This window comes from Letharia columbiana (genome assembly GCF_014066305.1).
Source record: "Letharia columbiana isolate WasteWater2 chromosome Unknown Sc0000041_s0, whole genome shotgun sequence".
Classification (NCBI taxonomy): domain Eukaryota; kingdom Fungi; phylum Ascomycota; class Lecanoromycetes; order Lecanorales; family Parmeliaceae; genus Letharia; species Letharia columbiana.
Window position 1 is genome coordinate 230,332 of NW_023501085.1, and position 58,535 is coordinate 288,866.

General features: G+C 43.5%; 15 protein-coding genes across 15 annotated transcripts; 8 read left to right on the top strand and 7 right to left on the bottom strand.

The window, feature by feature from the left end:
- Positions 1–8,158: 8,158 nt before the first annotated feature.
- HO173_009600 (uncharacterized protein) lies at positions 8,159–9,277 on the top strand (the record flags this gene model as incomplete). Its single annotated transcript, XM_037311490.1, has 1 exon — positions 8,159–9,277. One exon carries the CDS (start codon positions 8,159–8,161, stop codon positions 9,275–9,277), a length of 1,119 nt encoding a protein of 372 aa, XP_037161646.1.
- A 2,959-nt stretch (positions 9,278–12,236) lies between these two features.
- On the top strand, positions 12,237–16,067 carry HO173_009601 (uncharacterized protein; the record flags this gene model as incomplete). The annotated part of the gene is made up of 2 exons (XM_037311491.1): positions 12,237–12,637; positions 15,863–16,067. The coding sequence occupies 2 exons, from the start codon at positions 12,237–12,239 to the stop codon at positions 16,065–16,067; spliced, it is 606 nt and encodes a 201-aa protein (XP_037161647.1).
- Positions 16,068–18,823: 2,756 nt separating this feature from the next.
- On the top strand, positions 18,824–20,140 carry HO173_009602 (uncharacterized protein; the record flags this gene model as incomplete). Its single annotated transcript, XM_037311492.1, has 2 exons — positions 18,824–18,888; positions 18,940–20,140. 2 exons carry the CDS (start codon positions 18,824–18,826, stop codon positions 20,138–20,140), a joined length of 1,266 nt encoding a protein of 421 aa, XP_037161648.1.
- Positions 20,141–20,673: 533 nt separating this feature from the next.
- On the bottom strand, positions 20,674–21,381 carry HO173_009603 (uncharacterized protein; the record flags this gene model as incomplete). Its single annotated transcript, XM_037311493.1, has 2 exons — positions 20,674–21,300; positions 21,361–21,381. 2 exons carry the CDS (start codon positions 21,379–21,381, stop codon positions 20,674–20,676), a joined length of 648 nt encoding a protein of 215 aa, XP_037161649.1.
- Positions 21,382–21,516: 135 nt separating this feature from the next.
- Positions 21,517–21,837, top strand: HO173_009604 (uncharacterized protein; the record flags this gene model as incomplete). The annotated part of the gene is made up of 1 exon (XM_037311494.1): positions 21,517–21,837. One exon carries the CDS (start codon positions 21,517–21,519, stop codon positions 21,835–21,837), a length of 321 nt encoding a protein of 106 aa, XP_037161650.1.
- Positions 21,838–27,573: 5,736 nt separating this feature from the next.
- On the top strand, positions 27,574–28,212 carry HO173_009605 (uncharacterized protein; the record flags this gene model as incomplete). Its single annotated transcript, XM_037311495.1, has 2 exons — positions 27,574–27,683; positions 27,990–28,212. 2 exons carry the CDS (start codon positions 27,574–27,576, stop codon positions 28,210–28,212), a joined length of 333 nt encoding a protein of 110 aa, XP_037161651.1.
- Positions 28,213–30,614: 2,402 nt separating this feature from the next.
- HO173_009606 (uncharacterized protein) lies at positions 30,615–31,779 on the bottom strand (the record flags this gene model as incomplete). The annotated part of the gene is made up of 2 exons (XM_037311496.1): positions 30,615–31,645; positions 31,701–31,779. 2 exons carry the CDS (start codon positions 31,777–31,779, stop codon positions 30,615–30,617), a joined length of 1,110 nt encoding a protein of 369 aa, XP_037161652.1.
- A 3,333-nt stretch (positions 31,780–35,112) lies between these two features.
- Positions 35,113–35,316, bottom strand: HO173_009607 (uncharacterized protein; the record flags this gene model as incomplete). The annotated part of the gene is made up of 1 exon (XM_037311497.1): positions 35,113–35,316. The coding sequence occupies one exon, from the start codon at positions 35,314–35,316 to the stop codon at positions 35,113–35,115; it is 204 nt and encodes a 67-aa protein (XP_037161653.1).
- An 808-nt stretch (positions 35,317–36,124) lies between these two features.
- Positions 36,125–36,410, bottom strand: HO173_009608 (uncharacterized protein; the record flags this gene model as incomplete). Its single annotated transcript, XM_037311498.1, has 2 exons — positions 36,125–36,341; positions 36,406–36,410. The coding sequence occupies 2 exons, from the start codon at positions 36,408–36,410 to the stop codon at positions 36,125–36,127; spliced, it is 222 nt and encodes a 73-aa protein (XP_037161654.1).
- Positions 36,411–37,052: 642 nt separating this feature from the next.
- Positions 37,053–40,489, bottom strand: HO173_009609 (uncharacterized protein; the record flags this gene model as incomplete). The annotated part of the gene is made up of 4 exons (XM_037311499.1): positions 37,053–38,517; positions 38,572–38,615; positions 38,844–39,065; positions 40,205–40,489. 4 exons carry the CDS (start codon positions 40,487–40,489, stop codon positions 37,053–37,055), a joined length of 2,016 nt encoding a protein of 671 aa, XP_037161655.1.
- A 4,781-nt stretch (positions 40,490–45,270) lies between these two features.
- On the top strand, positions 45,271–46,308 carry HO173_009610 (uncharacterized protein; the record flags this gene model as incomplete). The annotated part of the gene is made up of 1 exon (XM_037311500.1): positions 45,271–46,308. One exon carries the CDS (start codon positions 45,271–45,273, stop codon positions 46,306–46,308), a length of 1,038 nt encoding a protein of 345 aa, XP_037161656.1.
- A 759-nt stretch (positions 46,309–47,067) lies between these two features.
- HO173_009611 (uncharacterized protein) lies at positions 47,068–47,649 on the bottom strand (the record flags this gene model as incomplete). The annotated part of the gene is made up of 3 exons (XM_037311501.1): positions 47,068–47,284; positions 47,345–47,439; positions 47,572–47,649. The coding sequence occupies 3 exons, from the start codon at positions 47,647–47,649 to the stop codon at positions 47,068–47,070; spliced, it is 390 nt and encodes a 129-aa protein (XP_037161657.1).
- Positions 47,650–49,909: 2,260 nt separating this feature from the next.
- Positions 49,910–50,369, top strand: HO173_009612 (uncharacterized protein; the record flags this gene model as incomplete). The annotated part of the gene is made up of 2 exons (XM_037311502.1): positions 49,910–50,072; positions 50,209–50,369. 2 exons carry the CDS (start codon positions 49,910–49,912, stop codon positions 50,367–50,369), a joined length of 324 nt encoding a protein of 107 aa, XP_037161658.1.
- A 319-nt stretch (positions 50,370–50,688) lies between these two features.
- Positions 50,689–50,961, bottom strand: HO173_009613 (uncharacterized protein; the record flags this gene model as incomplete). Its single annotated transcript, XM_037311503.1, has 2 exons — positions 50,689–50,896; positions 50,957–50,961. 2 exons carry the CDS (start codon positions 50,959–50,961, stop codon positions 50,689–50,691), a joined length of 213 nt encoding a protein of 70 aa, XP_037161659.1.
- Positions 50,962–52,528: 1,567 nt separating this feature from the next.
- On the top strand, positions 52,529–52,999 carry HO173_009614 (uncharacterized protein; the record flags this gene model as incomplete). The annotated part of the gene is made up of 1 exon (XM_037311504.1): positions 52,529–52,999. The coding sequence occupies one exon, from the start codon at positions 52,529–52,531 to the stop codon at positions 52,997–52,999; it is 471 nt and encodes a 156-aa protein (XP_037161660.1).
- Between the last annotated feature and the right edge of the window lie 5,536 nt (positions 53,000–58,535).

Below are 58,535 nucleotides of genomic sequence, written 5' to 3' on the forward strand. Positions count from 1 at the left end.
ACTTTCTTATATACTTAATAGTTATTAGTCGCTTTATTTATATAAACGTAAAAAAAGATTTAAATAAGATTCTTTATACGTATACTATTCGTCTACTATAATTACCTCTTATCTATAAATTTAATTTTATTCTTACTTATTATCTCGTTTTTATTATTATATATATTTAGAATAGCTAAGATAATTTTAAAATCTAAGAAAGCGAATAATTAGAGCTATAAAAATCTTCTTATATTTAGAGAAACTTATATAAGTAATAGTAAGTTAAATATCGATACGTCTAGCCTTAATAAGCCCGTTATAACTAAAGAATCTAGAATTTATAAAAGTTTTAATAGAGGTAACTATTTTCGCGAGCGCTGCTCTTACTTATATATCTATTTAATCTATTAATAAAATTACTTATTAGATAAGTATTTTAAAATCTATAACTTAGCGATAAGTATTTTTAATTAATTACTATTAAATAATCGTATTATTATATTAAAATAACTTTTAGAGTATTTATAGATATTATAGTCGCTATAATATATATCTAAGAGATTCTTATACGTACTATATAATCTATTAAACTCGAATTTACTCTATTAAGAATTATTAATAGTTAATAATTAGTTTAAATAATTAAACAATTACTCGAATCTAATATTTACTAAGATTATTTCGACTATTTTTTAGAAGAGCGCTAAGATAGATTTTTAAGACTTTATTCTAGCTTATCGTAATTAAAATTATTTATTAATACGTTAAGTATCTTAAATACTATTAGCGAACCTTTAAAAATAGCTTTAGTAATATCGTCTAATCGAGGTTAACTCTTAAAACGAGCTCTATTACATCTATTTACTACTCGAATTAATATTAAAATATAATAAAGATTAAAGACGAATTTATAACCTCTTATTTCTATACGATTACTTAGTTAATAATAGTATTTAAACGAAGTAAGACGTATTAAAATATATTATATACGATAATATAGTAGTAATATTATTATAGAAAGATCTAAAAGCTTAATTCGTTAAAAGAGATCTTAAAGACGCTTTTAGATATATATTTATCGCTATATTAAATTAATAACTACTTAGTTTCAACTACGATAAATACTATTAAAAAGAATAATATCTATTATTCGAACTACGTATATTATTATTTCTATTTAATCTCTTCGTAAAGGCCTTTACTTAAATCTTAATCGTTATTCTTCTATAAAAAGTAGTACTTTACTATTTAAACGATTTCTTTATAATTCTTTTATTAAGTAATAACGTAGCTATATATACGTAGTAGTTTAACTAGCTATATAGCGAATTAAACCTTCGAATTAATTATATAAAGAATATAATAGATTTTATAGTCGAGTTTCTAGAAATCGAATTCGATAGTATTTATATATAGGCGAGACTTCTCTTAGATAAGCTAGTTAAAGTAAGAACTACGGTTAAAAATCTTCTAAAAAGAGTAATTATCTTATATTAGAAGCTCGAGTTAGTAATTAACTTTCTCTTTTTCGCTATTAAAGTTATAATTTTAAAAAGAGTATTCTTAAGATAACTTTTTAATATTCTTCGAAGGTCTACGATAATTATATAGATTATAGACGATATAAGAGTAGACTTACTATAATAGAATATCTTTTTAAAATATTAAAATAGCGTCGCCTTAATATATTACATCGATAGTCGAGTTATATAGTATATATAAATCGATATATCTAGAAAATTCGATATAGAAGATTATATTCTTAACTATCTCGACTATATCTAATTAATTTAACTTAAAGACGTTTTTAATATTAAAATAGCTATATATTACCGTTTTAAAGATATATAATTTAAAGAAATAAAGGTTATTTATTACGCGATAAAACTATAACTATATTAATTACGAGAATCTCGCTTAATTCTCTACTATAATAACGACGTATATATTAATAAATTATATAAATTCTTTATATATAAGTTAGTTATAGCCTTATTACGCGATATAGCTATACTAATAATTACTTATAATATTATAATAATATTTATTTAAATATCTACGAAGACTAACTAGCTAGCTAATAATCTATTATATTTTCGATATTAAAAAATCGCTAATATATATCTATAACTGAAAGGTCTTATATCTCCGCTAAAATAGGGCGAGATCTATTAGAATATTAATATAATTAGATCGTATTATCTCGAGAGATCGTATAACTTCTCTAATAGAGACTTACTATTAAAATTAGAAAGACATATATAACTCTAATAAGATTCTATACGATTTATTACGTACTTATAAAAATCTAACCTCTCTTTCTAGTAATTATAAATGCTCTTATAAGCTGGATTATTAACCTAAGTACTCGCCGCGTTAAATCGAAGTCTATAAAGATATATTTTATCGATTTTAGATTAGCTTATATAGATATAAAATTTAATAATCTCTTAATATTTTATTACTCTTAGTTATAACGTATTATTATAGATAGTTAATATCTTTATAGCGAAGCTAATATAAAAAAAAGACGTTTAATTATTAAGAATCTATTACTTTAAATCCTTTCTTATTTCGATAAATTAATTTATACCGAGACGACTCTATATATCTTCTTTTATCTCGTCTTCGCGATATTTCTACGCGTAGATAAGTTTATTTATAATAAGCGAGATCTTTTATAAAAGAACTTCGACGAATAGTTTTTTATATATTACTCGATAAGGCTATTCGATAATTACTTAAAACTTATACTTTTAGCGTTTAAAATAAATCTATTTCGCTATAGAATTATACTTACGATAGTTATATTAAGCGATAACGTATACGTAGTTAAAGTCTTACGTTATCTCTTTAGATAAGAGACTTTATCTAATATATCGCTATTCTAGCTAAAAAGCTTCTTTTTTACTAAAAACGTTATTATTAATAATCTTCGCGAGATACTAATATTACTTAATATTAAGAATTATTATTTAAACTATTTCTTTTATAGAGAGACTATAATATTAATATATAACGCCGATCTTAGTAATAACGAGATCTAATTATTAGATCGTTAAAAGTTAAATTTCTATCGTCTATATATTATTATTTATCTAGTTTATATACTTAGAGTATTACTACGATACTAGTATCTTTTAGCTTATCTACGCTAATACTATTAATTTCTATTACTTACTATAATAGATATCGTTAAAAGTTCTTCTTAAAACCTTCACTCTCTTAGACGACGTCTTAGATTTAAGAGTTTTTCTAGCGCTGAAAAGTCTTTTTCGAGTTATCTACTTAGTCTAGATATCTAAAAAGCTCTTAGCTATCTTAATATTAGATATATTTAATTATATATCTATATATCTACTTATATATATATTATTTCTATATAATCTTATTATTTACGAGTATAAATTATAATAGTAAAATTATAAGTTAGTAGATTTATTATAAGACTATAGCGTTAATAGCTATTTAATTAGTCGTTTATATTAATATTCTTATTAATATCTCTATTAATACCTCGATAAGAGATTAAGAATAGATATTTAATACGAGCTATATAGTTATCTATTTTATATCTATTAACGACTCTTTATTCGATTTCGTCTCTTTTAAAGCTATATTATTTTTCTCTCACTTATCTATATTTATATATAGTCTTATTTTACTTTAAAGTATATCGCTTAAATATAAGAGTTTTTCTAGCGCTAAGAAGTCTTTTTTAGACTATCTACTTAGTTTAGATATTTAAAAAGCTCTTAGCTATTCTAGTATTAAATATATCTAATTATATATCTATATATTTACTTATATATACGTTATTTCTATATAATCTTACTATTTACGAGCACTAATACTTTTTTATTTTTATTTTATATTTTAAAGCTTTTTTTCTTTATTATATAAAATACTATAATCTATTATATAAAATATTCTATTTTTTAAAAATATCTATAATTTATAGATATTATAAATATTATTTTTTTAAATAAATTTAATAACTTAGTAATTTATTATATTTTTATTATATATAATATTTTTATAATAAATTTATAAATAATTCGAAAAATTCGAGATTTTTCTATAAAAACTCGAAATTTTCGAAATTTATAAATATTTTAAAATCTTTATTATAACTTTATAATTATCTTAAACTTTTCGAAATAATTCTATTAATAATTTAAATTTTTTAAAAATATTAAGACTTTAAGAGATAATTCGAAATTTTCGCGATAATTCTATAGTTAACTTAAAATAATTTAAAAAATACTATTATTAATTTAAAATTTCGAAAATTTCGAGACTTTAATAGATAATTCGAAAATTTCGCGATAATTCTATTATCTATAATTAACTTAGAATAATTTTAAAAATACTATTATTAATTAAAAAAAATCGAAAATTTTAAAACTTTAAAAGATAATTCGAAATTTTCGCGATAATTCTATAATTAACTTAAAATATTTTCAAAAACATTATTATTAATTTAAAAATTTCGAAAATTTTAAGACTTTAAAAGATAATTCGAAATTTTCGCGATAATTCTATAATTAACTTAAAATAATTTTAAAAATTTTGAAAATTTCGAGACTCTAAAAGATAATTCGAAATTTTCGCGATAAATCTATTATTATTAACTCGAAATTTTCGAGACTTTAAAAGATAATTCGAAATTTTCGCGATAATTCTATAATTAACTTAAAATAATCTTAAAAATACTTCGAAATTTTCGAGATCTTTATAAAGTATTATTAAATATTTAATATTTAATATTTATAAGTTATTTAAATCTTATATAAAAATTTCGTAATTATAATATAAACGCGAATATTATTCTATTTCGAAGTGGCTAACTCAGCGAATATTCTCTATTTCGCGTCTAAATAATTATCAACTTACGGGAATAATTAGACTTCGAGAATCTTAATATACTAACATTAGCGTATAGAGATAATTGATTAAATTTAATAGGGCTATTACTAGTATTCTTTATAATAAAGCTATTACTAGTTATCTTTCTTCGTTATTTTAATTTATAAACTATATATAATATAGTAAAATAATAATATATTTATCTATATAGTAGTTTTTAAATAGACTTATATAGTAGTTAATTAAGTTAATTAAGCTTCTTAAAGAATAAATCGCTTTATATAGAGAACGTCGCCCGAATATAACTATATTTAAACTTTATTATTTTATAGAAAGACTCTTACTAATAAATCTATGCTATATACGATTAGACTACTAAATTTTATATATACTTACTAAGATTCTCGAAGTCTAGTTATTCCCGTAAGTTAATAATCGTCTAGACGCGAGATAAGAAATATTCGCTAAGTTAGTTACTTCGAAGTAGAATAATATTTATACTTATATTATAATTACGAAATTTTCGCGTAAAATTTAAATAACTTATAAATATTAAATATTAAATATTTAATAATAATAATTTATAAAGATCTCGAAAATTTCGAAGTATTTTTAAGATTATTTTAAGTTAATTATAGAACTATCGCGAAAATTTCGAATTATCTTTTAAAGTCTCGAAAATTTCGAGTTAATAATAATAGAATTATCGCGAAAATTTTAAATTATCTTTTAGAGTCTCGAAATTTTCGAAATTTTTAATTTAATAATAGTATTTTTAAAATTATTTTAAATTAATTATAGAATTATCGCGAAAATTTCGAATTATCTTTTAGAGTCTCGAAAATTTCGAGTTAATAATAATAGAATTATTACGAAAATTTCGAATTATCTTTTAAAGTCTCGAAATTTTCGAAATTTTTAATTTAATAATAGTATTTTTTAAAATTATTTTAAATTTATTATAGAATTATCGCGAAAATTTCGAATTATCTCTTAGAGTCTCGAAAATTTCGAATTAATAATAATAGAATTATCGCGAAAATTTCGAATTATCTTTTAGAGTCTCGAAATTTTCGAAATTTTTAAATTAATAATAGTAGTTTTTAAATTATTTTAAATTTATTATAGAATTATCGCGAAAATTTCGAATTATCTCTTAGAGTCTTAAAATTTTCGAAAATTTTAAATTAATAATAGAATTATTACGAGAATTTCGAATTAATAATAATAGAATTATTTCGAAAATTTTAAGATAATTATAGAGTTATAACGAAGACTTTAAAATATTTATAAATCTCGAAAATTTCGAGTTTTTATAGAAGAATCTCGAATTTTTCGAATTATTTATAAATTTATTATAAAAAAAATTATATATAATAAAAATATAATAAATTACTAAGTTACTAAATTTATTTAAAAAAATAACGTTTATAATATTTATAAATTATAGATATTTTTAAAAATAGAATATTTTATATAATAGATTATAGTATTTTATATAATAAAGAAAAAAGCTTTAAAATATAAAATAAAAATAAAATAGTAGATTTAATTTTATAATATCTTTATATATACTAAAATAAAAGAAAATAATAAATAAATAAAAATAAGTAAGTATATTAATAAAGAAAAGAATTCTTATTTTATATATATATTAATATATAGAATAGTTATTAATTAATACTTCTAGAGAATTTAAAAAAAAATTTATCTCGAAATTATCGTTTAAAATTATCATTCGAAATTATCGTTCGAAATTATCGTTTAAAATTATCATTTAAAATTATCGTTTAAAATTATCGTTTAAAATTATTATTCGAAATTATCGAAATTATATAGCTATAATAATTTCGAATAAAAAATCGAAAATTTTAAGTCGCTTAAATTTTTATTAAGAGTAATCGTTTAAAATAATTACTAGATTACTTTAAATTTAAGTTTATTATATTTATTAGCTAAATTTATATATATAAAGAATATATTTAATATAAATTAATAATTATTCTTTTAGTAATAATAATTATTCTTAAAACTCGAATTTTTCGTTATAATAAATATTCTCGAAAAATTTATAGCGCTTTACGTTTTTATAAATTATTAATAATATCTTTATAAAAGTTTATATTTAGATTTAAATAAAGATATTTAACTTTAAAACTCGATAATAAGCTCTCTATAATAGCTCTATAAAGGTTTTACGAAGAATACTATTATAATATTCTTCTATTTATAAAGCGAAAATATTGAATTTCGATATTTAATAATAGGGGGTAGGGCTTAAGGTCGGGCTTAGCGTAGGTCACCATCCAGCCGCGCCTGGACGGTTACCAGACCCCGTTAAAGGCCACATTCTCGTTATCCGATCATGGACGTTACCGAACATGTGCAAGGATCGCCGCATTGATTAGCAAATACATATTCTTTCATACCAAATATATTCTGCTAATGTGTCCCAGATAGGGAATTTTGCTCCGTAATCTAGAACTAATAAACTCCCTTACGGGCGTTAAGTAACAATAGTCCTACAGTCATGCACGCCCAACACCAACGATGGATCCGAGACACATAAGCTAAATTCTCCCCAAGATTTCGAAACAGCTACCAGGCTCAGTACACCAACCTTTTACCGGATTGAGATCTTCCACCGCTATGTTTAACGGAGATGTCTATATGCACTATTAGTCGCCCAAATTTTGGAATGATGTCGCCGATGTTGTCGGTAATATCTGGCACAGTCTGTCAGACGCCTGAGCTTGTATCTATAAGTTGCTTTACATTCCCCTCCTTTGAGCATCAATCTCTCTCTGTCATTGACTCTTCGCAAGCCTAGTGGGATCTCGATTGTTCATGAGTGGAGAAACCGCCCTTTCCCCTCAGATACCGCCGCCCCTTGTGCGCCGTTCCTTAGCGCCCTAAGTTCCTGCCAACCGCTCATGTGTGACCTCTAAATACAGTGGTAATACTCTCGGAGTTTCGCTGTCGGGCTCGAAGCGCTGCTTCAACGAGCCACCTGTGAGTCCGAATCCTGCATGAGGTGAGCAATCTGTTTCACATCTTGCCCTCAACTCTGGTGTCACGGTTCTATCCCTCCCACAACACTATGCGACCCAATTAGGCCTAGCGTGGCTTGACCCCACGAGATGAACAGCTCCACCCCGTAAATAGATCTCTTCATAGCTGATGTTCTATTCTCCTTACGAGTACACTGTTTCAACAACTGTTTAGGCCGAATTCGTTCCAGTCTCTGACATCTGACAGTACAGAATCTGTAGGCAGACAACCCCTCGGCCACCACAGCTGCCAGTCAATGGATTTCAGTTATGCAGATGGGCCGCGAAGCTCCGAACCAGGCGAAAACAATTACGAATATACGATTGATACTCCTGATGACGAGTGGTGGGGCTCTATGCTTAGTATAGGTCACTCTGATGCTACCGGACACCAAGAGTTACCAGAGCCTACAACAGCGTCACTCGGTTCCACGTCTCAATCATCCCAGAGCAGAGGCTATTTTTCCTCTTTGCAACCCTCAAGCAGTCCTTATTTCGCTGGAGCTCAGTCTAGCTATCCAGCCATCCAGCTCCCAGCTAATTCTCTGGCCACGTTCGACGCTCCATTCACACTTCACCCAGGTGGGACGAGCGAGATGTTTGTAACCTCTACACTCGGTGACGCATCTTCTTCAAATTCATTTGAAGCGGTTGGTACGGCATCAGCTGGCCACGAATCAGGGTTGGACAATACCGCGCCATCAGATGAATTCTGCGATGTCAGCCGTGGCCTAGACCAACAGTCATTGGCTCTATCAGGGGCAGTCAACACCACCAGATACGAAGCGCATCATAAAGACCTCCGGTCCAATTTTGACAGCACCTTACAAAGTCACAAAAATCAAGAGGCAAGTGACGCGCTTGCTGACAGCCACGCCGGATACGTAACTAAAGATAATCCGGCCACACCTTACTCTTACTTCTTTGAGGAGGGTGGGCGTGAACAAAGACAGAACGGCATTCAAATGGATGAGTATGAGGCGGTGGTGGAGTCAGGCATATATCCAGCTCCGCGGCACGGTAATGAACCCGGGGCTCGTTTAGCCAGCGACCGAACCTGTCCCGGCAGGTTGTCGCCAGGGGACTCATCGCGAGCCTTCCTGCTTACCACGTCTTCGACCTCAGCCACTCAAACCCATCCCACTAACGACAGCTGGAAGTGTGATGATTGTGGTAGGGTGCTCGCAACGAAAGGCACCAAGAACCGCAACAGGAATAAGAGGCGTCACCATTGCCCTGGTACTGGCCCGAAAAATCCCTGCCCAATATGCCCTAAGTCGTTCAATCGCAGTGATACTCGACTGCTACATTTGAGGAAATGGCACCCGGAAATCCATATGGAACCGCCACGGCCACGGAAAAGAAAGGACCTATGACAGGAGAAGGGGAATTCATACTGAACGCTGCCTCTGTCTGTCACGGAATCCATTTTGAAGCATTTGGGAGGCATCACTGTCTTTTCCTGTTCATGGAAAAGAGGAGGTCAGGCGCATGACCAATGAGTGTGTTTGACGGTACCTGAAGAACCGTCTTACATGCTCACGCCTGCATTTCATCAATCTTGACAACCGCATCCGAGAGTAATCTTCTTCAGTGATTGCGATAGAATGACCTCCAACCATCTGTACCTTATGTTAATGCACCTTTTCCTTGTGTATGGGAACCATTAGACGAGAAGGAAACGTGGATAGAACGAAGGACATGTGAATTGTGGGAATAACGATACGTTTAGAATTGGCTGTGCGAAAATCCTCGTTGAGCTTTCAAATGAAGAAACCCTTGAAAGCCGGACACAGTGTGGTTTGGAGTCTGCGAGCCGATGGGATTGAGGGAAAACGCGCCCACGAAATAGCGTCATCTGGTGGGGTGTTAAAGCGACTCGAGTTACTAATATATACAACGAGATCAGCGTCCCTCGTCTCTGATCGTACGGCTATCAGACACCTCGTGATAAGTGCTCACGAACAAGGGGAAAGGGAGACATCGCCACTATCACGCTCATCCAAAGCTCTTATGTAGAACTCATGGATCGTGCCGCCTCGTTTTTGAAACTTCCCTGAGGAGTGCTGTGTTTGCGGTTTTCGCTCCAATCTTCGCCCCCGCTTCGTCTGTTGCAGTCTCGCCTGCACGTTCTCAATGCCTTTCTCATCATGAGAAGAGTCTTGCACATCGGCCAACAGATAAGTCCTGGTTGCCAGCGACTGGGACATCTCATTCGACTCGGTCAGAGAATGTGCCGAGAATACATGCTCAGTATAGGAACGAAACGCCCACAACCCCCTCACAGTGCCGAACTGGTCCTGTGACACAAAGGGCTGTAGTCGGCGGACTTGCCTCTTGATGATAGGTTTTGATAGAGGAAGGAAGTAATACTTCAGTCAGACATGCCAGCCGTGTTCTTCTGAAGAAAATTCGAAAACAGAATCAGGCTCTTGTGCACCGTGGATGCTACAAGGACGCGCATCTCGATTGCAATTCGTAAAAGCGGGCTGACAGCCAAATCGCGGCAGTAGGAATAGAGTCGGAGAGGATCTAAAGGGCGATGGGGAGCGAATATGAACCGAGAAGAAGCAGTGGAAACATGGAGTTGTCCAACCACTCTGTCCCATATCGTGGCGAGGCATGAGGATTTTGGTGATGACTAAGCGGCTCAGTGCCAAAAATCGCTAGGGTATGGGATACCCCAGAGCACGGAGACAGCGGAGTGGCACAAAATTTCCCATTTTCAATTTATATGGAAACATGATTTTCTCACAGACCAGGCGAGGGCTGACGAGGATTGAACGCGCACTGAATGCAAGTCACAAGCGGCCACAGGATGCTACGTTAATACAGCTGGGATGGAAAAGGGGAGAGCGAGCGGAAAAAGCATGAACGGGTATGGGTGGTTGGGGTTTTTCAAGAGCAAAACCACGTATCGGTCTATGAAATTGCCTCTACCATCCCTCTGCTTTGAATCCTTCTCCATCCCTTCTCCCCCAATGCTCTGCCCGTGACTCCTCTGCCCCCTTCCACCATGCTGCCATCTTCCACACCCCTCCCATTCATTCATCCATTCATCCATTCCTTCCCACCCTCGACAACCTCCCCATGAAACCCCACGAAGCTCCCCACCCCCCGCCAGCGAGCGACCGACCCTCCCCCGGTCAGGCGTCCACGGCTCCTCCCCTCTCAACTGGCCTTTCCACGCCTCGATCCTTCCCTGTCCCGTCGCGGCTCGGCTTTGCATCTGTGCTGGTTTCGAGCCGGGACCGGGACCACGGCCGGCGTTGGGATCGGGGGCCGAGGTCGGAAGCGCAGCTTGAGGTTGCGCTCGTTCTTGGTTTTTGGGTGCGGGTTGGAATCGTGGGGGCTGTGGGATGGGGGGTTGGTCGGGTGAGGTGGACGGGATGGGGGAGTGGAGGGGGACGGACGACATGGTTGGGTTTTGATTGAAGGGAGGGTTGTCTGGTGGGTTTGTTTGGTGGTGGTTGGTTGGAGTTTCGGTACTGGGGTTGGAAGATGGATAGTATGATGAAGCTTGCTTGATAGCTGTCTCTCTGTCTTGGTTTGGGAAAGAGAGAAAGAGTGTAGCGTGTTAGTTCCTTCTATGATGGTCTTCTACATCCTTATGAATTCATCATTGTTTTTTATGTAGTTAGCCATAGATAGAGTGTTTGTTTCCATCAGTACATAATAGCTGTGGCCCCATACTGAATCTACATGTCGGTAACTCAAAACGCTACCACTAATACTTATTGGCCTAGTACATTGGTATATAAGGTGTCTTTTATAATAGGTCCTTTTTTTAGACTTTATAGACATATTAAGATACCATATCTAGTGATAAGTCTTATTATACAAGTAACTGCATACCGGGTATTAAACACTGTAGTGTACTTTAATACTAGTAACAGATTAGAGGCCATATCTTGAAGGAAGTCCGCCCCGATATCGCCGCGATAGTTACGGTTCTATGTTACTTAATCGTTCGCTTATTATAACGATTTGATTGATAGAACTAATTTTATAATTTCTATAACTTCTACTCAGCAGAGAAAACACCTAGAAACACCAAATACTACCAAGCTTACATTATATTAACACATAACACACACCCAAAATGGACTTAAGGATAAGAAACCTGTTTTATCTTCAGCCGAACCGTCTGATATTATGACTCTATATCAACTAAAGGACATACTTCTAAAGGAGTTGACCAATAGATACCGATGGAGAATCGAATATTTGTCCGTTGGGAATACAGACTCATGAAACAAATGGGGTCCTCTCCGCTCTTTGTGAGAATTTCGACTATTCGCTAGGGGACTTTGAGGCCCTTTTTAGGATCGCAATATGGCTTACGACTGCCTCGAACAATGGGTCTATGTTAGAAGGACGAGGGGTTTCATGGCCGAATCATTGGCGAATGTGGTCCAGAAGAAACCCATGGCCACTGACGACGAGAATCGTCCTCCACCAAAGCATCACAATATTCCCTCCTCGGCCATTCGGCAGCAGCCTTTCAGCCTTTCGCCGGGAACACTGTTCCTCCCCGCACCGCCTTTCGCAGCCTTATCGCCGGAGAACACTGTTCCTTCCCCCGCAACCGCCTTATCAACCAGAGAATACTGCTCCTCTCCCTCCGCGCCACCTTTCACCATTGTCGAGATCCACTCCAGTCCACCCTCCCCCAACCCCAGCGACGGCCCTCCACGTCAGCCTCCACAGCTAATCAGCCATTCCAACAGCCTGAGGTACCACTCGCTCCTTCCCCCATTTAAACTGCGGCCCAGATTACCGGTCCCCACCTACTACCTGCCCTATTAAGTATTTAAGCTTCGAGATTAGGACAGGTCGTTGTGGGTTGGTGGCTGTTGTGGGTTTTTGAGGCACTCGAGGGTTTAGGGCCTGTTGGCCTCTCTGCGGTTCTACGTCGCGTACTTATCGTCTTGCCTCTTTCTGTCAGACCGCTCATTTAGTTACTTCAATCTCGCCTTTCCCCCGTTGTTTTTTTTTTTTTGTTTTTTTTTTTTCTTTTTTTTGTTACGGAGAAGCGGAGGCTTGGTAAGGATGGTGTTGGGTTTGCGGTTTTCTTGATGTAGCTGTCTGGTTTGATTTGGTTTTTTTCTTTTGTCTAGAAATCTTTGTGTTCCCCCGAGGGGGGTTGTGCTTGTTGGGGATTTAGTTTTTTGTGGTTTTTTTTTTTTGTTAAACACACCATCTTTTCGGTGTCTTGGTTTAGGTTGTTTTTTGGTTTTGCTTTTTTTCCATATTTTTTCTTTTGAGAAAGAGTTCTTTTGAGAGGGGTGGTGGCTCTTTTTAAAGACCGTGGAGTCCGTCACACTGGAGTCCGCAGCCCTGAGGGTCCATTGTTTGCGAGGTCCGGCGCTTTGGGGTCCATTATTTGGGGGGGTTGGTCATCTAAGGGGTCCTTTGCTTGGGGGTCCTTTTTTTCAGGTCCTCACTCGCAAGATCTTCACTGGCTGATCGTCAGGTTGCGCAAGACTTCTACATTGTTGAGCACAGATAGGTCGTTTCTCCCTGACAAAACTTTTCCCTTTGCCAAGCAGCTCTTCTACGAAATCGAAATTGTAGTTTCTTCGTAAAGGCCTAAAAGACAGGCAGAAGGTTTCATACTCGTGTTCGAGGATGCACATTCCAGAGCCTAACAAAGCCCACCCGAGCACTTACGCACGAAGGCCGTTTAACGTAATTTGATGGGATGAAGCAGTATCAATTCGTGAGACGTGATGTTCTAGATGGCCAGACTGCTGAATGATTTTATGGAGTCTCACGGTTTAAGGTTGGTAGCCCATTCCTTAGTCGAACGGCTAGACTAACATGGTTAGATGCTCGACATGATGTCGAACAGCTTACCGTAAATGGAATAATCGGGCTGTCCTTGTTGTTTTTGGGTTTTTTAAAGGGATCCCTGGCCCCGACTAGGATTTTTTTATGGTGCCTCGCTTATATGGAGCCGTGTGTTGGGCCGCGGCTTTGTTTATGGGTTTTTTGACCCTTTAGCTAAATACCGGCCCCGGGCGCAAGATTTGGCCCATTGTAACTTGGTAAATGGAATAATCAAGCCTAATGTAAGAGGTCGAACTCCGACATGACAGGGAAGCACAACTCGGGGCTGATGAAAGGACACACCTACCAGTAGATCGAGATCCTTTTCCTTTCCCTTCATACCTGCAGATGTCTACGTCTTCACTTCTAAGGTTTTCAAAGATCTGATGGATCTGAACCACATTGTTGTTGAAAGCTTCGGCCAAAAAGACGCAGCGCAAGCCGGCAAGGCAGAGTCCCTGATCTGGGGGGCTAGCTCAGGCCGAAGGGAAGTGGGTTGTGAGACCTTGGACACTGATGAGGGGGCGAGAACAACCTCATCTAGGAGGTTACACGGCTAGCGATTCAATCTGTTCCAGCTCCTTGGTTTCAAAGCGCGTTCTTTGACAAGAACATGTGTTGCATAGTGCAAAGACTGGCACCATTAGGGTATGTCCATAACGGACTTGTTCACAAAAACTGTTTAGCCGGCTTTAAGGATCATCCAATTTCCATGCCACTGGCCCAATGAAAGCGCTCGGAAAGTAGCGTTTTTAACTGAGCGATGTCCCCGCGTTTGATATCTTCCTGTATCTGATTTCAAGCGGTGATTGGAATTAGACTTTGCCCATCCAACGGACATCGCTTGACAGTTAAAACAACATGTAGGCAAAGTGGGATGAAACCTCAAACGGTTAAGGTAAGACATTGAACAAATGTTGACTGACTAAACGTTGTCGGCTAGTATTCTTAGTGAACTGCCGGTACAAGGTAGGTGACGCTGGTCGTCGCTCTTGCCGCCCAATCAGAAAGATCGATCCTCTGCGGGCGGCCAAATGGTCAAGCGAAAGCCACCAGATGATGAGTGCGTATTTCTAGACTAACCTTTACCGGTTTTCTCTCGCAGACTGTAGACGCCAAAAAGGTGATCGATCGGCTGTAAATGGCCCGTGCTCTCGCACGTGTCATTGTGCGTTCCCCAGAGTGCCAATGCGCAAGCGGCTATCGATTAGTGTATTCTGCACGCTTAGATAGGAGCTTAACTTTAGAAAAGTGGTCCAAGCTTTCTCATTGCTCCCTGAATTGCTCAAAACATTACGGGGTGCCTTAGCTTGTTGACCCTCAGTCAAGCCGGTGCTGCATACTGACGTGACCCCCAATATCTCTGCCTGGAAGCTAGATCTGCCATCGCCCATGTTCTACAGGGATCGCAAATATCTCCATGAATCCTAGGTGGGGGTTGGCTCTTGTCAAGCCCAGGAAGCTATCGGGGAACAACATTCCGGCGGCAGTCCCTCAGTGAATGAGGGTGGTTTGGTATCCGAGATCTTCTCGTGTCTCATGATCCGCACAGGATTAAAGGGTGCCATCCTTGAACTCGACATGTACCTGGTAAGCTTGCATTGTAAAATGTACTACCGCTGGACATTCACTGGGTAAGATCTTCGTCGTTGACATTTGCCGGATGTCATCCCGCTGTATCTGCAATGTCCAGATCCTGGCCAGTCGGAATAACTGATGCATGGTGTGGAGAGAGTGTGGGCACTTACCAGGAAGGACGTCATGCGATTTGGTTAAGGTTTGGGAGAAAGTCAGATTGACAATGCTAGCACGAGCTGAAACGCTAGATCGTAGCAGGTCGAAGAAGGCGTTGATGCAACTGCTGCCTTCCTATAAAAGCCATGTAGTCCAAGCACTCAGACATCAAGGCTGACGAGCCCTTGCAAGTCCTCGATGATCCAACGACTTTGAACTTTCAAACAACGCCGTAGCAAAGACACGGCAGCCTCAGCCCGTACTCAGTCAGCAAACATCGTCGTTTCGTCTCAGCCGCTGGCTATTGTTGTTGGCTAACCGGAAGACCATGACGTGCGAGTCCTGTATAGTTTTCTAAGGATTACGCTCACTGACCGATACTCTTTTTCGTCCAGGACTCCTCCTAAATCCGAAGAGAAATCCAACCGCCCCAACTCACCGAGACCGCAACTCGAAAGTTGGAGGGAGGATCTGCAGAGCCATGAACAGGTCGCCATCGGACAAGAGAGGGAAAGATCGGAGGCGAAGATGAAGGCGTTTCTCGATGACATTGAAAAGAAGATAGACGGACCAAAGGATATGAGAGGGCAGGAGACGTGAGCAGTAACAATAGAAGGATAAACGGCGTTGAGAAACGTAGTCCTCTCAGATGGATAACAAAGGAATTGCTACGACAATGGGTTGCACGGATGCAGGAAAGATTCATGCGTAGGACATGAGCAATGATTTGTGTTTGATGACTGTGTATGCTGGACGAGTCTACAGACAACATCGCACGTGGTGTAATGGGACACCTCGGGCTTATCTAGTGCTTCTGGGCATCAGGTAACGGCAGTGTCAGCGCAACCATAGTTGTAATATGGTAACAGAACATAAATAACAAGGCTGGAAAGTTATCACATCAGACTGAACCCTGCGTCCAATGCCTTATCTGTGCTTACGGGAAAAATCAATCATCCGTTGGCAGGTCAGGATGATAGTCCGTAAAGTTGACTGCGCGATTGGAGAAAGCTAGGTCGGGCCTGCTGCACGAACGGACGGTCTTTGTGCGGCTGAGTATGAGAAAGAGGGTAGTGAAGTTCTTTACATGGTACCAAGAGATCTCGTGATGGAATGTCGTTGGTGAAGATCGCCCGGCAACGCCACCCAGTTCCGGCCCCCATACTTCTAGCGCGCCGCGGCGGCGGCATCAACCTTCATACAACGTTGTCATCTTGCACCGCAGTCTGCCCATTATATCTTGTAGCTCAAGTCTCCTACTCCTCTGTACCAATATGACCCAGCTCTTGATTTTTGACAGCTACGTGTCTAGAGGCTCTTTGTGTCTCTCGATGCATTGTGGGATGTTATTGAGCTACGATCGCTCGGTATCGGCGTCGCGGAACCTCTTCCATGCTTCCAACCATGCAGGCCACTGCTTCTAACCTCAAATCGGCTTCGAGTCTCTCCATCAAAAGAAGGTGTTGCTCATCCAGTCCAAGCCGGTGATGGATGCAGATGACTTGCGGTTGTATCCACATGGCTGTGTCCCGAATGTCTTAGGCATGCAGACGCGGTCTTTCGACGTTTGAATAGCTGTTGAGCATTTTGTATAACGTGTGTGCTCGTCCCGAACAGCAGTGTCGCTCTATACTCTCGGAAAAATCAGCATAGACCGCAGATGAACATGTGCAGGGGTTTGAGCATTGTTAACAGTATCATTCTGACAAGAACCAGGACTTCATGTATCCCTTCAGCGCTTCAATTTTCAATTGGGGTAGTAGTTCCCGCATTTCTTTTGAAGCACAGCTTTGCCGTACATTTCGATCGGGCTGGTAATCAAGACCGTACATGCCTCCTGTAAGACGGTGTCAGCATGTCTGGTGAAGATGAGAAGAAAGGCATTATGATCTACACGACAATGTCTTGCGCCTAATCCGCATAGAATTCTGCAGAGTCGGGCGGAATGGCGCATACGCGCGCGTTCTATCACTCCTCAATAGTGGATTCATCTGACAGCATGATGTTACTGAAACGAAATGGCTACCAATCTGATTACATTCAAGAGAGCATAGCCCTTTGAAGCTGATCTATTGCCAGACACAAACCATGGAAACCGAGATTTAGGTAAATTTCTAACCTGCCTATGATCCGAGTTGCTGCAGCTAGCCTTGTCCAACCCAATGAATTTCGAAGGAAGGTTGATGTACCAACCCGAATACCAAAAAGTATAGAAGGTAAATGTCCTCCGGTTGTCACGAACAATTCGAAATTACGTCCTGATCACTACAGTGGAAAAGACCTAGATAGCAGGGCAAAGAGTCGTTGCTCACTGCTGAACCCGTAATCATTTCTCCTTCCCGTGCAGTCGCAAACTTGCGTTACTGTCTTACTGCAGGATGCCCGCAGATTCTTGCCTCTCTTGCCAAACGAAAGCTTACTTGGTTTTGTGCTTTGCTGACGATATCGCAATCTTTTGCCTATATGTTAGAAGGCAAACTTAATTCGTTCTACTGCCAAGTGAGAGGAGGACACCAAAGCTGCTCTTCTGGCTGCGGTCGCACCACGCGCCGACAAATGAAGGAGGCTGTGAATGCTACGCTTGGCATCGGAGTCAAAAGTGTTGACTCACACTGTTTTCAATCTCTTCGGAGCTAGTGTGCCCTTTGTATGCGAATCTGCATCCGCACATGCATGGGTGGGAACTATGCTTCTTTGTGACATTTTGACACCACCTATGTCTGCCTGACTCGTATCCCAGCGTACCGGATGCCAGCATCATGTCAAGCCTTGGAAATAGGCCAGTCCTTGTCGCTGTATGGCTACCACACTTCACGCTTCACTGTTGCTGAGCCAGAAGCTAATGACAAAAATAGAATAATCAGATTATTTACTTCTTGAACCAGGCACCTGCTCTTGCTGCGGAGCCACTCGACCAATCAAACCCCTCCCATACCCACTTTACCCATCTGAAGGTCATGTTACTTCACCATTGTACATCTGCGGTGGCCAGGATCCAATTTGTTTCTGTTTGGTGCTACAAAGCTTGGAGCCAACTGCAAATGCTCTAAGCTGAATATTCTACGCCTTTTGAAAAACAAATGGGCTGCGTTATCGGCTCAAAGGGGTTATGCGCCTATTGCACTGCCGGTCTCTGGGCATTCTCTGCACGGTGTATGCCAGCTGACCTCAAGTCTTCCAGTACCTGGCTCCAAGGTCCTTATCTCTCAAAACACTTCGAGCAGACTAATGACTAATGCTCATCAGCCTTTAGTTCGGCGTCCAGTACTTGTCACTTCGACTACGACTCAGAACAAGATTCCACCTAGGTCTCACAAGCAACCATAACGACATTGTCCAGCACCTCGACCTCGATCATGACGTCCTCGTCCGCGATGCGTGGAAGTTACTACCACGCATCAGCGTATACAACGACCTGCATGTAGGCTCTTGAAAGGTTCTTGTGTGACGGCCACTGCTAATACTGTAACAGCGAACTGCCTCAGTACTACTCAGGCAACCATCTATCTATTCACCATCCTAACTCATCGCATCGAGACTCATCATACCCTCTATCGGCTGCGGTTTTTTCACCTTCGCTCTCTGAGAGCAGCTACACTGGTCATCCGGTCACGAAGGGATATGAGATCGAATACAATACCGATGTACAAAGCAAGTCATGTTGTTCCTCGGAGGCTCAGAGTCGTCGAGGTGGGGATGGTATGCCATACAATGACTCCACTATCAAGGGCGGGACACAGAATAACTACACCGCTGAGATTAGGCAGAACCTCGCTATGCCAGGGTACAACAGTCCCGCAAATGTGCCCGGCCATTTCCGTCCTCTCTCTGCGAAATTTGCTACCCCATGGTACACTCCGTATCTTGACGCGTCTTTCGAAGAGTGCCAACCGACGGACTTTTCCTCGAACGGTTACTCAAGTATTGGAAGTCAGTTTGAGCTTGATGACAGCCAAATTCTTGAGGGGAATTTTTTCATGGACCCCATGTTCTCTCAGAATCTATCAAGCGAAGACCACTACTGCCCAAATAGCATCGCAGCTAGCCAGACAGTTTTCGAAAACCACCTTCTACCTCTCATCCCGAGCCTGCCTATCAACAGACCTGTGCCTCCTGTAGACTTGATTGCAAGAACTCACATGAGCGGTCCATGCCGCGATGTCTCCATACCTATCATACACCCGGGTCGGGCCGTCCTGCCGTTTGAATCAACCACACGGCTAGACCCTGCGACGAAATACTCTTCAGCAGGCCTTACTACCCCTTGGACCATCTCACCAAGTGTCGCATTCGCGGAGACAACTCACCTCCATCAGCCATCGGCTTTCAATAATCCATGCTACAACGCCTCACTAAGAGCCGCGGGCTCTCACACGCCGCCACATATTTTCGCCGCATCAATAGGCTATCCTTGGAATGTTAAATCTGCAGATTCCATCGCCATGACAGAAGCGTCCGCTGATCCTGACTTCGAATTACGTTGTCTTGGCCAAGTGTCCTTCTCCCAGCCTCGCGTTCAGGGAAGTTCTCAAGACCAATCGGCCACAAGTAATCACCTACCAGGCGCGCGGCAAATCTCTGGACGCCACGCCCTCCAAGAAACGCTGTGCAAACCGTTCGGTGTCAGTCACCAGGCCCGAGTTGGAACACAGCCTTTCGAAGTGTTCATATGAGGGATGCTCCACAATCAGAAAAGGAAAGTACCACGCATCGAACATGCGAAACCATGTGCGTGATACGCATGAGCAGCCCCACACGGCCCGTATGTGAAATCTGCGGAAAAAAAGATTTGAAAAAAACTGAATCCCTGAGGAGACACGTGAAAAAAATTGCACCCCGAATTTTATTTCCCAGTAGGCGTAAAGAAAGTGTGGAGGACGGGGTTGGACGGAACGCCGTATTCTACATATCAGCAGGTCCACGACTATATCAAAATGAGGAAAATGGAGAAAGCTTGAATTGTGTATGCTCTACGCAAGGACGACGATGATTGACGAAAGTTTGCGTTTAGGATTTACGTTCTAACGACAGCGAGGAGTTGGCGGTGAATTTCATGATAGTGACACCCCCTTTGCATAGATTTAGAAGACGAATTTCCGAGAAATAAACATTTCCGTTTTCTCGGCCTAAATGCAGAAAGGTGTGCACATTCGACCCCAGCAACGGCTTCCCTCCCCCCTTCCCCCCAGCGGTGGCGAATCTGTAATCAGAAACCTTCCCCGTCCGGCACATTCTCTTCCGGAGAACCCAAATTTCGCCCAACATGAGGCGAAGAGTGCTCCAAAAACCTAGCACCGTTGCAAAAGTCGGGTGAAGTAGCATAATGACCGCGAATTTGAAGAAGCAGAGGCTGTGCATGAATACGACATGCAGGGTAGATGGTAGCCAAGGTGCCATTGTCCTGAGGCAATGCAACGCTTCCAAGGATCAGTTGAGCCAAACTAATAGGAATTGAAGCCGAATGGGTTTGGAAGTGAAATGATTCGCGGATGGATTTGGGTCCGTGTTGGCGTCCTGCTACGATGGCTGAGGGGGAGTCGGATGACATGAGGATGCTTTCGCTGATTGGGCCAGGCAGCTGGATGAGCTTGTCGTGGGGAAGACTTTTGTTAACGATCAAGCTCCACTCGACCAATGGTATGGGGGAAGGAGCCAGCAAAGGGGGGGCCCGCATGGCCGAAGGATTCTCGCTGGTGTTGGGCTCGGAGGGTTTCTGCATCTGTGGGATTTGGGAACCCATACGCCAGGATCTGTGGGAGTGCTCGTGACTCGGAAGGTGGGCTGGTCGCAAGGAGGAGGACTGCTCGGATTTTCCATATAAGTTCTTGTTCCTCTGTCACTTTCACATTCTCTCAGTCCCTCATCAAAGACCATTTGGAGTTCAAGGAGTCACTTCATCAGTGCCTTTGATCATTGCAATCTGTCGTTACACAAACACGAGTCACACCAACACAAGACACATCACCTACCTTGAAGCACCCAAGTCTCTACTCGCCTCTCGTAGGTACCTGCCGCTTCACATCACACGTGCAACCACAACGTAACCAACATGTCGTCGAGCCAGCAATCCTATCGCGTTTCCAAGCAGCCTTTGGCGACCAATGTCCGGGAAAATCCGAAACGTCATCTCAAGTTGGATCTAAAGACGCTCCAAGCCCTTGAGAGAAGTCAGAAATCGAGGTCGTCCACTGATTACTATGTCTCGAATCCAGAGAGCTACGAAAGGCTCGCTGCGACAGGAAGCTCTGGTCGTACGCCGCAACAGGCGGAGATGGAGGCGAAGCATTACCAGCGTGGTGTGAATGAAGCCGACAAGAAGCTCGGATCGAGAAATGGAGGAGGGAGAGAGGAGTCTAAACGGAAGGCTTAGAGTCCGAATGGAGGATCAGATGAGAGTAGCGAATTCATGAGCGCAACGACTTTCTTTTACTTGTTTTTGTCTTTGAACGCGAAAGGAAAGATGTCGAAATGAGGATCAGATTGAAAGCATGAAATGATGACTGGGACGGACTTATGGATGCACTGCTTATTGTTTGCGAGGGTGGAGATCAGGCGCGTTTATCTTTGCAAAAATCCGATCGTTTTCAATACAGACAGTCCTCTTGAGAATCAAAAGCTCGTATAGCTACAAAATCAAGAATGCATCACGCCCGGTACCCACAGCAATGATCAAGTTTTAGAACAGCGTGAAACGAAACGCTCCGTGCACGTAATCAAATCGTCGTTTCGCAAGCAACGACCACCCACTTATCATTATGAGGTCTCCAGCCTAATTGGCACGAGTATCAAAAAGACCCGACGTTACCGGGAACGGCCTCGCTCCCGTGAGCGTTAGCGATTTCCCAGCAACGATACTTAGGGCGTCGGGGCAAGGCAGCTCCCGCCATCGGCACCAGGATTGATCCCTGGTAATTGTCAATTTTCGACCCGGGAGCTCCCGTGGTGGAGTGGCATTTAGCACCGCCCTGGTCATGGCCCAACACCCGCACCAGTAGCGGCGACATCCTCAACTTTCCCCGCATAACTTCCCAGGTAGATGATCCACAGAACGAACATCGTGCAGCAAACTCAAGTCAACGGCGGATCGCTACGACCGCGATGCACGCTTCAAGAGGCCAGGACGGTTGGTTAGACCGGCGTCGTCGTCCGCCATTTCGGGTTCGCGAAAACCTTCATCCATGGACTTGCATCACCTGGTGATCAGTGTTATCGTCCGCGAGGAACCGTAGCAGATACGAGCAAGCAGAGACGCCAGCGCAATCCGGCCGAATTCTTAAAATAGACGCACATGCATGGACAAGACACGAGGAGGAGTCGCATGAGCGAATCGCTTGCCTGCGCAAATCTCGCTGCCGGGAGTCCTTACCGAGGCTAATCGGATTTTACGCCGCGGCAGGGCAGAAGAAAACTGGCTCCTACAACCTTTTTGCGAAAGCACCGTGACGTTGGAAACTCGTTAGCAGAAGGAATGATATCGCAATCCGTATACGCTTACCCCAGTCCAAAACTAGCGTCCTTCAGCTTTCAAACAAACATCATCCTTTTCCCCGCGTCGTGCTACGGCTACTGCTTCTGCCCATTACTCCGAGGTACGAGACATTAGCGTCTGTACCACGAACCATAAACGCAGTAAGGTCCTGCGCCGCCGCACCCTTTTGCCATTTTCGGGACTGGCATCTAAGCGAACCGAGAAGGAATGGTCAACAAATTCGCGATTCGTAGCAACGGTTTTCGCCAAGGATGACCGAACCGAGCAGCTGCTCCGGCATCGTGGGACTTTACTTTTTGGAGTACCGGTAGGGTCATCGCTCGCTGCCAGGCGCCAATCAAACGCCGCTGATATCGAAGCATCTAACACCCTCCATGCACGAACTTTGCTGCACGACATACCAATGCACGAACAAGGCTGCTACCGTGCAACGCTATCTCTTGATCTAATCAAAAGTCCAACACACTTCCAACACGACTGCAACTGGCACGGCTATCGTTCCATCCTCCATTCCTATGTCGATGCCCGTCCGCCCCCCGTACACCCCCATGGACGCACCACATCCATCATGCACTCATCATGCACCCAGTCGTGACGCTAAAGCCGAAGCGAGCATCAATGGCGGCCCCTGAGATCCCACACATCATCTGCCGCAGATTGCGGCCGGCACGGGATGGCAGAAAGGGTAAGCTTGCAGGACAGATTAGCTTTTAAGGCAAAAGACCTGCACGGAAACTGTCTGATGATTGGTGGAGGTTACCTCGTTTTGCTAGTAAGGACAGTTTATTGGATTCTGCGCCAACGGTCATGCATCGGGCAACACGGCTCAGGATTGAAGGACACGGGTCCCTCAGAAACGAGACACACGGATCTCTCAGGATCGAAGGAATACGGATTCCCCAAAGCTGAGGAACACGGATTCAGCATGGTTTCTGTGACACCCCCATGGAAACTGCGAGGTGGGCCAAGACGTGATTGGAGCTGTAGGATGTTAGAGGGGAGACGTCATGGAGCATGCACCAGCATTGTTTATTTGTGTCAGCCTTTGTGGTATATCTCAAACCCGCCCCAACTGATTCGACCTCTGAAGATGACTCCAGTGTTCTCACTGCCATCAACGAAGCGATCAACGTTGGCCTGAGTCGAATCCCGAATACAACTACTGACTCTCAGTACCTCGTCGCTGCCATCTGTTGCCTCCGCGTTGACAGTCCACCACAGGACTATTACTAGGCCATTAGCCTCGTACAGCTCATCACAGCCACTTAAAAAAAAAACTCGCAATGCCGTTCGTCATCGCAACATTTCTTTCTACCGAAATAGACTGACGAATGATATTTGGCCAGGAATAGCACAGAGCATCCTCAACAACCCTCCTATACCGCTGCACGCTCCGCAAAGCCCGAGAAACCCCAGCTGCAGTCCTGGCTCAATAAGACAGAGACGCATGAGCAACTGATGGTTGGACAAAAGACATCTCGATCCTTCGTGACGACGATGCGATTCCTCGAGGAGATGGAGACGAAGATCGACAGGGAGTTCAGATGAGAGAACATCCAGGAAACCGCGGCAATGAGAAAGAGGAAATACGGCGCTGGATGCGGAACGGAGATGGCGGGATAGAAAAGGGGAAGGGAACGCGGAGTGGGTGTCAACTGTGGTTTAAATAATAAAACGGAGTCAAGGAACGCTTTTGGGAAGAATTCTTACCCAGCTGTGGTAAATAATGGATAGCGCATGGCCCATGGATGGCTTAATATTGATATGACGCCAGCGGTGACAACAACTTTAGACACACAGTTCCAAATTGATGTCAGACCATGTGTGCAGATCACCTCATACACAGCATCTGATGGACTCGGCCACAGCACAGCAAGATTTGGCCTGACTCCAGCTGAGGAGGTATGAAAGCTGATGCTGCGAGAAGACCGAATCGACCGCGCGTGGCAAGGAGTCCATATCAGAGGGTGTTAATCCAGCCCGAAGTAAATCACACCCATCCCCGGGACTATCCGGATAGCGCACCCCGAGGGCGCGGCAGACGCGTCGTCGGTAAAAAAAACCAAAAATCCAGCCCTACAGCGCCAGCCAGCGGAAAAGCTTGGCGGGAGTCGGCGTTTAGATTTCCCGTTCCCGGTGACGGAGAATTCGGGCAACTGATTGCGCACGATGATGACAGTCTGAGAGCTGTAAGTAAGGTACATCCTTTTTGGGAAAGGCCCAGTTAGCGACGAGTGGGGGTTGCCTGATTCTGCAGAGCCTTTTCAGAATGGCCGATTTTGGGCATACCAACCAATCGGCCACCTCGATTGATTATTCGCACGCTCATTTGATCGTTCTTGCGAGACTGTTCGCGTCGGAAAAGCCTCCACTCCAGACTTCCGAATCTGGACTCGGTCTGATACGAATCAAAGACTTGATTGGCTCTTTGAAAGATCATGCATGCTGCATGCAAGTGCCGTCTCGCTTGATAACCCCACGAAAACTACACGCACAAATGGGTTCTGAAAGGATGATTGGCTGGATCATAAGGCCCAGAAGCGACTAGACAGCGGCTCACAATGCAGCTCAGCCCTAGGAAGAGTCCCTCTATGTAAGATAGAAGATCTGGAGTTTCGATACATGAAAGCGCTGAAAACAGAAGGCGTGGGCGGGTGGTAAAAGGTTCGAAACCTCGTCTTGTAACGAGAGGAACAAGAATAGGGAGCAAGAAACAGGAGGAATACCACCTATCTCAAGCTCTTCCAACATGGCAATCTGGGCTATATTGCCATATGTATGCTGTGCCTCCTCTCACTAGCCATCAGTCATGCTGTGGCGAACAAAGACACTAGTCCTGTATAAACCTATTTCGCGGAGCATGCGTGTCATGGAAGCCGGATAAGAGGCAGCACGATGGCTTCCGATAGCTCTCGCGACCCCATTCCTAATCGGGAGATACCCGGAAAAGGAGCAACGATGACCTGAATTGGCAAAACGCATCAACTGGGAACTGCTGTTATCTGCTGAAGAGAAGGCATTTCAGTGATGCACAAGAGACGCTGTTGCGAATCTAGCTTCCTCTTTTACTGACAGTAGCTTGTGTAGAGCCCTCTCCACATGCCTCAATGAGGGCGTCGATAAGCTACGGCACGAGCCCGACATGACGTATCAACCTACAGTGTGCGGGTGGTCAGCCTGTGCATGCTTGAATAATTGATATGTCCGCCCTAGCCACGATAATGATCTAGCGAAATATCGATCGGACCAGGTGATCAGGCCTTTTCGAAGATGCGGGCCCATAGGAGGAGTTGGCGCATCGCAAGATTAGTGGATGATCGAAGTGTCCAATCAAACCTGCAGCGAATAGAACTTTTCTAGGTAAAAAGGGTGTATGATGAGACGGTGAAGATCGTGAACCAATAATCCAATTAACAAATTTCACCTATTCTCCCAGGAATCTTCACCAATCACACTAGCCGAAGTTCCAAATCTAGCGACATCAGTCTCTTTGAAATCGGCTGCAAGGGCCCACCGTATGTCACGCAAGATGCGAAGTCTGTCTCCATGAGGCGTGTTCATTGGCCAGAGGGGGTCAGGTCATTTGCGCTGAACATGTGAGATGCGTCATGCTGCATCCATGCGGCCTAGCATCGGCTATTGTAAATGTGGTGTGTTGTGAAGTCATGAAAGGTTGATAAAGTGCTATCTCGGGCCGCTTCCGGCGCGGATGTCCTCTCTACTAGAAGGATGTTTTGTACTGGGCTACAGATCGGGCTATGGACATGTGGAGGAGCATACTGCCTTGGCCGGAGACATGTCCCAGGAAATCAGCTGGTGCAACAAGCAATGCAGCTGTTGCAGTAGTGCCACACGGCATGATGCAAGTCTGACCAGTCTGACGCGGCCAGAAGAGGGACCTGCATATGGTATCGTGTGGTGGTCCCTTTCTGCCCTTGTGCTTTGGTGGGGCACATCCAGATCGCCGGGACGGAAAGAAGGTTCTGGAGGCCGAAAGGCTGTCCGATGTGCGCGGAATGCAGTTGCTTGCACACAATCACATTCAGTACTAGAATGCAGGAGGGGCCGCATAACACTGTCAGGTAAGGTCAGTGTTCGATTACTGCGATTTCCGTTTGATTATACTACTTCTCAATATAAAATACCATGCCAACAAGGTTCGATACACTTTCGAACGATTCCTGGTAAAGGTAGTTGCTTGTTCGGTTTTCAGACTCGAGTATTATTATGGACACATCGATTGCGCTATCCATCACTGAATCATTGTCTGCGACACCTCTGAATCATTTGGTTTTCAACTCCTCAATACCTAGAAAGATTAACGTCGTGTTCTATTCCAACCATCTATGTCTAGTAAGTTGAATCATTTTTGTGTTGAGTGGACTTAAGCACAGCCTTGAAGATCGGGCTCACTCCGGGATGTTCGGGGGCGCCTCCGCTAGGTCAGTCTTGGCGGGCATTGCGGCCTCTCATATCCTCTGAACTTTTTGATAGCGCGTAGACCGTATGGAAATTTCTTGGCGTTTACGGTCCAAAGGGATGCAAGCCGTAAGCCACCGTAACATATCTTGTAATTTCCGGTACAATTGGAAAGCAGCTTCGACATAATAGTACAGGATGACTATAATCATAGATATCGTAGTCAGCGTCAAATTCATGGTTGGTGGTTGGTCGCTGCTCAAATTCTTGGCTGTACTCTCGGCTGTAATGCGTCGTCGTAGCGGCTGGTGCGAATCCCATTCCTGGGAAATTGCGAACCTACTCAAACGCTCACACTATCATCATTGTCCCACCACTGCTTCCACTGCGAACGAAAATACAATTGAATTCTGAGACAACCCATTTACCGCAAGCTTCAGCAATCCTTTCAGTGCCGCTCGTTACCTTCTCTGAGCGCTCGAAGAGCCCCGTTGAGCCCGTCAGCCCCGCAACTTATCGCAAGGCCGTCTTGCAAAACGAGACGAACATGCCGTTTGTCCCCACAAAATCCCATCTAGTCCTACATCTTGACTGACTGCTCATGTTCTTCATAGGGAAAGCAACGAACCTCCTCGGCAGACGACCAAAGCCTCTCCGGCCAATACGGAGCCTAAGGGGTCCCAGCTAGATGAGTGGTATAAGACGCAAGAGACACACGAGCAGCTGGTAGTAGGAGAAAAGACGTCGCGAACTTTTGCCAAGACTCTGGGCTTTCTGGAAGAGATCGAGGAGAAGGTGGATGGTGATGACAGAGGAGAAGAGAACACAAGAGGCTGAACAAGAAGGAGAAAGTGTGAGAGGGACAGATGTGTAACGAGCAATGAGCATAAGTCTTGAAGGGATGTCGAATGGAAGGCTTGGCGCTCAGCGCTAGTCTTTTTATCGTGTGAGAAGGGCACTGTCGTCATCAACTCGGATATCAGTGCAGGATGACACATTTTAAAGTGATGGTGTTTTGCGATAGGCAGTGGCGAGTCGGTGGCCCGTATGACAGTGGTGGTGGTACTCCTCCAAAGTTGAGCTGCCACTACGCCCAACTCGCACCGCGATTGTCTTTTTTCCTCTGCCCTCTTCATCCAGACATCTTTGAGATGGGTGTTCCGGAGCTTGCTCGTCTCTGACAAATGACCTCGCTCTCCTTTCGTTGCTGCTCCTATTCGGTTTTGACAATGTTGAAACGCAGCGTCTGAGCTCTCTCCTACGTCACAGCATCCCCATCTTAGCTGCGCAATGTCAATATCAAGACCACAAGTTGTCTTGTTGAAAGATTGGGATGTGATATCAGTGTTACCGAAGTGCCGCAACATCAATTTAGTTCGCGAAGACCGGTGTTATTGTCGCGAGGTTGACTTTGTTGTCGTTTGGATGGCGGAGGAAGCTTAAAGTTGTTCCGAAGCGACAGCAATTTTTTTACGAAAATCCAATGAACGCTTACTCAGGCCGAAAGTTTTTAATATTGGGACACTTAGCCTACTCTAAGTAAGGTCGCTCAAGACCACCACTTTCACAGTTTGACAACGATGGGACGTTGAAGGGACTAATTTCGGCTTATAGGAGCTATTAAGAAGATACCAGGAGAAGAGTTTCTGTACCAGAAATATTATTATAGAGGGTTTGTTCGAGAAGTTATTTAGAATGAGAGAAGGGCGCGCTTCTCCCGAAGTCTAGGCTAAGTGTCCCAATTAAAACGTCGTCGCCTGAGTCCTCCCATACCGTCACCACCGTGCTCGCAGCCTCGCGCAATCGCACAATCGGCTAATCTACGGCAAATCCCAGCAAGTTCAAGACAGCGTATATTTCACTGTGTTCAGTCAAACGCATCAATAGACAGACAGACAGATCCTAATCATCCCGTGCACGACAATTCAGCACCTCTGTCTTCTATGACACTGCTAGAATAGTCATTGCGCAAATCATTGCAATCTCCTTCCAGACAATGCACTCTGAAAACAGGCCCCTAGGAGTCCATCAATGACAATCCCTGTAGCCTTTCCTGTTGTGGGCGGACATTCGATGATATCAATGAAAGTGCCAAACACCCAATTCTTCCGGCTTCAACTCGGTCATAACATCCGTTAAAGTTGTATGATTCTTACACTTCTTCTTTTTTTTAAATACCTTCAGGCCGAGAGCCCCCATCTATTTCCTTTCTCGCCCATCCCAAACCCATCACCCAAGCGCCCTTCCAAATCACCTCCTCCACCACCTCTCATCCGCACTACCCCACTCCCGCTCCCGTTACCACTCTGATCTAAAGTACGCCCGGAAAGTTATTCCCTGGACCGCCAGCTGCTCAAATGTCTCCGGCTGTCGATACCACTGCTCCACTGCAGAGTGCCTCCCCAAGGTCACTTCGTGAAAGTACATCGGCCACTAGGCGATAGGGCTATTGCTGGTTGGGATCGTAGAGGTATCTAGAGAAGATAGTGATAATAAGCAGGGGTAAGTGTTGGGAAAGAGGGGAGGTGGGAAAGACATGCGGCATTTCGGGTAATTCTTGCATTGGTGTTGTGCTCAGACGACAGAGGGATGGATTGAGGGTGGAGGATATAAGATACCTGGCAAAAATTGGTAGAGGATGCTGATGAACGATGTTCACGGGTCTTTGTAGACGTTGAAGTAGAAGAATAGTCGAATAAGACTGCAAACATTGTTGTTTTTTATGTCGCAGTCCTCCCTGAGACGTTCCTCTCAACAGTCCTCACGACGGGTCCAGGGCAATTCCCCTAAAGAGGTATTCAGAGCCAGTCCTTCAGTGGGTCATGGGGAAGTCCTCCTGACAGAGATCTTCAAGGCAAGCCTATGATCCCTAGAGTCAGCGTGCTGTATAGATGGCAGAAACGATGAAGTATTTTGCACAGCGAAGTGAAAGGATTCATTGTATGATTTGTGATCAGAGTCTATCAACATCACTTGCTAGAGATTGTCGACTGTTGGGTGTCATGCTATGTGAAAACAAGTGCTGGAACGCTGCTGATGCTCTGACCGCGCCGAGGCCGCCACCGTAAGATCTCTCATGTGCAACACCGAACCAAGTCCCAAAGGACAGGTTGCAATGAGAATGATAAAAAAATCCGTAAGTCCTAATCTTCTTTCCGCGTGACAGACGAGGCACTCGGCGGGTTCGTGTGACAAGTCGCTCGCGACATGGTTTTTGAAGCCGCGGTTCTGGAGCCCGTTTACTTCGTCCGTACCTTGAGCGATGCGGCCAGCGGCTGACCTGAGTGTTGACGTAAGATATGCCTTATCAAATTGTCTGGACGACCTGATTGGATGACCAAGTGGCATTCTGGACATGTGGGTTTTGTTTTGTTACCATGGCGATTACGCTTGTGTCGTCGTAGCGAGTCCTTTTTCGAGCCCCCGTGGAATTTTGCTCCACACCCTCTAAACGTGCACGTTGCGACGCCAGCAGTTGATGTATCAGCAGAGACTGATGGGGAAGGAGCTGGGGCGGGAGGGTTGATGGTAAAAGTAGGTGGCAAGGTCGTGGTTGGAAGGGGTGGATTGTCCAACAGGATTCTAGGTGCCATGTTTGGTGAAGATTTTAGGTCGCTGCCGGGCGGGAGGAAAGAGTACTCGACTCCTGGGGTTCGTTGAACCGAGGTATCTGCAAGGTACATTGTACCATTGATCACGATCATGACTCCTGATTGGCCACTGGATGGAAGTCGAAAAATTTGTGGTACTGGACCTCCAGTTGTTGACAGCGGTGAAAATGAAGAAGCTGCCATTCCTGTTCCTCCATCAGCGCCAGACGCCGCGTTCAAAAACAGAGCACATTCGTCAGACTGAGACTCGGTACCGAAAGGTGTTGCGGCGTCGGCATTGGCGAAGACTTCTTGTAGGTTTTGTGGTAGTAGGCGTGTTACCGTGGAGTTAATGCCACTTCCACGGCGCATGCCCATCGTTGGCTCCTCTTGAGCCCAGATACCGGTTCGTGGATCATTGTAGCTTTGCATAGATGCAGCATTGTCATCAGGCGTTGGCCGCAAATCGTAATCTTCTACACAAGGTGTTGAAGTATCGATCCCCCCTGCGCTCTCGGAGTACTGGCTGTAAGTGGTAGCGGAGGACTTGTGGGGAGTCCAGATGGGAGGCTGTAGATTGGTAGAGCTTCCTTCAGACCAATGACCTGGTTGCCTCCAAGATGAGGAGGACTCGGCGGCGTTGGAAGTCTGGGAAGCAGTATGAATGGTCTGCGCTCGATCTGTGCTCTTGTCAGAAAGCTTGAATTTGGAGAAAAAGAGTGGGTGGACACTCACAAATGCGATTATTGGTAAATCCAGGGCTCAACGTAGAACTGATCGTCTCAGGTACACATTGTGACGAATTAGCATCCATGCCGATGGTGTTGGTTCTTCCAGAGGTGCTATCAGAGATGTCGCTGTTGGACAAGCCTTCATTGCCACTGAGGTTGAGACTTTCCAATGATTCACCGAAGTCTTCTGTCTCCCAGTGTCCGTTGAAATTAGGTCCGTGATTGGGGAAAGTTCACGAGGATAGGCCTCTGGACCTGGAGGCAACAGGGGAGCATTGTGTACTGGAGATAAATGGGTGCTGCGTTCGTTGAACGTCATGGCTAAGGGTTCGTCGTCATCATAGAGCAAGCTATGGTTCAAAATTCAGTGTCGCTCTCGAGTTGTGAGATTTGGCTAAGTACTCAGACTGTAGATCAGCCAAATGATTTTTTTCCAACTAGGACTCATTGTGACAGATAGCAATGAACTGTAATGCAACATGTTGTTAAAGGATGGACCTAGACGGACAGTTGTACTGTATTGAGGTACTGGGAAGACTTAAAAGCGGTTTCGAGCAGGCTTGCAAGCACCGAGTAGCTGTGGGAGATGAGCGGAAGTAGACTAGGAGTGGCAGCTGTCGGCTTGCTCAATTGACTGACAAGTGAAAGCGACAATCCCTTTGGCGAATCCGTGTCTTGGTGTGTGACTGAACAGAATTCAGGTTCAAGATGGAATGCCTGGAGTCGTTCCGTTGTGACGCTAGGTGCTGGTTGGCTGCCTTGTTTTACGGTGGGCAAAGGTTGGAACGACGGTATTCTATCCTAGCAGGGAGGACTGAATGTCGACGAAGTGATTGGCTGAAGCTCACTAGCCTCTGCTACTCTCAAGTGAGACAGTTAAGAGCAGTGATAGTATGGGCAGTCTCGTAGTCCGATGGCAATGGGATTCTGGAATCGCAAAAGATTAGACAAAAGTCTTGTAAGCCTCGGTCGTTACATTCGTTCACGGTAGAGGGCTAATGTGAGGGAGCCCACGAGACCTGCTTCACAGAGGGTATGTCTGCTACAGGATCGGTCAGTCCGATTCGAGCGTAGACATGAAAAGAGAGTGTAGAAGTATGGACGTACAGATCTGCCTCCATGCAACTGGCGCACGTCAGGGCGATGCAGGTCCTTGCCCCAGCGTGGAGCATCAGTCCAGTGGCCTCAGGGTTAGGCCTCTTCCTCATGTCAGGTTCATGCTAGGCGCATTTCAGGGTTGAACAATATCGTGGTGCCCAAGGGTCCTCGGCATCGGTCCCGAGCGAAGCGAGGCTACCAATCGAAAGGCGATACGATTGACAAGAAGGTCATGTGAACGAGCGGATGACAGGCCCGACAGCCGACGAGCGCAAGCATATGGACCAAGGAACGTATTGAGGCAGACGGTGAAGCCAAGGAGAACCGTTGCAAAGAATTCCATACTAGCAGTGGCGCCGGAAATTGAAAAGCCATTATTTGAGTCAAAATCGTAGGATCTTACCAAATCGCGTGGAGAAGGTTCGGCAATGTGGGCAGATGTCCATCGAAGGACAGAAAGCGTCTTTGGGGACTGAAGAGTTCTAGTATCACAGTCTGATTGATGCTACCATCAAAATGCACAGATGATGAAGAGAGAAATATCTTCCAGGAAATTGAGGGGCCATCACCCCTATTGTAACCCCAGCATCGGAGCAGTTTGAGGCAGCTGCCCACCTTCCTGCAGCCAAAAGCGCTTTCAACAAGGCTAGGTGCCGCACAGATAATCAATTGGCTACCCAGAACTTCAGCCTGCCTTCATGCACTCATCGCTTCCCATCTTGGTGATGGAGTGATGAGGGGTTGCAGTCGTCGCCCCTCACGATTGCGACAAACGTGTTTCCGCATTAGCGCTGCAGCGAACCGCCCATACTCGTCTTCCTGCTCTGCGGGGCTTACAAAGAGGCGGGGAGCTGCCCGCGGCTGCTTCAAGAACATTCTGCGCCCCAAACAATAGGTAGAGCGTTCTTCAAGAGCCCTGATTTTCAATGCCAATGTTGGTTCAAGAAGCAACTTTTTTTGTGCCGGTACCGAGAATGACAATCCGCACAACCAGCTGCTCCAACGTCTCAGCTTCATGATACGCCACTGCAGCCACGATCCTTACCCTCAACACCTTTCCATCGCAAGATCAACCTCCTTTCGGAGAACAAGACGACCTCAACATCGATCTGATCTCTTTTTCCTCATAACGTTGCCTTACCGCCTGAGATAACGGCTGGAGCGACTTCGGCACCACCCTTTACCGCCTGACTTTTCAAAAAAGGAAAGACTTGATCCAAGAAATACTACACGTGAAGACGCACTGAAGGCTGCTTCAGGGGAGACACAACGTGCGGCGGAAAAACAAAGAGCAAGGGTGATCTACGTACATCTGTCGGTACGAATCGACAGCAGTTGTCCATCGGAAATGACTGCCGCTCTACAGGTTGATTCCCTGATGGTAGCGAGCCTCTGAGCCTGCTTGAAGTGATGGGACGCGTGCAAATGCTGTATACCAGACCCGGCCAGATGGTCCCGGCAAGAGTGCTCACCGAATCATACCTATATCGCATGGGGCGTCATTTGTGGGAGGTGAAAAGGGTAGGGCTACGCTAAGACCGCGCCAACGCCCGGCTTCTCAGGTTGCAACCAATTTTTTTGTGTCTGCGTCACCAATCATATCCTATATCCCAAGGAGCACCATTCAATATACTCGTTGGGCTTGTCGGCGTCATTTGTGGAGAGGTGAAAAGCCTTGACCGCCAACCCATAGGGCTACGCTAAGACCGCGCCAACGACGCCGGCGTCTCTCCTTGATACTTAGGCTTGCAACTCCCTTCGATTTGTTCTTCGCGGAGACTAGCCTAGTCTCTATATCTCAAGGCTCTTGAAGTGCAAAAGGCACGTCAACAAGATCAAGACTCCCTACGATCAGCCTTTGACCACTACTGTGAGCGCGAAAGAAATGAGAAGTAATTTACTATCTTGCATACTCGAAGTGGCGTACATTTTGACATCCGACTGCTCAGATTCGGCATTCTTCGCATGTGTCATACGGCATCGTCACAAATCCAATGCCCTAAAATGCAGAGCGAAACCGTTAGGTCGGTCCCATACTCATAGGGCCTCGCTGGCCTCATCGTTCCCCATCCAAGCGCCACCTGCTCGTGTGTCTCCGCCGTGTTCCCACACTACCAACAAGTCAATGGATGATCTTTTACGACCGATTTCCAGAGCAGAGCGCGATATAATAAAACGCCGTCTGGGTCTCTCAGCCGCTGTTGAAATGTTCTTGCGCCTTTTCCCTCCTATTGTCAGCAACTCAGTTTATCGGTGACCGGAGAATGCTACATCCAGATACAGCAGGGGTTCTTGTGTGGAGTGACAATGACTAAAAACTACAAGTTCTTCTGTGCTTCTTTGCTACCCTCACAAGAAGTCTTGTCGTATCGGTCCATCCACATCTCGACCTTGGCCCGAGCTTCCATGCCGTCAACCAATCCTGCGATTGCACGGGGTCCCACATAATCCACGGTAGCACCAAGCGTCCCAAGCTCCTTAGAATTCATCATCCCGGGTAGCGCAGAAACACGACCCTTCATCGCGGCAGGTCCCTGCATTAGGCGCGAAACCCTTCGTCAAGCCTTTCATGCAGCCTTGAGCTTTTCGAACCCACGTCATTCCGCCCACTAGTGAAGTCCTTTCGAGGACCCCAGACCCCTTGTCATGCCCCGAATAGCGCAACCGGGCCTCCCAAATTTGCCGAACTCCGAAAGCCGGCCAACCATATCACGAGGCTGGAGGCAGACAGACCAAAAGACACGGAATTCAGAGCCTCGACAAAGAAATCGGCAGCATGGAGCTGATACCCTAGAGGTTTCAAGGATGGTAGCCAGAAGGATTCAGCGTGCTTATCCAACCCTCCCACTTTATATTTAAGCCTGCAGGACATCCACGCGACAGCCACGTGCACCGTTTGCCACCCCCTCTTCCGCCCTTTCCCCCGTGAATGGTCCGTGCAAGAGGCCAAGGTTGATTTTGGCTTCTGTGGACCGTGACGTGGAACCCGGTTTTCGCTAGGAGCGAGGGGCGAGTGACGCGCAGTTCTCTGTATCTGTTTCTGATTGGGTGGCATGGATTGATGATCCTTATTGGCAAGCCAGGCCGGCACCAAACAACAGATGCAGAGCCCATAGCAATCAACGGAGTCTCGAACGACGCATTGAAGTTAACATCATCAAACTGAGCGGGCAGATTCCAAGTCAGATCAAGCAAACGTGCATTGACAGGGTAATCCTCTATCTGCGCAAACCGCCTCCCAGCCGTGAGGCTTTATCGTCTATCTCCCAATCATCATTCATCCCAACCCTTGCAATCCCTCCCACGACGCCCCCATGCCCATACCCACCATCACCTCCTCCTCCTCTCCTCCGCCCTGCGCCACTCCATCTCCCGCTCCCGTTCCCACGTGCGATCCGACCTTGCCGAGCTCCCATTCACCGCCAACTGCTCATGCGTCTGCGGTGTCCTGTACCAATCATCTAGCGCTGAATGCTTTTGCCCTCCATAGCGCGCGAGGGTATCGGCGGATAGCTTGGGTAGCTTCTCGGGTTCTTTGCCCAGCCACCTGTTTTGGGGTAATGTACGTTAGCTGAATCCATGAAAGAGGAAACGGGATAAGAGAGACGAACGGCATGATTGCTTTGTTCTTTTATCAAATTGGTGCGGTGGCGGTGTGTGGCAGAGTAGACCCTGGCAAAGGGAGATGTGATGTGCTGGTGGTGTCGCTAGTCCTTGGGGCAAGAGATAGGTCCGTTGGTAGTGATAGCTGAGGACCGAATCAGAGCGAAAATGTTGAGGTGGACTACTCTAGATCGAATGATGGTCCGTAGTGATGAACGGACTTCCTCGGCTGGCAGTCCAGCAGCTTTATAGCCACTGCTCCAGTCCTCCGAGTCCTCCGAGTCCTGTCAGTCCTCCCAGTCCTCTGCCTGAGTCAACGAGTCCAGTCATCCTGGTAATCGGCCGGTTTTGTGAGGATTGAAAGGAGCAACTTGCGAGGTGATTATACTACTATCGTCATGTTAGAAGAGGGGGAGTGCGCAGAGCTATCGGTCGGTAATTGCTTGCACCATGATGATAGAACTAATGCGTACATTGCTGATGTGTAACGATGTAGCATCGAACATCTATTACAATATAGCAGTCAGGGGTATCACCGCTCAAATCTCAAAGACATGAATCATGCCCCAATCAATCCGTAGACATCATACCATATAAAACAGACAGGGTGTAGTGTGGTCTCTTCTGCATATTCCAATATACGAACATCAGCTCACTAGGACTCAAAATCACTATCAGCTTTTCGCTTCCTTTTCGTTGATGTAGCAGGCAAAGGGTAGTCTGGGTGCGTAGCTCTGATGTGCTTTTTCAGATTGTCCTTGCGACCAGGAGCAAAGGAAACGGTGCATCCACGCACGAGACACTCGAGCCGTGGCTTCCCGTCATGATTGTCACGCATGTGCCGCTGTAGGCTGTTCTTCTGTGCTACGGGTGTGCCTGTAAAAATTCGATAGGGACATATTGAACAGCAGGTGACGCCGTCGTCCGCATCAGACAGGTAGGATGGCGAGGGTGAAACGGAAGGTGAAAGCTCGGTTGGAGTGACGCAAAGCGGTGTGGCTGGGGTGGAGGTTGGATCATCTCCGCCATAGATATTGTCGAGTTGATGGTACTCGGCTATCCCCCTAAAGGACGACGGTGGTGTAGGATACATTGGGGTTTGTATGCTATTCTGGAACGTTGAGTGGGGTAGGGTGCTGCCGGACGGGCTTTGCCAATGCTGTGATCCTGGTGGCGTTTTGGTTGGTATCTGGAGCGTAGAGGGGTTTCTTGGAAGCGGACGCCTTTTAACACCAAAGCTTTCGTCGGTGTTAGACACAGCAGCAACATTAGCTGTGGTTGAATCAGCATCAGCATGGAAGGCGTTCACACTTTCCACTGCGAGCGTTCCAAGCTGGGGTTCAATGCAACCGAGCACCGTGTCCGGAGGTTGTCGATCTTGCGTAGCAATCTCGTAGTTGTTTGGAATGTTCCACTTTACATCTGGAAGTTGGCTGTTGCTTCCACTTGAAGCTACGGACATGTGTAGACTCTGGCCAAGGTTCCACTTTGCGTCGAATGGAGTTGCGGTCGACAATGTATTGCCGTACAATTGAGGTACGCCGGACTTTTTCCCACCTCCCATACTTTCATTGTCGACACTCGAAACGACGACACGAGGTAGTGGAATGCTCATACAGTTCGTCGACATTCCAAGATCAGTCGGGCTTCCTAGCTCAAATTGTGCACCAATCTCCTTGAAGGGCTTTGTGGGTCTTTTAATTCCTTGTTGATACGGTGTGGATCTGGTGGTTGACTCCAGAGAGGCGTGAGAGACATTCATTGAACCATCGCCCTGATCGGTCTGGTAGTCCATTGGGCCGGGTGACAAGGCACCGTACCCTGGCACAGTGTTATAATCATAACGCTCCATCTCTTCAATGTCGTAGTCCCAGCTTTCGACAGCACACAGACCCATGCCGACGTATCCATGGTTCGCAGATGACACGCCAGGCTCACTACCATCGTTGAAAGCTTTCAACCCACGAAATTCGAGTGTCTCGTTGTACTCGGATTGCCACACTTCGGCGGGTTCGGCTATCTTTGACCGCGGTGATAGAGAAGGCTCGGGCTTTGAACTATGTGGGGTATGTTCCTGTGACTCGTTCTCATCTTCTGGGTTGTGCGAAATTTCTGGTAACCTGTCGTACGAGCATCAGTCCAGCGCATTAATCTCGGCTCTCAAGGCGCCTTACATCGTTTCTAAATGATTTTTGATGATTTCAAGGGACTCTTTGTCCTTGGTGACTGACAGATATGAGGTTGAACGCAATGTCGATGATCGAGCGAGGGCTGGGCCGCACCAGACAACCCCAACAAGGACAAGGACCGTTACGTTGATTGAAGCGATGACGGAATTGGCAACCAGCGACGCTTAGATGCGAAGCAGTGCTCGAAGCACGCTGCGAGCGACTAATTATGTTGATCGTGAGATCTGATGTAGAAACTGATGCGTGAAGGCGCCGACCAGATGCAACGGAACGTTGAGATATTGATGTACGAAGTTGATCGTAGTAGGTAAAGAATGGGTCTCAGGGCAGTTGACGGCTTTCCTATGCGAAGACGTGGGATAGTTCGAGGTGGTGTCTGCATTCGCAGAGCGTCGAGGATCGTTGGCAGGTGGAGGGGCTTGCGGGAGGACTTTGGCATGTGGATAGGCTGCCAGCCAATCCCAGGTCACGTTCGTGGGCTGTGTATGGTCAGCAGCCAATGAGCACTGCTTTCAGTTTGACTTTCGCCATTGTGTTGACCGTATAAGACTTTGGTCGGCTCACCAAGTTGTTCAGTTCGTGTCGGGTGCGATGTGGAAGGGGGGTGGATCAAAGGCAGAATAAACTGCACATTTAGCGCTATTCCGGATCTTTGATGAGAGCTGCTTGCCACAACGGCTCTGCAGATCGCTCAGGGCAAGCTGCCCTGGCTTGCGGTTCTGCCATTGCAAAAAGTCGAACTAGCAGGCGGAAATTGCCAAGCGGTTACACCGCGTGGATGGCCCTCATCATCATTGTGGAGTGTACACATGAGCTTTTGCAACACTTCCTGCCTTGCGGAGTGTTCTCCGAACTAAACGAGATTGGGATGGATGCCTGACAACCGGTAGCTCCAGCATCGCCTTTCGTTCAATTGACCAATGAGATGTATTCAGGGAAGCTTGACTGATGCGAACGAGGTTTGTTAGCGATGCTTCTATGATTAAGGGGAGACCATCAACGGGAATGGTCCAGCGTGGGCAGACAAGAAAACTCACATAGATCGCTGCTTCAGCGAGGCAATTTAGGCAATGCTGTAGAGTTCATTTCGCAGCGAAGGTTAACCAGGAAAGGAGCATAAAGCGAAGCCAATGTGAGGTATGGTTCCGTGAGATGAGAGCTAGAAAAATTGCCACCCTCAGGGGCTGTCAAGGAAACAAAACTTCTTAAGAAAGCCTGGAGAAACGCCGTAAGGCCACCATCTCAACCCCGCTGGGGCGTCATGACGGATGTAAATCACGCAGTTGGTATGGGGCAGGTCGACACGGGCTCGTGAGCCTTTGCGCGGTGCGCCAAAGCGTTCAGCCAATGAAAGTTCCCAATCTCTCCACAAAGGGATAGTCTTCTGCCAGATAATGCGTCGATCAGCCGAATTTGGAAGCTGCGCAACGAATATTTCATTAGCGCATGCAGGCAGCCTTATGCTTGTGGATTGATGTTGCCACATATCCGATATCAATAGCAAGGAGCGCGAATTTTCCTGCTTGCAGACACCTCTTGAAACCAGCTAACGCTCACGAGAAGGGAGTACAGAACAACAATGATCTCCAAGGATCCATCGACAAAAAGACTTCCAGACAACGAAGATAAACTCAACGAGTTCCTTGACTAGATGATTGGACACAATACCTAGGATTCCCAAAGGCCGGATGCGTTCGGATGCTCCTTCCTCTCCTTGTGCTTTTTCCAGTGCTAAAACAGCAAATGCAACGTCGGCAGCGGTCGATGTCACATCGGATACTTGAGAAGATAAGATCAGAATAAAGCTAGTAGCGCTGGACTCGGACTTGGACCCCGAGCCTGTTTGTATGAGAGAGCAGACACGTGGCGAAGGAGGAACAGCTATCAAATGTGACTCATCCATATCCACCAACCCACGGCATCAAGAAGACTGAGAACAGCTTTATACTCGATAGCATGCTTTGCACGAAGTTCAAGATGCGTGGCTTTGTGTGAAGAGAGAAGAACGATCAGGAATGGACAGTATGGACTGGCTGTGTGATTCGCATAACGCGTGACACTGGTGGAGAAGCAAATAGCAGGAGTTGGGAGTACCGAATGGAGGATCCATACCCATCCAACGAAGTGAAGAATTCTGACATTGATGGACGCGTGGCACTCGTACATGGGCAAGTGTTCAAGGGATTCATACCAACCTCATAGGGCTGAGGGCTGCCAAGACCACGATGGTGCCGCGCGCCGTCGGCGACGTCTCCTCATCGCTCGCCGCCCTTATGTCTCATGTACCCGTCATGCGCCTCATCGAGCGTGTCTATCCACCAGACTCGGGAGAAGCAGGAGCAGTCCTGGAGACGCGGCAGTCGATGTTGTTCATCCATGGATCTCGATGGCTTCTCTTGGAGATGAACCACATTCTGTCCGAATCAGCTGCATGGTCAATCTGCCTCGCAACGAGCAGCTTAGGTACTGATCCCGCCTGCTCGTAGACCAGAAGCCAAGATTTTCGCGGCCTCCGAACATCCCAAGCCCGAAGACTGATAAAGCGGCCATCGCCAGGAGAATCATCATGCGCGGCCACAAATATATCCATGGATGTATTGGGAAGACACTTTTCATACATTTGATGAACGATGATAATGAGCGTTCGATTGACATGCTTCAAGGGCACCCGGGTTTCTATGATCTGACATTAAGCTCTATCATATACCTCAACTCCTCAATCAAATCACTCGAAGCATAACATTATATTATCTAGCTTTGGTCATGTGCCCGTCTCAACCTTTCAACGCCCATCCTCCGTCTCGTCCTTCCTGTTCTACCAACGTTTCATCAGTTTCGCTGTCCGTCAATCTTCTCTTCAAGCTTCCTCAATCGTTTCTTTGTCTTTTTCTTCGATCTGGAAGTCGGCTGTCCCATCGCCGCTTGCTCATGCGTCTGTGCCACTTTTTGCCATCTGTAAAGTTGTGCTGTTGATCGCCCTCCCTGGCTAGCGAGGCTTTCTGCTGTCACTCTGGATGTGCGAGTATCTTGACTATGAACGCATAACGGTCAGCAGGGACGGAAGACGGAGTTCTGGGTTGTTAGACGAACAGCATTGGTGCAGGCGGTGGACTCTGGCTTCTGGTGGTAAATCTGGGGCGAGAAACTCTTTTGGTGTGCGGAGACAGCTGAATCTGATAGTACTGAAGGCTTGACCTCCCAATGACGCTCTCGAATACCTAGGTCTATTGGATCTAATCAGAAAGCCTTCAAGGAGGTAAGAGGATATTATATGATTACCGGGATTTCTCGCCGTGATCACAGAGTTCGCTCGCAATGCTGGGACAATCAAGCAATCAAATCTCGAGCGAGCTATACCGACGCTTGAGTCCTGCAGCGGTTCCCTAATCGAATTTTGGCCCCCAGACTTCGATTCCTGTCGGTACTCAATCTCTCCAACGACTGGAGGGGTCCCTGAGCTGAGCTTCCGTGCTTATTATACATGTCAAACATGCATCATACCCCAGGGCGCTAATTTTACCCATAACTCTAAGCAACATTTCGACCGCTAAGTCCTGCCCTAGCCGCTAACAGGTGGGGCGGGCTGCGATTTTAATGTGGTGCCATACGTCAGGGATTCCGGGACTTGAGACCTTTAGTGGCTAGTAGCGGACGATAGTCCTGCAGTAGTGCAAAAGATCTACCCGTTGCGCACATGGAACAGTCCCCCATTTTTCACCTAGTCGCGGTCCCTCCGGAGAGACACCTTTGTTATCACTCCAGTACAAAGGATACGGGGCTCCCAGTCTGTCTACTAAAGGGATACTCCGCCGCTTGCAAAACACCGCCATAAACTGGGAATACGACGCCGGAGCTACCGACGTCCTCTAGATTCGGGTATGCCGTTGATTAGATATCATCTCTCAAGTACGATAAAGTCTTCGCTGCTGAAGAAGGTCGATCATCAACAGATGTAATTCCTGCATTCGGTGGTCGCCGAAGATTTGCGTATATCGCATGATTGTCAAAAGCTTAGACTACGCTACTTTCAGATAGATCTTCGACAAACACCTAATGCAAACTCTTCTGTACTGAAGTGCGAGCTCGAAGGGGTGATCAGTCATAGGCATTTGAAGCCAGTTGATTTGGAATTCTAGCACGGGGAAAGTGATTGTGGGGTTCAGCGCAAACGACAATGCAATCGCTCAACAGGGTGCGACGACGCAACCCGAGGTTCTACGTTGGAAATAGTCAATCTCATGGGACGGCATGCAGCGCATTGTCATACTCGGGACCAGAAAGCCAATTGCTCACTTTCTACTCATCTCTGTACTCTGCGAATGAGAAAGCCCTAATAAACTACAGAGTATCAGACATCCTGAACAGATCTGCGGGTGCTGATTACAGCAAAAGACAGGGTCTGAACTTGGTGTTGCGAAAGTTGGGGAAGCCGAGACGTGGGGGCTCTTGAGCCTTAATTGACATCGCTGGCCCGAAGGTCCCTCTATGGTGCATGGTCTCGTACTGAGCAAGAGCAGACCAGCAAACCGGGGTTGCAGAGCCACCAGGCCACGTGAAAACTAATGCTGTCATACCGCAGACGCTCTCTCCATTGCAATGGTTCGAACGTACCACAGAGCGTCTGACAAGATCTTTGATCAAAGGATGTCTGACAGCAATCACGTATCATGGCTTTGTGCTCAAGCGGCATCGATCATACCTTTATTTGGCCTGACAGATGTCAATAAATTTTATAGTTCTTCGGATCGTATCGCCAGCCGAAGACATCCATACGACAGTAGGTGTGCAGTCCAGATAGAAACCTCTCGGGACTGCCGCAATGAGAATGCACTAAGGCTTTGAAAGCCACTAAGGTTATCGGAAAAAGAATGATTGATGTACCTCATTGCTCTCAAAAGGCATAGTCTTCTCATCAAGCATCGATCACGCGCATAGCGGGGAACAGATAGGCATAACGGCGGGCTTCATATTTGTGTATCGGTGAAGGGTTGCTTCATAACTCCGTATCGCACCAAGAGCCGTCGCTACATTGTAGCAACTTACCCTTTCATTTCCGACTGATAATGAATTTATTCCCCCACGAATGACCTGATAGGAGACGGATGTCAGATTAGCTTTATGCAGCCTGGCAGCCTACCTTCCCTTTGGAGACTGGCTCAGACTAGCGGGGTGGAACACCGCACCCAATAAGATCGTGACCCACCCCACGGAGCAGAAGATGGCGTCGCTGTCATGCACCTCGCAAAACATTTGCCGCCGGTCATGTTAACGCCAATCCGGAGCTATCTGAGAGGACTTTCTACTCGTGCGTCCGAGAAATCTACCCTCTTGGCAGTCCGGCGCGGCACCAATCATAGTATAGAAATACCCAGTCTGACGACTGAGATGACATCAAGCTTGAAGCCTTCTGAAGATAGCCTCCGCAGATCCTCTGGAAAACGCCAGTCGGGTTCTTGAGCGCAGAACTCCTTCTTCCCGGAAAATGAACGGTCTTGGCACGCATTTGAGCCCGTCGATGCATTTCCACACGGCTTGGCGCAAAAGTGGCACTGACAATGCCGCGCCTCAATCCCCACGAAAATTTGAGCGAACGGGAGTGGACATGACAACCTCTACGGACACAGAGCTTGAACAGATCTTCATGGATGTTCTGGTGGTGGAACTCGGGCGCAAAGTGTACCGGAATGCTGTGGAAGCCGTCATCGAGACAGATACTATCCACAATCACTAAAACTCCTCACCTATTGACAAGATCCCTAGACGGGTCCCTTCTCTCACAATTCCAACGCTGTTGAACCAGCAACGCCAGTTTTGAGCATGAGACACCCGTCTCAGCAAAGCAAACTCAAGACCAATGGACGCTCTAGCCTCTAGCGTGTTCAGGCGGACTACAATTGAGACCACGTGGAAGTCTGTAATTGATCGTACCAGGAGATTGAAGCAAGCCAAAGATCCTTGGGACTCGCATGGAGACCCTTGCCTCCACCGCAACTCCAGGTGTAGGCAACAATGAAAGCAGTAAGAGAAGACCGAGCCCAGTGCCAAGACCAACCACCTGACGTCCAACCCAAGCTCCAGTGCCGGCCTTTCCTGCAGACCCCATCCGTCTTTGTTCTGACCGCTCAAGATAAGCGTCGACTTTTCGCCGTATGGTGCCAGTAACCGCATTATCTCGAAAGCTTCCGGTCATTTCGTTCACGACTGTCTCCATAGATCGCCAAATAGATTCGAGGTGTAGCAGCTCAAAGTGCTATATGTTCGACAGTCCTTCGGACTGAGGACGAGCGTGGCTGTCCTAACCATTCATACGTCTCTTGTCGCATGTAGGCGCTTCTAGTCAATGAGACTGAGATCTTACCTCCAGAAGAGGATCGTCGGATCGAGTTACGACCCGCTCGCTAATCGCTTGTCGCGCAACGCTTCTGCTAGTCAAGAGTCCTACCATTTCAGCGGAAACATGTTTCACTTTTCTACATCGCCACAATTAGAGGCAGTGATCCAGTACGCTTTTGACACGTCTAGTCTGGATCCTCTTCCCATTTTCGACCGTGAAGCCGCTGTCAACCGGACAGCACAGCTGCATTTTTGGAGCATTATGTACGGAAACCCAGCAGAAATTCCTTCGCAGAATCTCTCCAAAATTTCTGCCCTTCCTTTCAACTTCGCAAGCTCATACAGCGCAATATGCTACTCTTCCTTCGGGTAAGCCTCCTTGCCTTGGCCACAGTGCATTCAGACGCCATCATCCCTCTTCCGCATCTCATCGACGAAGCACAACTCTCACCTCCTCCACAAAGTTCATCCACAGCTGCATCCGATACTCCACCCAGCCCAAACAACACTCTCACATCAACGATTGTAGACCCACGATTCACGTACGACATCAAATTCGCCAACGAGTTCCTCGACAAAGAATCCGCCTACATGAACACCCTGCTAGCTTTAGCAGACCTTTCGACCAAAGGCTGGACTCCAGAATTGAAATGGGAAGCAATATACTCCCTTTCCAGCTACGGAGATGTCACTATCCGCATCCACGCTAGCCAGAACCCTTCAACCTTGCAGTACCGCCATGCGATCTGGGGCCTCTACATCGCCATCCGCGAGACCTCGGCCCATGGGTTTAGAGCGTGCGTATTGACTGTGTACTGGGTTCCAGATGAGAGTAGGCCGCGGCTCAAATTAGGCTATGTGTCAATTCTTGGCGGATCTTCCTTGGGCATCGCCACTGGTAATTCTACCGAAATGTCTCTCGGGCTTGCACTTCCCACACAGAGATCATTACCAAAACTACGACTAGCCAACCTCACCACCACAATCAACAACTTTACCACCCTCAGTACTGGGAAACCGGACATAACGAATCTGAACATCGAAGTTAGCTTACTAGGAAGACCGCTAGAGATCGATGCCGTCTTCCACACCATCTACGCAGGCGTACTATCCCTGGCACCGTGGCCTCAATACGCCCGAATTGACGGACCCGGAGTCGTCGAAGATCACTCATCTCGCACTTTCCTACGGTGGGACTCTTCCTACCTCACGGTCCAGCCCACTTTTGAGTACAGGTACTTAATCCTGGCTCTGGCGAAGCTGCCGTTGTATATGTATGAGCAGAACCGGTTTGAAGAGGCGAGGTTTGTTGTGTATGTGGATGAGATTGAGGTTGGAAGGGGTTGGCTGTATAGGCGCGGGGTTGGAGGGGTTTCTGGTGCGGAATGACGCGGGAGTGGGTAAGCTAAGAGCCCAGGGTATTTTCTGATGGAGGATCGTCACATCGATTCATTATCCATCTGCGGACTGGTATCATAGTCGGTACTACCGCGTGAGGTCTTTGATCTCGTAATCGAATCTGCATTCACTCATTGGGTCAGGAAGCTCAGCTGCGTCGAGCATACGATCAGTATTTGGGCCTCCGTCCCTACGAATGCGTTTGGGGACGGCAGAGAAGGGATGTGGACGCTGACAGATAGGAAGGAGTAGGGTCGTGCTGTATTGGCAAAGCTGCCGACGATGATCTAAATGGACTCCTTAAATCCAAGGTTGTTTGTCTACATGATCAAATCTGCAAGGTTCATCGGTCTCACTGGTTCCATTCCAAGTGGGGCGGAAAGTTGCGCGACATAGCTCCTTCAGGAACATTTGCACAGCGTCCCTATCAGCAGTAGCTTTTGATCCCTTACCGTCTCGATCGGCGTCGCCAAATCCACCATTACCATCCACGTTATCTTTCTTGTTAGCGTCCCGGTAGAATCCCAAATCATTCAAACAAAAAGCATCATTGCCGTCATCTAATCCCATTGCATGGCGTTATCCTTTTCCTTCTCATTCTATTTCGCTTTGGCGTTACTACAACAATATATGATCTTTTGTTCAGACTGAGTCATCATGTAAGAATGCGTGGCTGAAGTCGAGTATCTATTTTCGGCGACCAGGCTCATCCACTGTCGTCCCACTCTCCTTCATCTATCCCCCTGTCAATCATTTCGTGCTAATCCCTTCAATCTTCTTCTCAACGTCTTCGAGCCACTTTGTTGTCTTGACCTTCGACCCTGACCTCTCTCTTGCCAACGCAATCTGCTCGTGTCTCTGCGTGGTGTGTCGCCATGCCTTCAACTGTGCTTTTGTTTGACTCCCGAGTCTGGCAAGCGTTGTGACTGTCAGCTGAGGCGGAGGCGGAGGCTTCTCGGCGTCCATACTAGTGGAACCATTCATCAGCAGAGAGGAACCGAGAGGGTTTGGACGGGAGAAAACCCACACTATCGCTAATTTGCTCCTCAAGTAGAGAGCGTCGGGTCGGATGCTAGAAAGGATTGCCCCAGGTGCTGGGCGTTGGATTTGAGTTCTATAGCCCTAGATCTTCTGGTAAGAACAATTGTAGTGATGTGACGAGAAATGCAAGAAAAGAAGCATCTAAGAACTAGTTCATGTAGGAAGAGCAGGCTCAAACGAATAATTTTAGGACCTGCTAGATTGAGAGCTGACCTCTCGGTGGACGTCAGATTGACCCAACCTTGTCGCCTCTTTCACCAATTCCTTAAACGTGTACACCAACGAAGCCATTCCCAGCGGGTGGTATGTACAAAGTACTTGTACCCTCCCGCCTCTTTTCTCGCTTCCATCAAACACACTACCTTCACCATTCGCCGCCTGACACGAAGCAGGGATCAGGCAGTTTTTCAAACGTCGAAACACATTCGAGGACTTCATATGGGCAAAGTGTCCGAGCGTCTGAAGTCCTATCTTGCATATTCAAAGAACGACAGGATGCATCTGCTGTCAGTAAGCAGTTTAAAGTTCATATTTGTCAGACATCGCTTAGATCTCAACAGAGCAGACATTTATTGATCGGATTAAGCGAACTCTTCTCCCTTGAGAATGCAAACTGCCGCCTTGGAATCAGGCTAAATCTGAAATATAAAGAGAAAGCGAGGACTTTATACAACTGATAGGCTCAGAATGCTTGATGTCAACCATATTCCAAATCAACCGCATGTACCCAGCATGTACCTGGGCTAGTGACCGACCAGCATCTACGTTTCTCACACCAAACATCAATCTCAGTTCTAAAAAGTCGCAGAATAAACACTCAATTGGCTGCATAAAAGAATGCCTTGATCCTGAAACCACAGAGTGCCGTTCTTAGGATTAGCCAAACGTTCGCAACATTGACAAATAGAGAAAGACATGGGGCCCTCAAATCCCTCAGGGGACTTGGATTTCGACGGATTGCAAATCAACAATTTGTACGTCCTTACTTACACCAACAACAAGAAGACTGAATCCATCACCCTCACGTGAAATTAGCGAAATGCGAGCTACGTAGTTCCCGAGTTGCAGCAGCGCATAAACGGACTGGCGGACTAAGCGAAATCCTTCGCTCGAGAACCAGACTCCGTGAAAAGTGCAGGATCCACATGAGGGAGAAAGGCTTCCAGAAGGTCCGGAAACCAGGTGTGGCACTCCTTCTCCAGCCGAAAAGCCTTACCCGGTAGCCTTATACCCTTCGGCTTCTCCTACCTGCTTCCCCGCTGGTTGTCAACCACTCAATCAATTATGCGATTGGAACCGGCCCCCGGACAACCATCCCTATCCAGCCCCCAAGGATTTTAATTTCTCGGATCTCGCCCGGACCCCGTTTCGTGCAGTAGTGTAGTCTGCATTAGCCTGGCATAGATGGACGCAACCTGGAACTTGCATCTTTTCCATCATTCGTCAGAAGACGTCAAGGAGTATTCGGTATGGCGTAAGGCTGAAGTCAAGCTTGACGCTAAAATCTTACCTATAGACTTACATAAATACATACATACATTCAGCGGCATTCCGACTCGCTCGCTTAGGAGGAAAAAGGGTCCCCTAAGGTGAAAGAAGCGAAAGAAGCGACGAGAGAAGCCGGCCTCGCGAAGCGGCCTATACCTAAGAGCATATCTATTGAAGTTGAAGAGAAGATTATGGACTATGTATTGAAATCATACACCACTACTTAGGCGGGCTATAATCGTCGATGTGGAAGGCGGACGCTGGTTCCGTTTGAAATGTACCTTTGCATTTTTTTTCAGCTGAGAAGTGGCTACAATACACAGTGAATCTGCAGCAAGCAGGGCCAACAATATCGCGGCATTCGCATTCACCTTCGTTTAACTATGTCAAGATCAATAGCCCTACTCACCGATAGGGGACTATAACCTCCTTTACGTCCCTGGCTTTCATACTCGCCCAGACTATTCATGACAAAAGTCGATATGTAGATTGCTGATTATGGATGTCTGACCCTGGGTTGGACAAAATTCCGTTTGAGTGTACCTGTCGGTTTTTCTTTTCAGCTGAAAGTGCCCAATACCAGCGAACATCTGAGCAAGCACGGCCATATCGTTCCCGCTTGGATTCTCTTTGTCAATCAATCCATGGCTCACCAATTGTCAGACCGATACCTCACCTGCAAGCCTCGAAGTTCAGAATCGCTCCGCCCATGCTGTCAAAACTGCGTTCTGGATATCATCATACGGATCCGCTCACTGACTCGTATTCTATGTCACTTCAGACTCATATCCGGCTCGGAAAGCATCTGGACGTTCTTCGAAATCTCGATCGAACGAGTGATAGAAACAAAACCCTTACTAGCAGGCATCGACCGTTTCGAAACGGCCCAGAAGCTACAAAAATGGGCCTTGATAGAAATGAACCTCGCTCTTCCTACCCAGGTTCCAGGACTCCTGCTCAGTCCCTACAATCCATAGCTCTGGAACTTGCGGACCATTTACTATATGCAAGCCTCGAAGTCGAAACTCTGGTCCATGCAGAATTAGAACACAATACCCGATGAATGGTCGAAACTTCTCGGCACCACGCTCTGGAGGTGGTCGAGAATTGGTCTCAATGGATGAAAGAGAAGCCATATTTCGAAAGTGCGCAGGAGAAGTGGAAACTCAGAGATCAAGACGAAACGACAATGCTAAACCTAGCCAAAGCTCTGCCCAGGCTGCCGAGTAATTCGCCCGCCAACCAAAGGCCTCGCTACCCGCTACTACGGCCGCGACCACTACTTGCGATCTAGTAGTCGATCTCGGTCCTGTTGCTATTCATAGGCTTCCATCCTTCGATATCAGCGACTCATTTGGGCAGTCACCACCGACGTGTTGCGCCATCAAGTCTGGGGTAAAATGCAACTCGAAATCTCGAGACCAAAATTACTTGGAATGGAAGATGTTCTGACCGGATCGAATGTTGCCATCGTGGAGTTGCAGGGCGCTGAGCTGAACAGTCTTCGAGATCAAAATGTATGAAGATTGATCCAAGCTACATCGTGTGAGGCTAAACATCCATACCAGTTCGGCCCTCAGAGCCCCGGTTCGCAGAAAGAAATCATGGATGGCCAAGGGAGATTTTAGTCACTTGCCCCAGGAACCTCTGCTCTTAGAGGCTCCTTAGGTACCAGCAGGCTTCAATGCTCACAATCAGCACAGTCAAGACTTGACCTATTCCAGCACAAGGATATCGAAATGCTACATCGAAAAACACAAATCCACGATGCGAACTCTCATCTTTATCTTCCATTCGTCTATACTAATTCCAGACCCCTTCCTGCCTTACTCCCTCATTTTACTACTTCCCACTTCCTCCAATCTTCTTCTCAACCCCATCGAGCCACTTCTTCATCTCAACCTCAGACCCAGCAATCTTTTGCCCCAAAGCAATCTGTTCATGTCTCTCCACGGCACACCGCCACCCATCCAATTGCGTTTTCGACCGACTCCCAAGTCTGGCAATCGATGCAACTGTCAGCTGATGCTGAGGTCTCTCGACCTCCTTTCTGAAGAGGGGAACATGTAAGCAGAGGCGACGAGGATGTTCGAGAAGGAAGGGGACGGACGGCATAGCTAGACGGACACCTAGCCAGATAACAGCAAGACAAGATGCCCAGGAACTTCGCGTAGAAGAAGAGTCCTGTGCTTGGCATCCGACTGTCTGGACCTTCAGACATGCATGTCAGCATTGGCCTGAAGAGGAATAGAAGTCATTCACAATACAGAGAACAGCAGGGGGACTCGGTGAGCAGAATGTGGATATAAGACCAAGGCTGCCCTGACTCACAAATCACCTTTTCTGCTAGGCTCGATGAAAGCTAGATCCACGATAGTAACCAGAATGTCCGGCTAATCACCTTTGTCGCTACTCTGACTCGCTTATTGCTCATCTCATAAGAAAAGGCCATTCCACGCAGGTAGCGTACAATGTACTTATACCCCTCTACCGTCCCACCCCCCACTCATTTCCCACCTGACCATCAATGCGGACGTCACAGGCATCGTCCTCCTAACCCTCAGTCCTCACTGTCTTGGAAATCTAAAAAAAAAGGGTTTAAGATTGTAAAACATTGCCTGGTTTTCCCATTTCGCGCTCGCTTAATCTTCCCCCCCCCTCCGGGCCCCTCCATTCAAGGATCAACATCACGTACCTGCGTTAGCAGCACAATCTAAAAATGCCGCTTATGTCGATCCTCGCCAGCTATGCTACAATGTCATTCTCAACCCCCACCCCCAAATAAGCAAACCCTCACCCTCTCAATCCCGACTTATCGGCTCCGTCACGGTCCCAAAATAATACACACCCAAACAACCAACCAATCTAGCAATGACCCTTTCCCCCCCCTCCCCCACACCCGGAACCTTCCCAAGACCATCCAACCCGGTAGTCCTACCGGCCACCTTACCGGCCGCAAGCCCGCAGCCCATCCCACCCTGCCTTCCCCCATTTCCCCCCCCTCCCAAATTAATCCCCCGCCAAACAAAAACACGACACGATCAGAACAGCCGCCCACGCCCTCCAAAACCAAAACCATTCTCGGTTCTCGTGCCACGTGGAAAATTCCCGCATTAGCGGTTTCCGGTACCGATCGCGTCCTCCAACAGTCCGGGTGGTATTTTTTTGGCGTCCTGCAATGTCTAGCGCAGGACGAGTGTGTGTTTCCAGGACGGGAGTCCTGTCGGGATATTTTTTCGTTTCCCTCTAACAGATTAGCGTAGCGGTTTTAAAAAAAAAAAAAATAATAATAAATATTAAATAATAAAAAAATTTTTTTAGATTAATAAGTAAAGCGATTTATATACTATCTACTCTGTCACGGTACGCCAAGGCCTCCTCCAGAGCCACCAGCCAATTGGGCCTAGCGTGGCTTGGCACCGCACATATCTGCCCTGCAGGCACATAGAATAATGAACATCTTTTTACACCACCATGAATTCATGACCCAGTCATCCATTTCCTTGACAATTGATAGCCACACCTAACCCAGGTCCTCTTTCAAGTCGTCTATATCGTCACTCGACCAGTAGTCACAATATACCGACAGTCAGCCCCCCGCGCTTCTGCTACGCAGCTAGATTCAGTCTACGCAAATCAGCCAATCAGTCAATCCTTTCATTAGGCCATTTGACATTACATCATGTCTTCCAACAGCCAGATAATTCGCGGCTTCACGGCAGAGCAAAATCACTCCTTCACGAATATCCTTCTACCAGCGCTTCAAGTAATGCTTCGCCAGGCATTCGATAAGTATTTCAACCCACTGCAGCCACAGCAAAAGCAGTCAGTCATAATGCCAAAGCCGGCACAGCTATCAAAGCAGGAACAAGAGCATAGGCCATTGCAACAGGCAAATGTGGAGAAAACTGCGGAGAAATTTACGGAGAAGACTATGGAGAAGAACAAGAGCACGAACCACAGCAGTCCTATTCAAGCGGGCACACTCTCCATAATCCCACACCAGGCCACTATGCATATTTGCGGAGAACCTTCCCCTCGCCTCAGCAATACACCAGTTTTCGCCACCTTTCTCACCTCTCTTCTCGCTTTCGCCTCTCCGCTCGGTTACACTCGATTCGCGAAGGATATGGAGGCTATAGGCCAAGGATAGGTGCATGGATATATGGACGGCTCATGCTCAATGTAGCTATCCAGGGATGCAGCCACGAGGACGTGTCTTTTTTTCATTCTTTGCGGGCATGTTGTCACGGTACGCCAAGGCCTCCTCCAGAGCCACTAGCCAATTGGGCCTAGCGTGGCTTGGCACCGCACATATCTGCCCTGCAGGCACATAGAATAATGAACATCTTTTTACACCACCATGAATTCATAACCCAGTCATCCATTTCCTTGACATACTCTCTTTCTACTTTTAAATATAATCTTATAAAATAGAATATAAAGTAAAAGAATTCTTAGTTCTATAATAATATACTTAAAGTAACCAATAGCGAGTTTTTAATAGCTTTTTTCTATAAAGGAATAATATTAGATATAAAGATTCTACGTAATCTATATAAAGTAGAGTTTAATATTATAAAGCGTTAGCTTAGACGCTTTTAAATTATTTACGATATAAGGCGTAAGTATAAACTAGATAATTTAGTAATTTAGAATTAAAAGCTATAAAAGAAGCTTAGAGCTATTATCGAGAACTCGATAACTATAAACTTCAATATTAGACTAATATATATATATATATATTAAAATCGAAAAGATTTTATTAATAGAAATTATATCGCGGTAGCTCTAAAGAAAATAGATTTTAAGAGAGTTACTCGATAAGATAAGTAGACGAATTACTATTAAAGAAAATAAAGGTTATTAAAGTCTAATTTCGTCTAATTCGTTAATAACTATTTAAAGCTTAACAATTATAACATTTAGATTTACGCCTATATCGATATCTACTTATACTTTATTATTTAAATTTATATTAAAATCTTAGCTTATATCGCTATTAGTATTAATATATAGTATCTTTATACTATTAAGATAATTAAAATAATATTAAAATTTATATATTTAGATCGAGAAATCGAGATTATAATTATAGTTAATATTTATTAATATCTATATATAGCATTAAATTCGAAAGACGAAACGTCTCTATTTCGAGACTATTAGATATATAATAAGAGTATTACTAATTAACGAATCGAGTTATAATAGATATAGCTTTACGATAAAATAATTAATCGTTAAATTAAATTCTTTAATAGAATAAATATTAATAACTCTTTTAATAAAAAATAATAAGGCTTTTAAAATCGCGCTATTAACTATCTATATATCTATTATTTATAAAGAAATATTTAAATAGCGAGATATTTAGAATAGTTATTAGATTTATAAATAGAAAGGCGATTATATTATAGTCGATTAGCTATAAGATCTATATATTAATTTAGAAGTATTTAAGATTAAAGAGAAAGAAAGATAGTTTAATTAATATATATATATATATATATCGAAGTAATTATTTTATAATCTTAATGAATATTTAACGCTAGCTATAATAAAGTTCTACGATTAGAAGATTATTAATATAAATTATAATTCTTATACTCTAAACGCGTTAAATATTAATAAGAATAAAAGCTCTTAATATAATATAATTTATAATACTTTACGCGAGTAGATTTATTAGTATATACTTAAAACCGAAAACTTTAACCTTACTCTTACTATTTTATTAAGACTTTAAGATACTTATCGTTAAATCGTATATTAGAATATAATAGATATTTAAGTATAAGAGGTTATAAAGTAGAAAGAGAAGAAGATAGCTAAATCGATAAGATATTTTAATATCAAATTTTTATCTTATAACGTCGATATAGTAGATAAGAATATATCTAATAATAAAATCGAAGGTTATTAATTAATATATTTATCTTCTTATATTAATAGCGAGAATATAATAAAGAAATAAGATCGATAAGTATATATATTATCTAACGCGAGTATATACTAAGTTATATATATTTAGCTAGAATAATTAAACTAATATATAATACGATAAATCTTAAACTTTATATTTTTAAATGAATTAAATTTATTTAAAGTCTTCTAGATATATAATAAGATCTTATCTTTTTATATTTATAACTCGATTACTTAGCGACTTAATACTTAATGATAATATCTTATAGAGTCTATCGAAGATATAGCCCTTACTTATATACTCGATAACTACTTTTAAGATTATATTACGTTATCTTAAGCCTCGCTATTATCATTTAAAACCTCGATATAATTTTATAAATTTAGTATTTTACTAAGAAAGCTATTTAATATTAATTTAAGTTTTAGCGTATATAATTTAAAAGTAATTTAACGATATCTAACTAATTAGAAGCCTTTATTTTAACTTATCTTCTTCGTCTAAAAATGTAATATTTAATAGTTATTTTATAGTAAAATACTTATTTAGCTATTATTTAATTACTTCTTTATATATTTTCTTTAAAATTGAAGTCTCGAAATGTTATTATAATATACTATTAATAAGATATCTATTAGATACGCCGAGAAGCGTATTAACGTCGTTATTATCGCTGAAGATAAATATTCTCGAAGCTATTAAAAGTTTTAGAGTTTTATTAAATTTTTCGTAGGTATATATTTATAGCGATCTTAATATTATTAATAGAAAGGAGAACTTATATTAATCTATATCGCTAAGAAAATCGATATTTTAGAGAGGAAAGTAGTATTATAAGCGTAGTCTTAATATATTAATATTAAACTTTTTAATAGTAAGAGTACTCGCTATTAGCTCGTAGATTATTATTATTAATTATATTATCTTTATATTAGTTAAATTTTATATAAAAGTAATTCGATTAATCTTTAGAGTACGTTTTAAATTACTTGTAGATCTTTTTTTAATATAATATAATAAAGAAATCGAAAAGTTATAATAATCTTAGCGTTAAAACGCTAAGTAATATTAATTTATAATTCTAACTCTAATTCTAGATATTAAATACTACGTATTATTCTAGATATCATATTTTTTAATAAGTATTTCTTAAAATTATATAAACTTATAAATAATATCTAATAGTTCTATTTTAGAAAAAAAAAGAAGGGATTTAAGTAAGTATAGCTTTTATAATAATTATTTCTAATTAGTATATTTATTTTATAGTCTTTCGAGATCGAGATATTATTAATTTCTTTTTATATCTATAATATTCTATTATAATAATAAAATATCTAGATATAAAGCGCGTATATAATAGAATATATATTAAAGTCTAATTACGAGTTTTCTTTTATAGAAAAAGAGTAATAGTTAAGTATAAATATCGAATTTTAATTAATCGTTAATTTATTTAGATATTATCGCTTCGAAGCTCGGATAATACTTAATATCTCTAAAGATACTTATTTAATTATAACTTCTTTTTATTACGATTAATTCTTATAATTTAAATAATATTAGAATCGCCTTAAAGAGCTTTATTATAATTTAAAAAAGATTATAATTAAGTAGATAGACTAAGACTTTAAATATATTTAATCTTTATAAAGATAAAAGCTAATTTTTAGCGATTAATCTATTTCTTCGATAATTAAAATAAGTCTATAGTATTATATAACGAATATATTATAATTATAAAAGAAAGAATAGTTATAAATAATTATCTAATATTTAAAAGCTTAAAATCTATAGTAGAAGAGAAGAAAGTCGATAATTAGTTAAAAGAAGATATAATAAAAGAAAGGCGGCTTAATAAAATATGAATAGATAAAAGAATAATCTCGATAATAGCTATATTCGAATATTAGTTAAATTATATTTTACAATAAATATTTAAGTATAGTAGATATATTTTTAATAATAATAAGATTAATAGAGAAAAGAATTTTTATCTATAGTTATTATATTAACAGCTATATTAATTTAATAGTTATATTATTAAGGCGTCTAGCGAGAGTAAATTCGAGCTATCTAAAGTCTTTATTATTTTTCTAAATTCGTTTAATATCGTTATAAGGTCTATAACCTCTTTTAAGATTACTTAGCGCTTATAAAATAGATTAAAAATTATTCTATTCTTAACTAAGATCTAGCTTTACTTATTTTTAATTACTTTATTATATTTATATTAGTTTTTATATTAATTAGCGTATTAGCTTCTAAATATATCTTTTAAACCCTATTTTAACTATTAAATTTATCTATTAAGAAGATATAGACTTTTTATTATAGTACTTAAATCTTATATTTATAAAAGTACTTATAAGTCTATTACTCGAGGCGAATTTATTTAGAAAGCTTTTAAAGGCTTAAAGCTCTTTTTATAGCTTCGAGATCTTCTTTTTTACTTATCTCTTATTAGATATTTTATATAACTAATATAGATAAAGCGCCTCGACGATAGTATAAGATTTCTAGTATTAATTATAATTATCTATCTTTGAATATCGCTTGTAATAAATGTGATTGTCTATTAGAACGAGTAGATGAATTCTTAAGTAGCTTAGTATCTATTACTTATATCCTCTCTTAATTAATTATTAGTACATCTCAAGCTTCGAATACTTAATCTACTTTATAAGAAAGAGTTTTATTAAATTAGCTCGATATTGATTTAATAAATAAATTTAATACCCCGCGATCTTAGAGAACTATATCTATAATAATTATCTAAAGAATTACTTCTATTAGATATAAGCCAAATCTATATAGTAAAGGCGAAGCCGAAGCCTTTATTAGCGAGTACTTTTATTAATAATTTATTCTTAAGACTTAAGAAGTAAATAAATCTATTTCTTATATCGACGTTAGTACTCTCGCTATATACCCTTATTTTTCAATAATAATAGCGTTATCTTAATTTAATATTAGATCTTATTTTATTAGTCTAAGACCTAGTAATATATATAAGCCTATATATTATTTTATAATAGATATATATATATATTAATATAACGAATAAGCTTCTCTTATATTTAATATAAAAGAGTATTCGAAAGCGAGGTTCTTTTAGATCGATAAGTCGATTATTCTCTTTAATTAATATATATTAATATCTATAATAGAGGTAATTAATATCGTAGTAGAATAACGAGTATTTTAAAAGAGTTATAAGCTATAAGACTTTATCGATAAATTTCTTATAAGCGAAAAGAGGTAATTAGATCTTATTAATAGAATTTAATATATTAATAAATAAATTATCTAGAGTTTAATAATTCTTTTTATAAATAAACCTAAAGCTAAAATCCTTTTTATATCTATTTTTATATCTAGCGATATAGCTAATATCTAGAATAATCTAATTATTAAAGATTTCGAAAGAGATAATATAGTATAGACTTTCTTAATTCTAGATATTATTTATATATTATTATTCGAGAAAGAATTAGAAGATAATATGAAATCTAGAGAGTTAAAGCTTATATTTTTTTATAAAAGCTAATTAAAAGTTAAGAAAGAGAGAAAATTTATTAGAATTAAGATAAAATCTAAGTAGAAAAGATAGATAGTTAAAGAAGAAAATAAGATTAATTCTAACTCTAAAATAAAGCCTTAACGTTAATTATTTCGTATATCGCTAAGTCTATAACTTAAGCTAGATGAATTTAATAAGTATAAAATTATTATAATCTCGAATAACGATGAGGATAAC